Here is a 72,089-nt window from a genome sequence, read left to right on the forward strand (position 1 = left end):
TTGGAAACATTGAGATAACTCAGAGGGGACAGTTAGGTGGTGGAGTGTCAGAGTCTTCACATCCTAGTCAATATGGGCAATGAGCAAGAGCCTAAAATCACTTGGTAAGAGTTTATGCAATGACCTGAATAGGTGCATGGTCTCTGAAGATAAGGTTTATGGACCAGCTCTAACTCCAGACAGAGGCAGAAAGAGAAGAGTTATCTTTATCTCTGATTCAAGCTCATTGTCCAGCCAAATTGTTGCTGACCTGTAAGTACACACAAAGCAATTGTCAGAGTCTGTCTCCTGAATTACTAGACAGAGAAATGGGATGCCAAAATCCATTTGTGCATTAGGGATAAATACAGGTTCCACTGTTAGAGGTCCAATGGACTTCCCAGGCCTCCTAACTGGCACCCACATTCAGAGGGTTTGATTCATTCCAATGCTGGTTCCTCAACTGTCTGGCTGGCATCCTGTGCTTTCACTAGGCCTGGTTAGCTGTTTCTGTAGGTTTCTCCAGCACAGTGTAGATTCCTTTGCTCATCCCTCCTCCCTCTCTACAACTGGTTTCCTGTAGTATTGCTCAGTGGTTAGGTCTGGGTGCCCGCTTCTGTTTCTATCAGCTAGGGGATGAAGATTCTAGGATAGCAATTCTCATTATAGGGGAAGATCAAAGGAGGCCTCTCCACTACTGCTTAGATTCTTAGCTGGGGTCATATTTAGGGATCTCTGAACATTTCCCTAGTTCGAGATTTCTCTTTAAACCTATACTGGCTCTCTCTAGGTATCACTTTTGTTGCTCTCTTCTATTCCTTTCCTGACTCAGCCTTCTTGATGTCTATAATATTCAGAAAATGGTGAATGTAGACACTTACCTGTGTGGAAATTGTCAAGCAACAATTTCTGAGTATTTCATCTATCAGAAGCAATGTTCACCACCCTAGTGTCTGTTACAGTTGCACCTCATAAAGAGCTTTGCAGAAATCATTTGACATGTCCCTGATAATGCCTCTTCCTCATGGGTCACTTACATGAATGCCAGAGAATCTTCTCTTACCCCCTCCAAGAAGAAACTCTCTCTGTCCTGGATATAAGGAAAATTTCTGTCTCTGGTTTCCACAAAATCTTTCCCAAGGAGAATCTTATGGTAGTTTTCATGTGCAAGAATAGTGGAGTTTCCACCTTTTTGCAGGTAAGTGAGAAGTTTCTTTAGTCACTTTTAGGTTAGCTTTATAAAGGACTGAGAAAATTATCAGTACTTGAGTCTGAATTTGAGTCTATCATCTCCCTTTCCATGCATAGAGAGTAAATAAACATAGAGAAGGAACTGCAAGATAATGTAGTCAGGCTCAGATATTTTGAGGTTTATTATCTTAAAGAGATAGCCACTTAGGAAGGTATTGTTTGAAAACAGCTAAAGAAAAAGATTAGGTTTGAAATCTGTGACAGTGGAGGTTGTTCAGCAAAGTCACAGGCAGTGTGAAATAATTTAGATTTTCTGATAGTTGTCTAAAAGAAATTAGTTTTCCATCCCCCTAAGATAAATATATATATATATATGTATATATGTGTGTGTGTGTGTGTGTGAGGAACAGTTAATGAAGCATGTTTACACCATCACTGTCTTTTCTTAAAAGAAAATTTAAAGGAGAAACAACAAGAGTACTTGACCTTTGTCCTCAGTACATACTGTCCTTCATTGAGATATTTCCCCTGCGTGTTGTGAGCTGATGATTTAGTTTCTCTGGGTTGTTCTCACCTTTTTGATATGCAGCATAACTTTTGTTTGAAATCATGGGGTATATTAAATATAATTGACTTTGGTGCCCCCTCCCATGCTTCTTTCATTAGTCTTATACTAATAGGAATAAAACCATGGATTCACATTGATGCAGAAAGAAATAAATTGAGGTCCAATGAGCTGACTGGATAGACAGATGACTCATGTGAGACATATAAAAAATTTTACTACTTTGAGCTGGAAAATATTTTGGTATATCCAGAAGGTATAAACTTGAAATATATTAACAAGGTAGCACATTAATTTTACAATTTGATGCATTAGTTTGATTCTTGTTTTGTTTTATTTTAACAAATATTTTGGTGGAACAGATCAAATCAGCCCTACGTTTCCTGGTGTCTAAATTTCTGTCTTCCATATGCCAGAGGGTCACACTTTTTTAATTTTCTGAAGGCTTTAACGCTATCAAGAATTGTGACCTTGCATTTTTCGCTTTGTAGCCTGACATATGCAAATATATGCTTAGCAGCAAGCTTTTCAGATTCTGTTGATTAATCCATCTTATGTCTTTAGCAACACATTTTTAAGATTTGTAAATACAGACCTATTTACCTTTGAGAATTAACTTGAGTTACTAGTTAGAAAAGTTAATTTATCCCCATTTATGTTCCAGTCTTCACAAATACATTTTCCAAGACATTTCATTTTAGTGGATGGGTGTTTTGAATGTGTGCATTGTTTTTGTTTTTGTTTTTTGGTATCAGTGTGCTAACACATGAAGAGGTGCACATATATCTGTGTTTGAGCATATAGAAGCCTGAAGATGACATCCAGAACCTTCCAACATTGTTCATCCACCTTATTCACTGAAATAAAGTCACGACGTCAAACCCAAATCTCTCTGATTTGGTTAGTATCATTAGCCAGCTTGCTCGGAAAACACCCTGTCTTTATCTTCTGAGGGTGAAATTATATCTGGGCCGCCACAGCCATTGGCACACGTCACTAGCCCTTCCTCGCCTTTGAACTTAAACTGTGAAGGACACTTGACAATGCAAAACATGTGACTTTGAATTTGTCTTCTGTAGCTCAATGCTGTAATGCAAGAACAATATTGATAAGGGATATCTTTTTTGTTTACAAAGTAAAATATCTTTCTTTAAAGTACTAAGATGTTTTTGGGCCATTTTTCCTCTTCTTTTCCAAAACAGTTTATTCCTGCATCCCTACGGTTTTTTCCCGCTTTTTATTTTATTTTTATTTAAATTAGAAACCAGCTTGCTTCACATGTCAATCCCAGCACCCTCTCCCTCCCCTAAATCCCTAACCTCAGCAACCCCCAACCCCCCCACCCAATCCCCACTCCACTCTCCATTGAGAGTGAGGCCCTTCATGGGGGATCTACAAAGATTGTCATATCATCCTGGGCAGGGTTTAGGCCCTCTCCCATGTGTCCAGGCTGAGACAGCATCCCTTCATTTGGAATGGACTCCCAAAGTCTTTTTGGATGCCAGGAATAAATACTGAACTAAGGGATATCTTATAAAATCTGTCACCTAATACTTGTGTGAAACACATTTACAAGGCATGAATTAATTGCAACTGATGCAGCCAATGACTATATTTAGTTCTCTAGCCTAGTGTCAAAAGGCCAGCTACCATAAAAAGAAAATACCCTTGACTTTTTATCAAAAGTAGCCACATATACACTTGCTCAAGTATACAGGCACATATGAGGTTCACATAGGCAAGCACACAGTCACACAAAAATATTTTGGCTTAGAAATTTCTAAGTTCTTCATAAAATTATTGGTTAAAATTATGTCTTAGAGGTGGAAAGATGGCTCATCAATTAAAAATCTCACTTTTCATTCATGTAATGTGCATTTGGATTCAACACCCATATCTTACAGCTCACAACTTCCATAGATCTAACTCTAGATGATAGCTCTTTCTGTTCTGGCTTCCAAATCATATTCAGACATGTATGCACCAAGTCACACAAAAACAAACAGGTATACATACATAAGAACTAGAATAAATCTTAAAATATAACTGTCTATTTTGTGTTCAACTAGACTGGGAGATAAATGATGCAGAATCTATGAAACAACCTTAAGTTATCCTGTGCTATAGTTTGAAAAGAGAGTCTAGTCAGAATTTTGGTGTCAGTTCAAGTGCATTACACAAGATGGCATAGCGTTTCCATATAATCAGGTGTATATTCCCCATTATATAATCCTATAACTATATGACTTGTGCCTCCAATAACACTTGGAAATTGTTTGCACAATGCCACTGAGTATTTGGCAAATGAAAAGAATATAGTATTCATATCCAGAAAGTTTCCCACCTTTTCTAACAAAATTAATTGTTTTTATCTATATGTATGCTCCTTTGCATGTGGGACCTGCAGAGACCAGAAGAGGACACGATATTTCCTGTAGTTGGAGTCTGAGGTTGTTTTGAGCTGCCAGATAAGGATGCTGGGAACAGAGCTCCTGCTGTATACAAAAGCAGCTAGTATACTGAGTCACATAGTCACCTCTCTGGTTGATTCCCATTCTCTCAAAGCCTTTCGTTTTTAAGGTTGTTTGCATCCTTGAGTATGATTTCCACAAAGCAGGTTGATAGAGAATAATGGATTCAATTTATTATCAGCACACAAAATCAGAATACATAGTATTTGTTAGTATTTAACTGCATATAATTTGCTGACTTAAGTTTTAAAATGGAGTATGTTATTTTATTGAATTGTGCATTGAAAATATTTTTCATGTCAGGATGCCCTTATTAGTACTCAGAGGTTTGTAACGAGATGCCCTTTGTTTAAATCATAGAATGACTAATTTTCCTCAAGTCTCTGGCTTACAAAATGAACAAGGCATACAAAATCCTTTCAAAACATTGTCAAATATTAATAAAATACAAATCTTTGGTATTAAAATTCAGTAGATGAAGCTATAGAAGCACAAATCATCAGAACATGGATGAGAATATATTTAAGTAAGTATTATGAAGCAGTATATTATTAAAATAATTCATCATGCTCATAGATTATTCTATGACTTCAAGGTGGGATTAATGACACAAAATGATAATTAATTCATTTATTTGACATATATTTACTGAGAATCCTCTCTTCACATAGCCAATTTTGTAAGAGGGAAATACCATATTATCTTTATTCAGAGGGATGTGGTTTTATATAATGGGTAAAGAAAATGATACTGATCATAATATTTAATTTAAAAAGAAGGCTAAATTACGACAAGTTGTTTTTAGAACAAAATAAAATACACTGTAGGAGAGAAATCGGGGTATGGCGATTCAATCTTGAAATCATAGAAACTGGGAAAGAGACAGGAGAATTTCCACAGTCATCCTGGGATGCATAATCTCCCCTGGGCAAATATTTGCTACAGAGTGAGATCCTATCCAGGAAAAAAAATGGCTAAGCATCATGGGACATGAAGGCAAGATGATTAGCCAAGCAAGATGATTAGCAGCTCTCAACCAAGCCAAGCTGTGTAGTGAATTTCAGGCTACCTTAAGCTATGTAATATTGTTAACTCCGTCATCACAGTATGCATATATATAATACACACAGAGAGAGAGAGAGAGAGAGAGAGAGAGAGAGAGAGAGAGAGAGGAGGAGAAAGACTGTAAATATTCATGTTGCTTAATGAGAACAAAAGTATGTTAACATATTAAAATTAAAAAATGACAGGAGATGACAGGAGACTGAAGATATGGCTGAGTGGAAAAAGGGTTGCTACAGTGAGAAAAATGACCCAAGTCTTGTGGAATATTATTTAAAATGTGTTACATCTGTTTATGCTGTAGAATATTTGCTTAATGATGAAAAGATGTGCTGCATTTTTATATTACATTTATTTAACTCTGTAAAGCTATGTAACTGTACTTGTATGAAATACGTGATTGGTGTTGTTCTTTGCTGCAGCTTTGAGCAATGAATCACAATCCACAAACTCACCAAACTCACATGTACTCTATTGGAAAAGGGAGCAAAGTGGGCGAGTGGGGTAGGTGTTAAGTGACTGGGAGCAGAAACTGAAACAGAGAGAGATAGCAGGCATGAGGCACTTGGTTATATAGGGAATGGGAGCAGTTTAGATGGAGTCTCAGAAGTTGGGGCCTTTGAAACTGGAGTCATGGATCTGCCTTTTGTCTAGCTCTGTATGGCTCTAGTTCCACATGGTTTCAGCATGCAGAGTCCTTATGCAGCCATGCAAACTTTGACAGCTATCATGGACGGACTATCTCCCATCAAACAGGGATACTGGGGCCAGGGAAGGTAGCCCAGAGAAGAGTGATCACTGGGCAAGGAAAGAGACAAAGGAATAGAGAGGTCCACTGACAAGGAAAGGTTACATAAGGAGAAGGCACATGCCTAGGAGAAGGCTGACATGCAGTGAGAGGATTGTTCTGAGAAGCCCCTGGGGCAGGGGGAGATGAGTTAAGAGCAGGAACAGGGACAGGTTGCCCAGGACAAGAGCAGAGGGAGAAGACAGGTATCAACAATTAATCTAACAGAGAGCTGAAGGATCAATAGTTAAGCAGAACAGATAAATTGGTGGGCTTCCAGGCAGAGAGAATAAACAGGAGAGAAGAGGGAGGATAGAGAAAAGGAGGAGATCAAGATGCCAAGGGCCAACCACCCAGCCATATATCTGGCCATGGAGTTAGATAGATCCATATTTATCACCATGTATAAAACTTGAGTCCAAATGGATCAAAGACTTCAACATCAATCCAGCCACACTGAACCTATTAGAATAGAAAGTGGGAAGTACCTTTGAATGAATTAGTACAGGAGACAGCTTTCAGAACATAACTCCAGGAGCACAAACACTGAGACCAACAGTTGATAAATGGGACTTCCTGAAACTAAGAAGCTTGTGCAAGGCAAAGGACACAGTCAACAAGGCAAAACAACAGCCCACATAATGGGAAAAGATATTCACAAACCCCACATCTGACAGAGGGCTGATCTCCAAAATTTACAAAGGACTCAAGAAGCAAATCTCCAGAACAACAAAGGATCCAATTTAAAATAGAGACTTCTCAATAGAGGAGTCTACAATGGCTGAGAAACACTTGAGAAAGTGCTCCACATCCTAAGCCATGTGGTGTAAAGAGAAGCCTTCCCGCCAGCCTGGTTCCAGAGCAGCATCAGTCCCAAATAAACACACAGGAGGCTATATTAATTATAAGCTGTTGGCCTTGCTTGTTTCTTGCTGGCTTGCTCTGACTTAAGTATTTATCCCATAATTGTTAATCTAAGTATTCCTCTTACTGGAGAATAGTTCCGGGCTTCCTACCCCATGGCGTTACATCTTGACTCTTTGTTTCTCCTTTCCAGAGTTCTCCTGGACTCCTAATCCCACCTATCTAGATTCCTATTGGCCGAACAGTGCTTTATTGACATAATCACAGGACTTCCCACATCATCTCCTCTTTCTGTCTAAACAAAAAGAAAGGTCTTAACTTTAACATAGTCAAATTATATATAAAAGAACAGTTATCAAGTAAGAACATAGTTACAAAATTTTGTCTATTAACATTTAGTAAGATTTAAAGAAAATATCATCTATCTCATCCTTGTGAGTCCAAAGTTCTATATGTAGCTTATCTCTTATCATAACTAAGGAAAACTATAATTATAACTATCTACCTTCAACTCTATCAAAACCACAAGAAGGATAATATATAAACACTAGGATTGACAGAGACATCTTACTGCCTGGACAGTCACCCGAAGTTCCTCTGTATTGTCGGGGCATCCATCTTCAGCCCATAGGCCACAATGTGTCCAGAAGATTTCTCAGCAAAGCAGGAAATTTCAAACTGTCCATCTGTATTGGCAGTCTGTCAATCATTTTTCTTTGTCCTGCAGAAAGTCTCATAGACTCTCCCATGAAGTAGGAACCTTGTAAGACTGAGTTTAGCAGTCACTTTCCTGTGGGTCCTGCATGTCCAGATGATACAACAACAGTCAAGCAGTACAGAAAAGAGCAGTTTTTTGCCCAAATGGCTAATCTTGCCATGTTGAAAGCAAACTCCATAGGAAGTTTCTTCGATGCCCATCTTCCTCTCAGATGTAATTGGTGATGCCAGGAGCAGACATTACTCATTGTCAAGAAATACCCTAAACCGTTTTAAATGTCATTTTCTGAAGGTCTTTGAAAGGTTTGAAGACTGTCTATCTATTTCAAATATATCTCTGTATATCTAGAAAACCTAACTAAGCTAACGATAAATTCTGACTATTATAAGTAACTTTCTATAGTCTGTATTGAATTATGCATTATGTTTTAAAAGATCAGTATAAGCACAATACTTAATCAAGAGGAGAAATATATACATCACAAAATTGACCTTGAATTTGTATCAATAAATAAAAAACCATGCCAATACAAAGTACTCATTTCTGTACCATAATCCCCTTTTTCCTTTAAAAAGAGATTGGTTGTGATCATTAACCAATTATAAACAACCCCATTCAAATGAAAACAAAGATTTATAAGCAAGATGGGAATTAGGACGTTGCTCATTCCAAACTGCTTCATGTCTGGAAGGGGGCGCTGTTCATACCATGGGGATCATGACAAAACTCAGAAACCTGTAAATGCCCTTATTTTTGCGGTCTGTAAGACTGCATCATCTTAGCTGTTTCAATTGTTGGAACACCTGGCCCACTGCTTCCAGGGGTCTTGGTTCATCAAATCACAGAAGCCTGTAAGGAATCCTCAGCTTTTCATTTTCTGTAGAAACATAAACAAAAACTCCTTTCCCAAGTAACATACATAAATTTTAAAGTCAAGGCATATTTTCAAAAGCTATAAGTTGAATTAATTCAGCAGCATTTATAATCAAGTGTACTTTAGCAGTTGTTCCTTCCTGAGCAATCAAACAATTGAAAAACACAATAGTGTACAGTATCCAGACTTTCTGTGTATTTTTCATCTTTACGTAGCTTATTTATTTATCTATTATTATTACTCTATTTCTTTTACTTTTATTTCTTTATTTATTTCGCTGAGACAGGGATTCTCTGGAAATCTGCCTCTCTCTGCCTCTGCAGCAAATCCTACTGGCATGTACCACCACAGCCGACTTCTCTATTTATTTACCACTATGCTGTTTCTTTTTCTCTCTCCATCCTATGTATATTTTTAAATACACTGTAAAACTTTAGAAGTTTCTCTTAATCCAAGTCTGACTTTACTGTAAATCTTTATGTTTTTCTGGCCACATGTCTTATCTGCTAAAACCGCGGCTGTTGAAACTGCAGTTTTTCCAAGATGGTGGGCATAAGCATGATTCCAGCTCACTGTCTCAGTCTGTGCTGACATCCAGCAAATGCTGCCATCTCAGAGATGTGGTCACTACCATAATTGTTAGCAGAGGCTATTAAAAGAAACTTGTTGGGTTTTTTGTTTTGTTTTTGTTTTGTTTTGTTTTTATGCTGAGTCAGGAAGACTCCCTTAAGCAAGCTACATGACTCTGCTTGTTGTTAGCAAAACAGAGTCCACCTGAGAAAATACTGCAACCAAAAATCTGTGCTTCTCTCTGTTCTTCTGTTTCTAAAATTCCTTTAAAGCTTTTGTCATTCTACATGGAAATTCATAATCCCACTCCTGATCACCATTTGGTAAAGAGAAGCCTTCCCACCAGCCTGGTTCCAGAGCACATCAGTCCCAAATAAACACACAGGAGGCTATATTAATTATGAAGCTGTTGGCCTTGCTTGTTTCTTGCTGGCTAGCTCTGACTTAAGTATTTATCCCTTAACTGTTAATCTAAGTATTTTTCTTACTGGAGAACTTTCAGGGCTTCTTATCCCTATGGCAGTTACATCTTGACTCCCTATGTTTCTCCTTCCCAGAGTACTCCTCGGCTCTAGTCCCACCTATCTTGCTTCCCTATTGGCCAGCAGTGCTTTATTGACATATAAGCAGGACTTCCCCCATCAATGAGGGAATTGCAAATCAAAAAAAAAAAAAACTCTGAGATATCATCTCACTCCCATCACAATGGCTAAAATCAAAAACAGTAAAGACAGTTTATGCTGAAGAGGATGTGGAGAAAGGGGAACACTGCTCCACTGGTGGTGGGAGTGCCAACTTGTACAGCTACTTTGGAGATCGGTATGGAGATTCTTCCGGAAAATGGAAATCCGTCTTCCACAGGAACCAGCAATTCCATTCTTAGGCATATATTCAAAAGATATACACTCATACAACAAGGACATCTGTTAAACTATGTTCATAGCAGCATTATTAGTAATAGCCAGAACCTGGAAGCAACCTAATGCCCTCAACTGAACAGTGGATAGAGAAAATGTGGTACATTTGCACAATGTAGTACTACTCAGCAGAAAAAAAAATGGATCTTGTAATTTGCAGGCCTGTGGATGGCACTAGAAGAAACCATCCTGAGTGATGTTACCCAGTCACAAAAAACCAAACATGTATGTACTCACTCATATATGAACTGGAGCAGGGGATTGCCAGCCTACAATCCCACTGCCAGAGAGTCTGGGAAGTAGGCAGGACACAAAGAGAGATAAATATGGTAATCCATAGAAGGACTTTGGGACAAGATGATGGTGGGGCAGGGGGAGGGGCAGAAGGAGATGGGAGAAAGAGAGCCAGAAAAGAGGATAGGAGAGGAAGACATGGGAGAGCAGGAAGGTTGAGCCAGGGTAAGAATAGAGGAGAGAAGGATGAGAGATATCACAACAGAGGGAGCCATTATAAGTTGGAGAAGACATCTGGCACTAGGGAGATCTTCACAAATCTACAAGAATGACACCAAATGGCATTAAGGCCTTCCCATGATAATGAGATTGATGACTACCTCGTATGTCATCTTATAACCTTCATCCATTGGCTTATGGAAGCAGAGGCAGACACCCACAGCTAAAAATAGAATTGAACTCCTAGAACCTAGTTTCAGAGAGTCTGGGAAGTAGGCACAGAAAATAAAAAGCTGTGGGTTCCTTCCAGACTAGTATGGTTTGATGAAGCAAGACCTTCAGAAGCAGTGGACTAAGTGATTCAATATCTAAAACAGCTAAGATGATGCATCCTTACAGACCCCAAAAATAAGGACTTATACAAGTTTCTGAGTTTTGTCATGATCCCCATGGTATGTCAGCACCTCTTAACAGCAGGAAATAGTTTGGAAAGAACGACACCCACATTCCCAAATATCGTTTATAAATGTTTGCTTACATTTATACAGGGTTGTTTATTGCTACAAATTTAAGGTCAATTTTTGTGAGTCATCTCTAAAAACTTTTTACAAGGAATGGGTATGGCTGTAGCCCCTGAGAAAAATAGCAAAAGCCTATAACATATCCTGAGAACCAAAGAAACCTGTATGAAAGATTCTATAGAGTAGCAAACAGTTCAAAAAATTTTCAAAAAATAAAAAAGGGGGAGATATTGAGGCCTATCCCCCACAGGGTCTCCAAGTAGTTTGTCTGCTGATAGCCACAGGTGCATCTTGTTTCTAGTCCTGGCTTACTGTCCCTGCATTGCCCCACTGACATCAACATCTAGCACAAGGAAAACATGATCTCTTTCACCTGGGGTTTTTCTTCTGTGTTATAAGACTATATATGAGACTGCTCCCTCCTATAAGAGAGAGATCTCTTAGCACTTGCAAAATAAAGACACTTCTAAGTAAAAACAGCTGGACATCTGGTCTTTCTGCTCCTGATACCACGGAGTTGCTTGTGCAGCAGGCATGACAACAGAAAACAAGAAACATATGAATTCAGACCTATTAGAATTACACCAGTATTTTCAAAGGAGAATCTAATCCAGAAGGACCTGGACAGATGTCCTGTAGACTCCAAGAGAAAGCAAATGTCAGTAATATTACTATACTCAGGAAGCATTCAATTGCCAAAGATGGAGAAACCAAGATATTCCATGACAAAATCTAATTTAAACAATTCATAAGCCAGCCCCACAGAAGGTACTAAAAGGAAAATTAAAACCCAAGGATGTTAACTCTAACCACAAAAATATAGACAATATATAATCTCACATAAACATGACCTAAAGAAAGGAAACACACACAAACACACACACAAACCACCACCAACAATAACAACATAATGACAGGAGTTATTCCTCCCTGGTCAGTGATATCTTTCTGTGGACACAACTACCCAATAAAAAGAAACAGACTCTCTATCAGTGGAAGTGCAAACTGGCACTATCCTGATCCATGTCTAAAATCCATATATGAGTGAGTACATACCATGTTTGTCTTTTTGCGACTGGGTTACCTCGCTCAGGATGGTTTCTTCCAGTGCTATCCATTTCCCTGCGAGTTTCAAGATTCCATTATTTTTTTCTGCTGAGTAATACTCCATTGTGTAAATGTACCACATTTTCTCTATCCACTCTTCAGTTGAGGGCATCTAGGTTGCTTCCAGGTTCTGGCTATTACAAATAATGCTGCTATGAACATAGTGGAGCAGATGCCCTTGTTGTATGAACTTGCCTCATTTGGATATATGCCTAAGAGTGGAATTGCTGGGTCTTGTGGTAGATTAATTCCCATTTTCCTGAGGAATCTCCATACTGATTTCCAAAGAGGCTGTATGAGTCAGCACTCCCACCAGCAGTGGAGGAGTGTCCCTCTCTCTCCACATCCTCTCCAACATAAATTGTCTTCGTTGTTTTTGATTTTAGCCTTTCTGACAGGAGTAAGATGGTATCTCAGAGTTGTTTTGATTTGCATTTCCCTGATGGCTAAGGATGTTGAGCACTTTCTTAAGTGTCTCTTGGCCATTTTAGCCTCCTCTACTGAGAATTCTCTATTTAGATCTGTACCCCACCTTTTAATTGGATCCTTTGGTGTTTTGGAGACTTGTTTCTTGAGTTCTTTGTAAATTTTGGAGATTAGCCCTCTGTCAGATGTAGGGTTAGTGAATATCTTTTCCCATTCTATGGCCTGCCTTTTTGTCTTTTTGACTGTGTCCTTTGCCTTACAGAAGCTTTAGGCAAACACACAATTAATCACTGAACTGAACCCAAGGAACCCAGTGACAGAGAGAGAGGAGTGATGAGCTAATCAGCAAAGAATGGGCTGGCAAAACCAGCAGAGACAGCTGATCTGAACAGGGGAGAGCTCTTGGATCCCAGACTGACAGTGAGGAGGCCAGTATGGGACTGATCTGGACCCCCCCAAATGTGAGTGTCAGCGAGAAGGCCTGGGCAACTTATGGGGCCCTGAGCTGTGGATCAGTATCTATCCCTGATATACAAACAGTCTTCGTGTGCCTATAGACAAAGAGGGATGCTCTCTCAGCCTGGACTCTTAGGGGAGTGCCTGGACCCTACCCAGAGTAAAATGACAGACTCTGATATCCCCTATGTGGAAGGATTTGGCAATAGGGTTGGAGGGTGGGGGGAAAGGGGAGAGGGGGAGGAGGGGAGGGAGAGGGAACTTGGATTGACATGTAAAACAAGCTATTTAAAATAAAAAAAATTGAAAAAAAATTGAAAAAAGAAAAAAAAACAGACTAACAGAATGTATGTGAAAACAGGATCCATCCTTTCTCTGCATACAAGAAACTCACTTTGATATCAATGATAGACATTAACTCAGAGTAAATATTTTGAAAAATATTTTGCAAGCAAATAGACATAAGAAACAAGGGTGTAGATCATAATATGTAACAAAATAAATTTCAAATCACAGTTCATCAAAAGAGATGGAAAAGGACATTTATTAATCATAAAAGAAAAACATCAGCTAAGATAATTTTTCAGTTGTTTACATCTGTACACCAAATACAAGATCACTTGTTGGGAGATGTCATTCTGTAAATATGTGTCTGATTGGTTTGAATAAAGCACTGTTGGCCAATAGGGATGCAAGATTGGGGGGACAAGGAGTCAAGGAGGAATCTGGGAAAGAGAGACACAGACAGACAATAGGTAGGAAGCCAGAGTCAGAGGTCCCAACCCTTTTCTCCAGTTAGAGAAATACTTATATTAATAATTATGGGTTAAATCCTTAAGTCATAGATAGCCAGTAATAAACCAAGCAAATGGCCAACAGCATCATAATTAATATAGTGTCCTGTGTGTTATTTTGGGGTTCAGGCAATGTGGCAGGGCCCAGGCAACTGGCAGGAAAAACTACACTCTACAGTCACTCGTGTATAAAGGAAACACTACTAAAGCTAAAATCACACATCAACCCTCACACATTGATAATGAGAGACATCAACGCATCACTCTTATGAACAAACAGGTCATCCACACATAAACTAAATAAAAAATGGAGCTTATAGAATAGTAAGTCAAACAGTCCTACAGATATCTACAAAACGTTTCACCCAAACATAAAAGAATATACTTTCATCTCACCACCTCAAAGAACAATCAACAAACTTGGCCATATGTTCAATCACAGAGCATGTCACAATGATACAAGAAAATTTAAATAACCCACTTTATCTTATCTGACAACTATGAATTAAAGTTGGATTTCAAAGCCAACAGAAACAACAGGAAGGTTGTAAACTGATAGAAACCAAAAACTCTATAGAATGACTACTCTGTCGAGGAAGAAATATAGAAAAAATTAAAAACTTATTAGAATTCAATGAAAAAGAATGCACAATATTCCCACACTTATGAGACACAATGAAAGTAGTGCTAAGAGGAAATTTCATAGCACTAAGGGTTTCAATAAAGAAACTGGAGAGATCTCATACTACCAATGCGATAGTACAACCCAAAGCTCCAGAACAAAATCAAGCAAACAAACCCATGAGGAATAGTTACCAGAAAATACTCTGAGGACCGAAATCAATAAAATGGAAAAAGAATCACTGAAACAAAGATTTAGTATTTAGGGTAAACCAACAAGACAAATTCATCTCAAGAATAACTAAAGCCAGATAGAGACGATACAAATTCATTAAATCTCAGAGATCAGCATTTAAAAAACATAAGAAATAATGAAATGTTTCCTAATTATACTCTGCTATACATACACTCATAGAGTGGGACCTCACACAATCATCAGAAAGGCTTCATTCATCAACTGGTGGAAATAGAAAGATACACAGACAAACATTAGTCAGAGCTCAGGGAATCCTACAGAAGCTATGAAGGAAGGATTGTTAGAGTCAGAGGGTTCAAGACACCATCAGAAAAAGAGTCTATAGAATCAATCAACCATGGCTTTTAGGTGGTCAAATAGACTCAACCTAAAGTAAGGGAGCCTGTCTGCGTCTGACCAATATTCTCTGCATATATGTGTTATGGTTGTATAGTTTGGTCTTCCTGTTGGACTTCTTATGAATTTTGGGAGTAGGGGTTGTTTCTGACTCATTTGTCTACTCTTGGGACTCTTTTTTCTCTAAGTGGCCCAGTTCAGCATTTATATAAGGGGATGTGTCTAGTTTTATCATAATTTGACATGGCATGTTTGTTTTATATTCCTAGGTGGACTGCCCATTTCTGATCTTGAGGAGAGGAGATGTGAGGGAGAGGGACTGGGAGGAGAAGAGGAAGGGGAACCTATTGTCGGGATATATAAGAGATGGATAGATTTTGAGAATAATTAAAAATTATTTTAAAAGACACTATCACAGGTCAGTTAGGTGCTGTGTATTAAATGAGATGAAATGGAGGAAAGAATGACTAACTCTTCAATGTTTCAAATAAATCAACACTAAAATCATTCAATGAAATATTCTTGAAATTATTGATGAGCACAGTGGAATCACTAAATAATTACCAGCCTTGAATGAGTTTAGGAAATAAAAGTGGAACAGAGTGTGCATACCTATAGGGAAGGCAATTATTTAAAAGAAATAATAAAACAAACCACAAACTAACAGACATTGAGGGAAGGAAGACTCCTCAGAGATGTTTCTTGAAGCAACAGGAAGCAAGGAAGTTTGGTATGTACATTGAGAAATTGGCTTCACGTAAGGCACAGATGGGTCACTATAGTAACATGTGGGAAGGCAGTTAATGTGGGTGCAGATGGAGGAGAGATGGTAAACTCAAATGTAGGAGATTCTGGAACTTTGGTTATTTTATCTTTTTTTCACTGAAATAAGAATAAAAAGTCATCATTTGAAATTACATATGAAAGAACATGCTATGAGGTTTAACAATGGGAAAATACAAAAGCTATTTTGAGAGAAATGGTAGTATCAATTTGTATATAACCAAAGTGCATTTATGTGTACTTAGACAATTTTAAAAGTGGGGTTTGTCAATATATCTTTTCCCTCCTACATCTGTGTTTTGTTTGCTTGAGTGTGGGAGAATCAGGCTGAATTATACTTAATTGAGTTGTGGTCTTAGAAAATGAGTGTGATGATTCAAAAATCTCTCTATGGGTGGAGAATGAATGATATTTTTGAGAAATTGATTATCATACTGACCATGGAATTTTAGCTAAATAGAAAAGGATCAGAATACCAGGCCTAGTGGGGTGGCACAATACATGTGTTGATTGGCCCTTAGTACCTAGGGACTCAAGATATTAGGAGGTACCAGAAATCCACATAAAGGTTTTGTGCTTGGAAGTGAGATACACCAAATGCAAACTGTGACAACTCCATGATACTACAATTAAAGGGCATAACAATGGAGTTTGAAAAAGAGTAAATGGTGAAAGAAATCATTAAAGAAGAATTAAAGGAAACTAGAAACCAGAATTTCCGGAGGAAGCTACATTTGTGCTTCAGAATATCCAAGAATTAACATTGGAGTCACTTGGGGAACATTAGCAATGAAAAAGCAACAGAAATCATTGATAATTTAAAAAGAGTAGTGTAAATGAATATAGTGTTAGCAAAGGTAAAATGGCGCCCAGGTTTTCAGGTGGTACGATCCTTTTTCTTGCTATCACAATTTTTTTAGTCCTTGATAGATTGGACAATGTATTTTGAACACACTAAACCCTATTCATCTATTCCTAAATCACCATTCCTTTTATAAATACCCAAGTTTTTGTCTTTAAAAAGAAATAAAAAGAAGTATAATTTGTGCAGCACTATACTCTTAAGTATGTGACTCTACACTGGTCTAACCTGTAGGCTGGGTGATAACAGCTAGAGAAATCTCCAATCCTCCATAAGTTTCCCATTGTCTTTATATTTTTTCATGATTGTCATTTTTTCTTCAAATCATTTTACCTTCCTGCCTTCATCCATCCTTTCCTCCCTCACTCCCTTTTTTCTTTCCTTCCTTCCTTCCTTCAAAAATTCAGGGTTTTTGCCCAAAATATTTTAGATTTCTAATGGAAAGTTTTCTGTTTTAATATTTCAAATAATTATTTTAGACATTTAATGTGTGTTTTATTCAGTAAGAATTCTGAGTACATTAAGACTTTTAGATACTTTGGATTTGAGATTGGATTTTAATGGTAATTTGGCTGATTGCAAAAACAGAACTACTTTTCTTTCTATATTTTACTATCATCATTTATGACATTTTTCAGTTTTTACATTATTGAAATTTCTCTTATAAACCCAAATGTAGAAAAATGATATTTCTGTGTCTGAGCACACCAGGTGCTCACAGATGACCCTGTAGTTGGATTGAATTTCATGCAGTTGTGAGCCACCAATTTTGGTTAACCAAACTTATGTTTTCTTATGTTTTCCCTAAGAAAAGAATGAGTGCTTCACCCTGATACATTCCTTAATTTCCAAAATCTAAACTATGGAATGAATATTGTGATGTACGTGCATATTTCCTTCAAATCTGGGATGCTACCTGACCTTATAAAATCTGTAAAATTCAATATTCTTAGGTTGGATTTACTTTTTCTGTGTTACTTATTTGGTGAACTCACTAAATTCAGAGGCTTCTCCATATTTTCATAATTCTGAAAATGTTATTACCATGAATTTCCACATATCTCCCATTTCAGTTTTCCTTTCTCTGAAACAGGAATTATCTATATGCCACTACTATTTTCATAGATGTTTTAATTTTGATTTTAATAATTACTTAATGTTCGCTTATACTTTAACTGCTATTTTGAACAATTGAGCAATGATATCCATTTGAAAAATAGAATATTTATCTTCTTTCCAGTTTTTACATACAATATTTTCTTAGTAACCCAAGAAAAACATCTTGTAAAATGCTTCCTGTAAACAAAAAGCATTAGTTGGTATTGAGATCTTAATACATGCTACTGTTATGTTTGTGCAATTACACAATCTTAACATTCAAAATAATATTATAAAGTTTTGTGTCTAATATTTCTATACTCATGCAGTAAATCTAAGTACATGTTAACAGTTTCTTTTATAAATTTTATTTAAATAATTAACAATCTTATTTTACATGTCGATCCCAATTCCTGTTCCTTTCCATCTTCCCATGCCCCCCACCAGGCCCCCATCTCATCCACCATTCTTCCCCCAGGGAGGGTGAGGCCTTCCATGTGGGATCATCAAAATCTGTCAAGTCATTTGGGGCAGGACTTAGGCCCTTGTATCTAGGCTAAAAGTGTATCCCTCCACGGAAAATGGGCTCCCAAAGTCCATTTGTGCACTAGAGACACATCCTGGTTCCACTGCCAGAGTCCCCATAGACTGCCCAGGGCTCCTATCTGACACCCACATTCAGGGGGCCTGGTTTGGTCCTATGTTGGTTCCCCAGCTGTCAGACTAGGATCCATGAGTTCCCACTTGCTCAGGTCAGCTGTTTCTGTGGGTTTTCTCAGCCTGATCTTGACCCCTTTGTTGATCACTCCTCCCTCTCTGAAACTGGATTCTAGGAGTTTGGCTCAGTGCTTTGCTGTGGAACTCTGCTTTTCCTTCTATCAGCTACTGGATGCAGGCTCTAGGATGGCATTTAAGGTAGTAATCATTATCATTATAGGGGAAAGGCATTTAAGGTAGCCTCACCATTATTGCCTAGATTCCTAGTTGAAGTAAACCTTGTGGATCTCTGTATAATTACGTAGTGCTAATTTCTCTTTAAAGCTATAGTGGTTCCTTCTATTGATGTATATCGTTGCTTGCCTTTGTCTATGTATCTGGCCACTCAATCATCCTGAACCCTGGTGTTCTCATCTCACCTTCTCTTCTCCTCTCCTCTTTCTCTACCTCCTTCTGCTCTCACCCCATGCTTCCCATTTGATCAGGTGCTCTTGTCACTTTCCCCTTCACTGGAGGACCATGAATGTCTCTCTTATAATCTTCCTTGTTTCCTAGCTTCTCAAGAGGTATGGCTATTGTAGATTGATAATCATTTGCTCTATGTCTAACATCTCTATATGAGTGAGTACATATCATGTTTGTCTTTCTGTGACTGAGGATAGTTTCTTTGAGTTCCATCCATTTGCCTGCTAATTTCAAGATTCCACTGGTTTTTATTTTTTCTGGGGAGGAGTACTCCATTGTGTAAATGTACCACATTTTCTTTATCTATTCTTCAGCTGAAGGGCATAATGTTGCTATGAATATAGTTGAATATATGTTCTTATTGTATGAATGTTAATCCTTTGGGTATAGGCCCAAGAATGAAATTGCTGTTCCTTGAGGTAGACTGGTTCCCATTTTCCTGTGAAACCTCTGAACAGATTTCCAGAGCCTGTACAAGCTTCCACTCCCACCAGCAATGGAAGAACATTCCCCTTTCTCAACATCCTCTCCAGCATAAACTATCCTTGGTGTTTTTGATTTTAGTCACTTTGATGGGTATAAGATGGTATCTCAGAGTTGTTTTGATTTGCAACTCACTAATGGAAATGATGTTGAGCAATTTATTAAGTGTCTTTCAACCATTTAAATTTCTCTATTGAGAATTATCTGTTTAGATCCGTATCCCACTTTTTTATATATATTTCTATTTTTAAATTTAAATGTAAATTAGAAACAAGGTTGCTTCACATGTCAATTCCAGGTCCATCTTTGTTTCTGTCCCCTCCTCCCGTGCCCTCCCACCAAACCCCCAATATCCCCTCATTTCCCCAGGTATGGTGAGGCCCTCCATGGGGGTATCCATAGTCTGTCATTTCATCCAGGGCAGGGCCTAGACCCTCCGCCAAGAGTTCAGGGTGAGAGTGTATACCTCATTATTGGATGGGAGTCCAAAGTCCATTTACATACCCAGGATAAATACTGATCTACTACCCAAGGCTCAATAGATTGCCTAGGCCTCTTCACTGACACCCATACTCAGGGGGTCTTGATCAGTCCTATGCTGGATTCCCAGGCATCAGTCTGGGATTAAAGAGCTAACCCTTGTCAGGTCAGCTGTTTCTGGGGGTTAAACCAGCCTAGTCTTAATGTCTTTGGTCATCAGTCCTCCCTCTCTGTCACTGGATTTACTGAGTTCAGTTCAGTGCTTAGCCGTGGGAGTCTGCCTTTTCTTCCATCAGCCACTAAATGAAGGTTCTGTTTCCCAGACTTTCTGGCCATGGTGTATCCCACTTTTTAATTTAATTCTTTGGTGTTTTGGGGACAAGATTCTTACATTCTTTGTATATTTTGGAAATCAGTCATCTGTCTGATGTGGGGTTGGATTTGTGGATATGCATTATGAAAATCTGGTTTTATCATGGAATACATTGTCTTCTCCATCAATAGTGATTGAGAATTTTTCTGAGTATGGTAGTCTGGGCTCTCATCTATGGTCCTTTACTGTTTGCAGAACATCTGTTCAGAACCTTCTGGCTTTCAGTGTTTCAATGGAGAAGTCAGGTTTAATTCTGATATGTCTGCCTATATGTTACTTGGCCTTCTTCCTTTGCTACTCTTAATATACTTTCTTTATTCTGTATTTTTTATTTTTGATTATTATATAGTGAGGGGAATTTTTTGTTGTTGTCAAGTCTATTTAGTGTTCATTAAGCTTCCTGTACTTTCATAGGCATGTCTTTCTTCAGGCTGGGAAAGTTTTCTTGAATGATTTTGTTGAATATGTTTTCTGTGCTTTTGAGCTGGGTTTCTTCACTTTCTTCTAAGCCTTTTAAGTCTTAGGTTCTGTCTTTTCATGGTGTCCAATTCTTCCTGGATATTTTGTGTTAGGGATTTGTTGGACTCAAGATTTTCTTCGGTCAATGAAAATATATTTCCTCTGTTTTATCTTCAATATTCTCTCTTCCATCTCTTGCAATCTATTGGTTATACTTACATCTGTAGTTCATAATCACTTACCCAGCTTTTCCATTTTCACATTCCCTTAGTTTGTGTTTTCTTTTTTGTTTGTATTTCAGTTTTCAGGTCTTGAACAGTTTGAATTATTTCCTTCATCTGTTTGATTGTTTTTTCTTGGCTTTCCCTGCAGTCTTTAAGAGATTTGCTGATTTCTTGCATTTCTTGATGTCTTTTTTCTTCCATTACTTTAAGTGATTTTCTTATAGCCTCTTTGAGGGTTGGTATCATTTTCATGAGGTGGTTTGTGAAGTCATTCTCTTCTGCGTCATCTTTGTTAGAATATTCAGGTCTTCCTAGTGTAGAATCCCTAGATTCTGGTGGTGTCATATGAGTCTTTGAGTTGTTGAATGTGTTCTCTTTTTTTGAATTTTTTTCTTTTAATTTTAAATAGCTTGTCTTACATGTCAATCCCAGTTCCCTCTCTCTTCCCTCCTCCCACACACCCCCACCATCCCCCCCAGCCTCCCACCCTATTGCCAATTCCTTCCACATAGGGGATATCTACAGTCTGTCATTTCATTCAAGGGTAGGGTCCAGGCACTCCCCTAAGAGTCCAGGATGAGAGCATATCGCTCTTTGTGTTATGGACACATGATGTCTGTTTGTATTCCAGAGATAAACACTGGTCCACTGCTCAGGGCCCCATAGGTTTCCCAGGCCTCCTCACTGACACTCATATTCAGAGGGTCTGGAACCGTCCCATGCTGGCCTCCCAGCTGTTGGTCTGGGGTCCAGCTCTCCCCCTGTTCAGATCAGCTGTCTCTGCTGGTTTTCCCAGCCCGTTCTTTGCAAATTTGCTCATCGAGCCTCTCTCTCTGTCACTGAGTTCCTTTGGTTCAGTACAGTGTTTAACTGTGGGTGTTTGCCTCTGCTTCCATTAGTCACTGGATGAAGGCTCCAGGATGGTTATAGACATCAAGTTCATGATCAGGAATGGGCATTCGAGGTGGTCTCTCCACTATTGCTTAGCTTGCCAATCGGTGTCATCCCTTTAGATCACTAGAGGTCACACTGTTGCCTGATCTGTCTTCTAACCTATGATTCCCTCTTCCCCCTATTCTACCCCCCCACTAATGTGTTCTTATAGTGTTGTCTCTCCATCTCTTCTTCCAGTGGGTACAGGTGGGGTTTCTCCTTCTCCTGGGGGGTATGGGTTCAAGGCTTTATCCTCTCCTTTTTCCTGGAGTGTGCAGTGGAAGGCAGGAATGATGGCTGGTGCTGGATGCTTTGTTTTGCCTCCAGGTCCCTCTCTTTCTTTATCTGAGCGTGAAAGGGCAAGACGAGAATGTTGGCAGATGCTGGATGCTTTGTTCAGCCTCCAGATTCCTGTGGGGAATTTGGTGGCAGGAAGGGTCTGATTGTAAAGGGAAGCTTTTTCTTTGAGAGAAGCCTTTCTGCCAGCCTGGTTCTAGAGCTGCATCAGTCCCAAATAAACACACAGGAGGCTATATTAATTATGAAGCTGTTGACCTTGCTTGTTTCTTACTGGCTAGCTCTGACGTAAGTAATTACCCCATAATTGTTAATCTAAGTATTTCTCTTACTGGAGAATAGTTCCGGGCTTCCTACCCCATGGCGTTACATCTTGACTCTTTGTTTCTCCTTTCCAGAGTTCTCCTGGACTCCTAATCCCACCTATCTAGATTCCTATTGGCCGAACAGTGCTTTATTGACATAATCACAGGACTTCCCACATCATCTCCTCTTTCTGTCTAAACAAAAAGAAAGGTCTTAACTTTAACATAGTCAAATTATATATAAAAGAACAGTTATCAAGTAAGAACATAGTTACAAAATTTTGTCTATTAACATTTAGTAAGATTTAAAGAAAATATCATCTATCTCATCCTTGTGAGTCCAAAGTTCTATATGTAGCTTATCTCTTATCATAACTAAGGAAAACTATAATTATAACTATCTACCTTCAACTCTATCAAAACCACAAGAAGGATAATATATAAACACTAGGATTGACAGAGACATCTTACTGCCTGGACAGTCACCCGAAGTTCCTCTGTATTGTCGGGGCATCCATCTTCAGCCCATAGGCCACAATGTGTCCAGAAGATTTCTCAGCAAAGCAGGAAATTTCAAACTGTCCATCTGTATTGGCAGTCTGTCAGTCATTTTTCTTTGTCCTGCAGAAAGTCTCATAGACTCTCCCATGAAGTAGGAACCTTGTAAGACTGAGTTTAGCAGTCACTTTCCTGTGGGTCCTGCATGTCCAGATGATACATCAACAGTCAAGCAGTACAGGCAAGAGCAGTTTTTTGCCCAAATGGCTAATCTTGCCATGTTGATAGCAAACTCCATAACGAGTTTCTTCGGTGCCTATCTTCCTCTCAGATGTAATTGGTTCTGCCAGGAGCAGACATTTCTCATTGTCAAGAAAAACCCTAAGCCATTTTAAATGCCATTTTCTGAAGGTCTTTGAAAGGTTTGAAGACTATTTATCTGTCTCAAATACATCTCTATATATCTAGAAAACCTAACTTACCTTACTATAAATTCTGACTATTATAAGTAACTATCTATAGTCTGTATTTAATTATGCATTATGTTTTAAAAGATCAGTATAGCCGGGCAGTGGTGGCGCATGCCTTTAATCCCAGCACTCAGGAGGCAGAGGCAGACAGATCTCTGTGAGTTCGAGACCAGCCTGTTCTACTGAGCGAGTTCCAGGACATAGTCCAAAAAACAATACAGAGAAACCCTGTCTCGAAAAAAGCAAAACAAAAAAAAGATCATTATAAGCACAATACTTAATCAAGTGGGTGTCAGTGAGGAGGCCTAGGTAATCTATTGTGCCTTGGGCAGTAAATCAGTACTCATCCCAAGTATACACATGGACTTTGGACTCCCATCCAACAATGTGAGGTGCACTCTCATCCTGAACTCGTGGGGGAGGGTCTAGGCCCTGCCCTGTATGAAATGACAGACTATGGACACCTCCATGGAGGGCCTCACCCTCCCTGCGGAAATGAGGGGATAATGGGGGGGGGGGTGTTGGGGGGCACGGGAGGAGGGGAGGGAAAGGTAGAGGGATCTGGAACTGACTTGGGAAGCAACCTTGTTTCTTATCTAAATTTAAACTGAGAAAAAAACAAAGTATAACAAAAAATTAAAAAAATAAAAGAGGAGAAATATACACATCACAAAGTTGACCTTGAATTTGTATCAATAAATGAATAATAATACCCATACCATAATTCCCCCTTTTTACCATTAAAAAGAGATTGGTTGTGATCATTAACCAATTATAAACAATCCCATTTAAATGAAAACAAATATTTATAAACAAGATGGGAATTAGGACGTTGATCATTCCAAACTGCTTTGTGCTGGAAGGGGGTACTGTTCATACCATGGGGATCATGACAAAACTCAGAAACCTGCATAAGTCCTTAGTTTCATGGTCTGTAAGACTGCATCATCTTAGCTGTTTCAGTTGTTGGAACACTTGTTCCACTGCTTCCAGGGGTCTTGGTTCATCAAACCGCAGAAGCCTGGAAGGAATCCTCAGCTTTTCATTTTCTGTAGAAACATAAATAAAATCTCCTTTCCCAAGTAGCATATCCTTATACTTAAATTTTGAAGTCAAGGCATTTTCAAATGCTGTAAGTTGAATTAATTCAGCAGCATTTATAATCAAGTGTACTATAGCAGTTGTTCCTTCCTTAGCAATGAAAAAACTGAAAAACACAATAGCGTACAGTATTCAGACTGTACGCTATTTAACCTATCATTGATATCTTTATTATCAGGGTATAAATTTGGTGGTAAGTAAGTAGCTGTTGAGAATAATGGCTTCAAGTCATGATAGGAAAAGAAGAAGTCATGATAGAAAAGGAAGAAGTAAAAATTTCACTGTTTGCAGATGATATGATAGTTTACATGAGTGACCCAAAAATTCTCTCTGTGTATTTTCCATCTTTATGTGGCTTATTTATTATCTATTATTACTCTATTTCTTTTACTTATATTTATTTTTCTTTGAGACAGGGTTTATTTTTGGAAATCTGCCTGCCTCTTGCAGCACTATCATGACTTGAAGCCATTATTCTCAACAGCTACTTACTTACCACCAAATTTATACCCTAATAATAAAGATATCAATGATAGGTTAAATATTGCAAATACTTGGTAATTTTAGAGAAATTCTTAAAAGATCTTAGGAATAAGAAATGTCTTGCAAATGCTCTACTTAGAGTTACTATGCTGTATGCCACAATGACCAAAAGCAACTTGGGATTAAAGAGTTTAATTGCACACTCGGGAGGCAGAGGCAGGCAGATCTCTGTAAGTTCGAGACCAGCCTGGACTACCAAGGGAGTTCCAGGACAGCCTCCAAAGCCACAGAGAAACCCTGTCTCGAAAAAACCAAAAAAAAAAAAAGTTTAATCGCATTACACTTGCAGTGTGCATCACTGAATAAAATCAGGACAAGAACGCAACACTCATAAAACATGGTCATAGAAGATGCTGTAGAAGTAATTGAGAGGTGATTCTTCTTGGCTTGTTCCTCATGACTTGCTCAGCCTGCCTTCCTATAGAACCACCATCCCAGAAGTAGCAAAGGCTATAGTGGGCTGCTTCCACCCCACAACCCATCATTAATTAATAAAATATCTACAGGCTTGCATACAACCCAGTCTTATGGAGGCATTTTATCTACTGAGGCTTCTTCCATTCTGATAACACTACCTTGGCTCATATTGGCATAAAACTATATATCACTAGCTAGAACAAAAGACAACCAAAGGAGATCAAGGGGATGCAAATAAGAAAGGAAGAGGTAAAATTTTCACTGTTTGCAGATGATATGATAGTTTACATGAGTGACCCAAAAATTCTACCAGGGAGTTCCAACAAAAATCAAAGAAACATCACCCTTTTTGAGCACCTGATTTCTGACAAAGAAGATAAAATTATACAATGAAAAAAAGAAAGCATCGTAAACAAATTGTGCTGGCATAACTAGATGCTGACATATAGAAGATTGTATATAGATCCAGATATATCACCATGTTCAAAAACTTAAGTCCAAATTGATCAAGAACCTCAACATAAACCCAGCCACACTGAATCACTTAAAAGAGAAAGTGAGAGGTACCCTTGAACAAATTGACACCAGAAACCACTTCCTGAACATAACATCAGTAGCACAGACACTGACATCAACAATTCATAAATGTGATCTCATGAAACTGACAATTTTCTCTAATGCAAAAGACACAGTCAATAAGACAAAATGGCACATACACAATGGGAAAAGAACTTCATAAATACCACATCTGAAAGAGGGCTGATTTCCAAAATATACAAAGAACTGAGGAAGCTAGTCAACAAAACACCAAATAAAACACCAATTAAAAAGTGGAGTACACAAGTAAATATATAATTATCAATGGAGGAATCTAAAAGGACTGAAAGACACTTAAGAAAGTGTTCATCATTCTTAGTCACTAGTGAAATACAAATCAAAATAACTCTGAGATATTTTCTTACACCTATCACAATGGTTAAAATCAACAAAACCAAGGACAGTTTATGCTGGAGAGGATGTGGAGAAAGGGGGACACTCCTCCACTGTTGGTGGGAGTGTCAACTTGTACAACCACTTTGAAAATCAGTATAGTGGTTCCTCAGGATAATAGGAATCAGAATACCTCAGGATCTAGCAGTTCCACTCTTGGGCATATATCCAAAGGGTTAATATTTATACCACAAAGCCATCTGTGCAACTATGTTCATTGCACCATTATTTGTAATAGCCAGAAGCTGGAAGCAACCTAGATGCCCCTCAGCTGAAGAATGGATAAAGAAAATATAGTACCTTTATACAATGGAGTACCACTCAGAGGAAAAAAAAACAATGGAATTTTAAATTTGCAGGCAAGATGATAGAACTAGAATAAACCATCTTTAGTAAGGTAACCCAGTCACATAAAGATAAATACTATTATTTTAAAAATATTTTAGTTTGTTTTCCAAGCAACCACATAGTCTCAAGTCTTTAAAAAGTAGGAGGAAAATAAGCAGTTCCAACTCAGCCTGAGTTACTTGGATAAGATTTGCTGACCAAATCTTCATGTCAGCAGTGGCACGGATTCTGCAATTGCTAGTCATTTGCATGGAGAAAACAAAGACATTCCCACATAAGAACTTTTAACAATGTACATTGATAGTTTAAGTATACTTTCTTTTTGTGGTTTGAAACTTATTCCAGAAATCACTTGAAGGTGGTTCTGAGCTAATAGCATCTGGAGGAACTCAGTCCAATGTCAGCATTTCATATTATTCAAATGTTAATGATATGAGTGCAAAAGTTATTCATTGTTTACTATTGATCAAGCAATTATATGTAGCTGAATTAATTCTTAGAAAAAATGGCTCAGATTCCTAATAATTTCATAGATTAGTTAGTGCAGCTATTCAGAATTCCTGTAGAAATTTTAGTTGTATATGTGTACATGTGCAGGTACAAATATGTATATGTTTGTACCTGCATGCATACACATTAATAATCAAAAGTAACATTATGCTTCATTCAGAGTTTTAATAGACACTCTCTATTTGGTCTCACATTTCCTAAATGTTTCTTCTGTGTTTCATTTTCTTTTTTATTTTTAATTTTAAATATAATTAGAAACAAGGTTGCTTCACATGTCAATTCAAGGTCTCTCTCCTCTCCCATGCCCTCCCACCAAACCTCCTCATACTCCCTACTTTCCTCAGGGAGGGTGAGGCTGCAAGGGGTTGTCCATAGTCTCTCATTTCATCCAGGGCAGGACCTAGACCCTCACCCAAGAGTCCAGGGTGAGAGTGCATCTCTCATTGTGGGATGGGGACCCAAAGTCCATTTGTAGGCCAGGGATAAATACCGATCTACTACCCAAGGACCCATAGATTGCCTAGGATTCCTCACTGATACCCAAATTCAGGGAGTCTTGATCAGTGCCATGCTGGATTCCCAGCCATCAGTCTGGAATTCAAGAGCTACACCTTGTCAGGACAGCTGTATTGGGGGTTAAACCAGGCCAGTCTTAACCCCTTTGCTCATCAGTCCTCCCTCTCTGTCACTGGGATCCTTGGGTTCAGCTCAGTGTTTAGATGTGGGAGTCTGCCTCTGCTTCCATAAGCCTTTGGATGAAGGTAACGTTTCCCAGACTCTTTGGCCATGGGATTGTAGGCTGTTACTCCCCTGATCTATGTCTAAAATCCATATATGAGAGAGTACATACCATGTTTGTCTATTTGTGCCTGGGTTATCTCACTCAGGATGGTTTCTTCTAGTGCCAGCCATTTGCCTGTAAATTTCAAGATTCCCTTGTTTTTTTCACTGGTTAGTACTCCATTTTGTAAATGTACCACATTTTCTCTATCCACTCTTCAGTTGAGGAGCATCTAGTTTGCTTTCAATTCTGGGTATTACAAACAATGCTGTTATAAACATAGTGGAACAGATGTCCTAGTTGTATGAATGTGCAACATTTGAATATATGCCTAAGAGTGGAATTGCTGGGTCTTTTGCTAGGCTGATTCGCATTTTTCTGAGGAATCTCCATACTGATTTCCTAAGTGGCTGTATGAGTTGGCAATCCCACCAGCAGTAGAGGAATGTTCCTTCACTGCTGTAGTATCTAAATGTTTGCCCAGCTTTTCTATTTCCAGTCTTCCTTCAGTTTATGTTTTTTTTTTATTTTCTCTATTTCAGTTTTCAACCCTTGTACTGCTTGAATTATTTCTTGCAATTTTTGTTTTGTCTTTTCATCCATTTGTTGCATTTTTTATTTTTGTTTTGTTTTTTCTTCCATTTCTTGCAGTTTTGGTTTGTTTTATTTCCATGTGTTTGAAGAATTTTCCCATATCCTCTTTGAGGGCCTCTATCATTTTCATGAAGTTATTTTTAAGGTCATTGTCTTCTGACTCGTTTACATTGGAATGTTGGAGTCTTGCTGACAATGTCATATTTGTTTTTCTGTTGCTGAGTGTGTTTTTGTATTGTCTCCTTCCCATCCCCTCTTCTAGTGGGTGCTGAAAAAGCCTCTTACTGGCCTGTTGGTTAGGGTACCAGTGTTCCCTCTCGGTGGGTGCAACAAGTCCAATACTCTGGTAGTTCTCCTTCTCCTGGTCCTAGTCCTGTTCCTGTGGGTGGAGATGAAGACCAGGAATCTGGGGTGTATAGGCTGCCTCCAGAGGAGAAATTCAGTGGCAGTCTCCAGGAACTGGAGCATGGGCCCAGAAACAGACCCAGAATTGCCTGGTCCAGTGGGTGGAGAAGAATACCAGGAACCTGGAGTGCATAGACTCCTGTCCAGAGGAGAGGCTCTGTGGCAGTCCCCAGTCAGTCCTCAGGCCCTGGAATGCAGGCCTGGATACAGGGCCATGTTTATCTGGTCCTTTTGGTGGAAAAGAAGACAAGGAATCTAGGATGCATAGGCTCCCGCCATGAGGGAAGGCTCTCTGTTTCATTTTCTTTAATGGTCACTTTTCAAATTGACCCACATTTCATGTTAGGTCCAAACATATTCACTCAACTAAAAACAACACTAAGAACTAAGTATAACCCAATTATATTAATTAGTGATTCATGTGTCAGAGATAAGTGCTAATTTTACAATATGAATCTTGGAAATTCCATTTTTAAACTTTATATTAATGTTTATGGTTTGATTCTGTGTGTGCACATGAATTTAAATGACTACAGAAGCCTGAAGAGGTCCTTAGATCCAACTATGCTTTGGTGACATATAATTGCAAACCACCAGTCATGATAGAATCCTGAGTGGGGTCTGTGATCATGTAGCACATTGTCGTAACTGTTGATTCATATTTCTGCCACCCAGATAAATCTAAACTCCCAATGTAAAATGAATTCTATATTGTTTTTTTGGGGAGGGGGAAAAGAAAGTTTCGTTTCATTATTTTTGACATTAAAGAAGTAAAACCATTGAATAGAATAGGAAAATCAGCCAGTGGTTAAAAAAAGCATTATGCTTCTTTCATGAAACATAGTTCTTACTTACAATTCTTGGTGATTACTCCCAAATAAATTTAGCAGGAGTACTGTTCATGTATTCTCCTTTGCTAAATTCCATGATGTCCTAAGAAAAGACATCCATTCTTACACGTAGTCTGCAAAGAGAGATCTGTGTTTTGTAGGTGTGTTTGTATTCAAACACAGATAAACACAAAAGAAACCTCAGTGATATGCTCCAGGCATGGAAAATGTATATACATTTTCTCTTTATCCTGATTCATCTTTTCTATTTTGTAACAGTCAGAGGTTAAGAGTATATTTCAATAGATTTAGTTGAGCTGGACATAGTTACAAAAATTTAAAATGATTTAAAATTTTTTTCAGTTTGAAAACCTTAAAGTTGATGAACTTAAAATTTATTTGCATTTAAATTAACACATAAACAATGGTAGATAAATACAGTAATATAATATGCCTATAGAACATACACAGATATCATACCACATTTATTATTCAGTATATTTTAAGTATAAACTATAGTTTTCAATAGTGTTATTTTATTTCTAAGTAGTGTTTTCCCTCATTATTAATCTACTAAATTTATTTGATGTTAATGGGAATTGTTGAAAAATTCATCATGGCTTGGAATAAGATCACTATAATTAACTTCAATATGTAGTCAATAGATATGTAAAAATAATTTCTTTTAGATCCTGTATTTTTTTAAATCATCAAATACAAAAATCTCTTGAATCATGGTTGTAAGTGATCTGTCAATCATGCCACTCCTTTCTTGTTCCTCTAAGCTCTGAGCTTGGCAAAGGCAGTGATGTTGAATTGTGCTGCAGTGTTTATCATTTCATAACAATTATTTCCAAAGCAGATAGTATAAAATAAAAATTATATGATTTCATCTCATTATTTCATGAATGTTGAATTAAAGTGTGGTGATGGGGGGGGACTCTAGCTTCAACACAGATATGGCAGGAATTTTTTAACAGTATGGAGCTCTTATCTGCATGGATCAGCAGGGATGGGGTGGAGGCTGTACAGTGATGGTTTCTTCTTTTCCAATGTTGGCTTTTTTGTTCTCTAATGCAAATTTCTATAGTAGTGAAACTACAAATTGTATACAGCAGTTTGAGGCTCTAAGTGCAAGGGTTTTTCACACTTTTGTTCCATGAATTACCAACAAGTTGTATTAGTCAATGACTCTGGTAGGTTCCCTCGTTCACAATCAACATTAGACCTTCCCTCTAAATATGGGTGCCAGTGAACATGAGGCCACCTGTAATCTGCCATAATTGAATCTACAGCACCTTAAAGATTAAAAATACTTTTCAATATTTGTACCAAGAATATTTAAAAATAATTTGCATTTTCTGGAAATGAAGTCCTAGTGCCATTTCTAAGAAGGAACAGAATGTATCAAATTATATATGTATATTTTCCTCATGGGTTAGAAACACAGTTAGACAAGCAATGAGGATTAAATTATGAGGTAGAATAAGCTAGAAATGAAGCAGTTAGAAAAGCAGTTGTCATGGTGAGTCTGAAATACATAATAGAAAGAGAGAATGAAGGGGTAAATTAAGACTTCATGAGATTAAACTCAGCAGTAGCAGCAAATTAAATCCAAACCTACTCATCTGCTGCTTGGAAACTGTAGCCAATTCATTTTATAAGAGGAAGAATTGCTTTCCTAAGAAGCAGCCAAAGTTATAGACTGTGGCTGCAATTGCACTGTCCAGTTTATCTGCATTTGTTGTTATTGTTAATAAAAATAATGTTATTAAAATTGTGAAATTTTACTTAGAGTCTCAATAAGCTTATATGATAGTGTATCTTATTTCTGTGAGTACTAAACAGGATGGTGCCTTGAGACATTGAAAAGACAACTTAGTGACTGAAGCTTCCAAGTTAAATGTGGTTTGGTAGGATGATCCCACATCAAAACACAACATTGTATATAGTATACAAGACATAGGACTTGAACGAAATCTTATCTAATAGGTAAAAATTAGGGTTATTCATCATGCAGTGCTCATGATAAATGCAGAATTAGGCAAATTCAGAAATTGTATTCACTTCATTAAGTACCTGGCTAAAGAAATTAAAAGATTTCATAATAAAAAGAATATGTAAAGACATAGGTCTGTGAAAGCCTCAAGAAGTAGGTGTTCTTGATGAAAATTTTCCAGTAGCATGCTCCTACCCTCTTTAAACTTAATATTGTTAGCTTCTGTGCATGTATGTGTTGTGTTCAAGAGGTGGAGCATCTAAAATGTGTGTGAACACATTTGATCATGACTGTGGAAGCAAGATGATGACTTTAGGCTACCCAGTAGACATCAACTTTGTTTTTTGTTGTTATTACTGTTTTGTTTGTTTGTATGTTTGTTTCTTTTTTAGAAAGAATCTCTGTTGTAGTTTGAATGAGAAAGTACCATAGGTTCATATTCATGAATACTTAGCACCCAGTTGGTGGAACTGATTGGCAAAGACAAGGAGAAGTGGTTTTGTTGGAAAAGATGTATTGCATAGGGTAGGCTTTGTGGTTTCGAAAGAGTAGTGCCATTTTTAAGGGATGAAAATGTCAACATTCAGTTGTTCTTGTTTTCATGCCATTCCCCTGTCATCATGAACTCTAAAACTCTGAAAATGTACACCTAATTAAATGCTTTCTTCTAAAAGTTGCAATGCTAATGGTATTGTATGCAACTATAGAGAAGTAACTGAGGCAAAAATTGGTACTGGAAAGTAAGCTATTGTTAAGTGCTGAAAAACCTGGTTTTAGAGCAATGTGGGTGACTTGGGTCATTTCATCTAGGAAAGTGGTTGAACACTGTAAGAAGAGCTTAAGTGGCCATCCTAGTGTGACAGTGCTGCTGACAGGACTGTTGACAGCTATGCAGACTTAGGAAACATTGCTCAAAAGGCTTCAGGAGACAGATGGTATTAAAAACATAACCAGAGACAATTCTTGTGATATTTTGTAAAGAAGTTCAGTGATTTGCCCTTGTCCTAAGAATTTTCTGCAGGCTAAATTGAAATGCAATGGATACATTTCTTAGAGGAGTAGATCAAGGCAGCCTTGTATTGAGTCTTTTGGATAGTTATTAATATTCATTCATATTGGGTCTATAGTGAAAAACTGAAGAATGGAAAAATAAAATGCAAAATATACTATTTAAAGAGAAAATTAGTAGTAGGAAATTTAATGTTGGAGCTCAGGCTTGTACTGAAAGAGATTAAGAGATAGAGAAGAGGTCTGATCCACATTAGTTAAAAGGGAATAGTGCCCTCAGGTCAAGACTTCACACAGCTAAGCTTCCAACTTGTGAAAAATGCCCTAAGAAATTTTCTGCTCTAGAAAAATTAACATCAATTGAATTCTTCTATAAATGTAATTCAAGGTATTCTGGCTTTATCCACAAGTTAGTAGTCGAACATGGCATCTTGTTCAGATAGATCTGGATTTCAAGTCATAAAGGATACATTAGTAAATGACTTGCAGTGTCTTTCTCTCCTGTTTTGAAGAACTGCTAAAGCCAAGAATGTGCCAAATGAGTCCCTGCATAGAGGTTCTGCAATGCTGTTGTGTAAAGCAATGAAAGTCAAGCCTGTATTCTATTGGAAATTCCAAGAATAAAGGTGCTTGAGCCAAGGAAAACTGTTCACAGGAAATGGAAACAATTTAAGAGAGAGAAGTATATATCAGATATCAAAGCTGGAAGTTCTGAACAGTCTAAATCCTCTAATATCAGGCATGAAGCTAAAGAATTTGGAGTTTGACCTACCTGCTAGGTATTGGTCTTGATTTGTCTAACATTTTCTCTCGATGACCTCATGACTTCTTTTCAGAATGGTAATAGGTATTTTGTACCATTATATATGCTAAGTGTGTAATTTACTTCATTATTTTACAAGGAATTATAATTAAGATATTGTCTTGAGTCTCAGAGGAGAGTATGGGCTTTGAAACAGTGTTGAGATTGAAAAACCATGAAACCTTTTAATTGGGCAAAATATATTTTTACATTATGGTAGTCGAATGTAGTGGTTTGAATAAGGATGATTGTCATAGGCTAATATTTTTGAATACTTGGTCCCCATTTGGTGGAACTGTTTTGGCAGGACTGGTTATTGTAGCCTTCTTGTATATAAATAGTGTGCCTCTGGGGAAAGGATCTGGAATTGTCCTACTATTTTTAGACCATGATGTGACCTCTCAGCTGTTCCAGCTGTCAATTCTTTGCTTCTTTCTGTCTGGAAGAAAAAGTCAAATTAAATGCCTTCTTTCATAAGTTGACTTTGACCAGGGACCTTTATTACAGCAATAGAAAATTAAGTAAGATAGTCCCTGTCTTAGGATTTCTACTGTTGTGATAAACTCCATAGCTAAACGCAACTTGGGGAGGAAATGGCTAATTCATCATACAGTTTACTGTGGATCATTCAGAGAAGACATTGATAAACTCAGGACAGGAACCTGGAGATAGGAACTGAAACGTAAGCTATAAAGGAAAGCTACTCACTGGTTTATTCCCCATGGTTTGGTCAGTCTGCTTTTTTATATACACTAAGACCACATTTGCAGGGTGGAACCTCCCACAGTGGGATGGGCCTTCCACATCACTCTTTAATAATGATAATTAATAATAATAATAATAAACACCACCATAACATTCTTCTTGTGAATTTCTATTAATTTTATCAAGTTTATTGAAATCAACCAATTCAATATCATTGTCTAAGAAGACACTAACTGGATGAGTCTGGCTGACTCATGAGCCCTACCAATCTACCTGTCTCCAACTGGGATTACAACAAACTCTGCAATATCTTACAAATGGTTGATGGGGCTTAAAGTTGGGTATGGCAAACATCTACTGACTAAGCATTGTCCCAAGTCCAAAACTCTTTCCCTTATTTGTTAATATGCTGCCTCTAACAGATAGACAAAGACAAATAAAGAAACCCAACTTATGTCAGATATTAAGAACATGTATAAGACATCCCCAAATGTAGCACATGACTACAATATTCCTAGGGCAGCATCAGACATGATTAATGAAGTAAATACCAATCTTGTCATTTAAACTCCTAGAGTTAACAAGAAGAGTAGCTATAAATGTTGTAAGGTAATAATATTCAGATAAAAGATGACAAAATAGGGCAGTCTATGGGGCCTCTGACAGTGGAACCAAGATGTATCCCTAGTGCACAAAAGGACTTAGGGAGCACATTTCCCATAGTTGGTTACTCTATTAGCCTAGATACACAGGAGAGGGCCTAGGCCCAACCCCAAATGACATAACAGATTTTGATGATCCCTAATGGAAGGCCTCACCCTACCTAGGTAGTGGATGGGGGAGGGGATGGGTGTGTTGGTGTGGGCATGGGAGGATGAGAGGGAGAGAGAGAGGGAGAGGGAACTAGGATTGATATGTAAAATAAGATTGTTTCTAATTTAAATAAAATCTAAATTTAAAAAGATGATATTATGACCTAAAATGAGCAAGAATGACCTGGTGTATGAACTGGAAGGTTCTTAATAAAAACCTAAATTTTATTTGGCTGAAAATGTGCCACTTTTACACAAGCCCATAGGAAGATGGATGTTCAAAGAAATTTGAACACATGGACATGAAGTCAACACCAGAGAATTGACCTTAGAGAAAGTGTGGGTATGGAAGTATTTCATCCAGTCTCTTTCCCATGCTTCCTATTTATAAAATCAAGTTAAACAGATAATAAAACAAAGAATTTAATGTAGCTCTAAGAATCTGTGTCGGAATACTAGTTGGTGAATGCACATGACATAAAATAGGCACACCAAAGGGTGAATTGCTATGTAAAATCTATGATCCATCATCTAATGAGAGACAACCATTTCCTTAATATAATTTAAATTTTATGTGCAGATTTTCTCTACATATTTTTGTAAGTAATATATCTGTTTGGCTTGCTTGAATTAAAGTTTGAATTTCAAATAAGAAGAGACAATATTTTAGGTTACAACTCCTGGGAGAAAAGTAGACATCTAACCTCTGGTTTATTGATTATCTATAACTTCAAATCTTAGTCCACAGTCACTCAGTGGGTTTTATTTTGGTAGTTTCATAATAGGAAAAGGAAACAAGATGTTCAAATCTCAGAGTAAGAAATATTATTATAAAAAAGACATGAGAATAGTTCATGAGAATAGTTTGAAAATGGAAGACTAAGAGAAGGCTCATGAACTTTAAATAAAAGGAAGTACCTGAGGTTTAATAAAAGGACAAATAATTGTGATAAGGACACTAAAGTGTAATTCTCTACAATAGATGGTCAATGGAAAGAGTGGAGTGGGTAAGAAGCCACTTTTCTTTAAGGGGCCAGCCACCAGGAATTTGACCATCATTCAGTGACTATATGGAAAACACAAAATGGTCTCATTTTCTTTGAGTTTTTTTTTAATTTTTGGAGGGGGATGGGAAGTCACATGGGTAGGGGCAGACAAGAGAGGCCTAGGAAGTGTGGGGAATTGGGGTGCACTATTCCTGAATAATCAATAAAAATATTTGTTAAAAGAATAATGAAAATAGTTAAGGCAAAGAAAAACTTGTCGCTGTATCTACCTGTCTGCCTGTATATGTCTATCTATCTATCTATCTATCTTTCTATCTATCATCTATACATCCATCCATCTGTACACAGCCCTATCTGTCTGTATTTTTATGAAGCTCCTTATGATATATATTATTCTTTTCTCTGGTCACACAGTAGCACAGTAAAACCTATTTTATTACATAATAGGATACCAAAATGTATTGCTATGTATTTCATGCTAATGAATTTTCTTTTCTAAAGTTCATGGAAATTAATTTCCCACCATATGCATCTCTCAAGTTTTCTTTATGTTTGTGGACTCTTCTCTAAAGCTTGGTGTTGTATTGTCATGGTACCTTTATCCAACAGGAGAAAATAATTCTTTGGTTATTTCACATGCTTCTTGAAGTTTGTGCTCTACTAAAGGCAAATCCTACCAAATGCCTTTTGATGATTCTATCTGTTTCTATTAACAGGTAGCTTTCAGTCATCAGACATAAGGTTGATAGCAGAAAATAATTATATTTTCATAGGGGATAATTACCACATTCATAAGCACTGGGATATTCCATGCCTGCTTTTAATTCTCTTAGGATAAAAGAAAGGAACTGTTTCAATGTATTTCTAGAAACAAACCTGACTTCTTCCTAGAAAAATAGTAATATAGCCACAGCTTCAGACCAATATCCATAAAATGAAGTCTAAAATACAGCAGAAAATTATCCAAAACTAGTGGTAGTTGGCAGTCCTCTAATAACCATTTCTAAAAGAAATAGGTTGGGCTGAGATGATAATCAACAAAGATGACAAATAAAGGAGCTAGAGTTGGAGAAATGACACAATGGATAAGATTCCTGGCTGCCCTTGCAGAAGACACAAGTTAAGTTCCCATAATGCTGAACTTCTTATACCACCTGTAATTCTAGCTCTAGGACATCTGACACCATTGTCTGGCTTCTATAACCATATGCAATTATGGGTACATACATGCAAGTTGACTAACATACACATACTTCTAAATAAAAATAAAATTAAATATTTGTAAAATTCCACAATTCAAGATAGTCAAAAATAGAAATTAAAATGAATCAATCAATAAAACCATTCCATATCTCACATTACTAATTTTATTTATCAACTTTAAAAGCACTTTTTAAAAAGATAATCTGTGTATACCTACAGTACCTCTTCTTAAGGCATGTGTTTTGGAGAAAGATTGAATAGTAGCTGACATGATTTATCAGCTTGAGAAGGTAAGAAATATTTTATGTGCAAAGTGTTTGGAGGAAAAATTGAAAAATCTAAATTCTAAATTCACACTGTGAGCCTGAATCTTATGTCCCACAATAAATTTTTCAAAGTAAAATAAAACTTAAAAATAGACTATATAAGAAGTCTGTGGCTAAGTATTATGGAAGATGGGTAGACTAAGACATGGCCATTAGAATTGGGATAAACACAATTGTAAGCATTTTAATTGAGACATAAGTTGGTGAGAGGAAATTCCATGCACAGGAACCATTGAAGCAAATATGAAACCAAGTAATCGCTTTGAAAGAGATTAAGACAACAGATTATTTCATAGCTATAATCAGTTGAAAAGAAAATGATTCTAACAGTATGGAAGAACTCAAGTATGAAGGAAAATATGGAAGTTACAGAGTACAACACTTTAACTTAATAAAATGCAGGAGTATATAACCCAAAAAATCATTAAATATAATTATATGGGCTTGTGGAAACTGCTTAGAAAGAATATCAACAAAATTCCTTCTATAGAGTGTGTGTAGCTTGTGGGCATTGGACAGGAAGCTCACAATTATCTTATAATAAACAAGTGGATATTTGCTTCATTTTGCTAATAACAGCTTTTATATACTGTGTTCACATCGCCATATTCATTTGCACACCTCAGTATATCCCCCTTGGAATTTACTGGAATTCCATTCTTTGAGAAAGAATCTTTGAAGCATAGGAATGTTGATAGACTAATTACCCAAGTGGAGCGTCATTTCATTCTGACATCTGAAAGATAATTAAGAGCCACGAGTAGGGAAATGATTTTTAGCACCTGAAATTTTTGGATTCAAATAAATACCTTTGCTGTGAAAAAATGACCCAAATGAAGCAACTTAAGGAAGTCACAGGTTATGTGTGGCTCATAATTAAGGCTATGGTCCTTCATAGTTCATGTGCTCAGTGCTCTGCGTATAAAGCCAATATCCTAAAACTCACTTAAAAATATTATTAGATGGCACTTAAAGTAGGGAAAATAGAATTCACTACTGAAATCTTCTTTTAATAAATCAATTTAAGTGAAGGTGAACATAGACACATATACATAAGCACATATACATTCATAGAGACACATGACACAGTTATACATACACACAGATACACACCCATATATACTCATACAGAGGAAAAGAGAGACAGATCCAAATGTATGTACATATATGCATCAAGTCATACAGTGAATGTAGTCAGACAGATAGAAAGACAGCAAGAGAGAGAGAACAAATGTACATATACACAAATACATGTACACAAAACAACACAGAGACATATACACAAATGCACTAACTACCACATGAACAAAAGAAAATATGTTTTTCATCAATATGTTGAGACCAATTTATACTAACTTATGAAAACCAACCTTTAAAATTTCAGATACATTTTAGAAGTAGATATTTAAACACTTAAATTATATTAATACACTCATAATTAAGAAATTTAATGAGATAAGTTTCCACTCTAACACATCACCTTCATGATTTTATCACATATTACTACTGGGTTTACTCTTTAATACTATCTTTTTATTTGCTGCTTCATTATATTGAAAATGGTGAAGAATTATAGAATTAAAAAAGGATTTTTTTATTCATGTTGTCTGACAATATATTTCTTGCTTGAAATAGACACCATTGGGGCTATTTTTACCACAGAAGTTGGCAAGGAATCTGAATCAAGGTTTATTCTATTTTTTATTTGAAGTAGGTATGTAAACAACTGTTATAAAAACAATGGTTTTAAAAAATAATTTCAAAGGAATGGTGTTTTGCAACTGTCTAGAAGCCCTTGAGTAATGAGTTCCTACCGATTTTCATTTCAATATTTCATTATTATGGACTAGCATCATCCTAAAGGCCCAGGCAGAGAGACAGTCTCAAGAATCTTTGTATAGCAAGAACTGGTTATACAGGAGTCAGTTGCCCTCTAAATGTCCCTGAATTCTGAATTTCATTTTAAGATTTAAATTTATTTTCTGTGTATGTGTGTTCCATGCGTATGCCAGGTGTTTACTAATGCCCACAGAATGGGGCATCAGATCTTCTGGAGGTGAAGTCATAGAAGTTCGTAATCTCTCTAATACCCATGCTGGAAAATGAACTGCAATGCTCTAAATGAGCAACAAGTGTTCTTAGCCACCAGATCCTATGCTGCACTCACTTTGGGCCAAGGAATAATCTGGAACCTGGTGAATAATTATTGAAGTAATTCATATTTGCTCTGAAGTAAATGTTTTCTATCAAATGGTCTTGGTTTGCCTCATGCTGAATAATTTGCTATTATACAGATAAAATTTAATTCACAAAAAGAGGATGCAGTGAAAGCCAGGCGTTGGTGGCTCAGGACTTTAATCCCAGCACTCAGGAGGGAGAGGCAGGCAGATCTCAGAGTTTAAGGCCAGCCTGGTCTACAGAAAGAGTTCCAGGACAGCCTCCAAAGCCACAGAGAAACCCTGTCTCAAAAATCCAGAAAAAAAGGATGCAGTGAGTAAGTAGTCCATGATATCTCCTGCAGTAAAAGTTAATGGGCATTGTAGAACTCTAGAGGGATTACTGGTGGGTTGGAAATAGTTATTTTAAGGAGAGAATTGAAATTCTTAACAAACATTATATTTTATATTTTCCACATTTAAAAAATTCTTTTAGCAAAACTTCTTATTTATATTAATTTTGATCACCTCCCAACTTCACTTGTGATTGCTAATGAGCTGTATGTATTAGTTCATTTTGCATGAGTTAAAGATTGAATTTTAGGATTATTTTGCTGTTCCGATTTTTATATCAAAGTGAAATTTCATTGATTATTTTATCTATGTTCTAGAAATAGGTAGTGAGGCAAAATTTAAATGATAACCTGAGAAAGTTTTAAGGTTGTCTTTTGTTTTTTGTTAGTTTGTACACCACATGTGTCTCAAATTTACTTGTTTTCATTTGAGATATATTTGACTTCAGATCCTTAATTTCCATATTATAAAGAAAAATATATTGTCTAAAGTATGAAGTTTAAATTTAAGAGCCAAGCAGATTGCCTGGGAACCGCACAGAGCTCCCAATCCCGACGGGAGCCAAGCACCCCAGACTCCAGTTCTTCTCTCCCACCAACGAGACCAGGAAACCAGAGGAGGCTGGGAGTCCAGGGTAGCAGCTGTTCCTCCAGCAGCATCAGGTAAACCGGCCAGCTTCCCGGCCTGTGTTCCAGTACCTGCAGATGGCCTGGGAACTGCACAGAGCTCCCAATACTGGCGGGAGCCAAGCACCCCAGACTCCAGGTCTTCTCTCCCACCAACGAGACCAGGAAGCCAGAGGAGGCAGGGAGTCCAGGGAAGCAGCTATTCCTGTGGCAGCATGGGGGAAAATAGGCCTGCTTCCAAGCCTGTGCTCCATTGCCTGCAGATCGCCTGGGAACTGCACAGAGCTCTCAATCCCGGCGGGAGCCAACCACCCCAGACTCCATGTCTTCTCTCCCACCAACGAGACCAGGAAACCAGAGGAGCCAGGGAGACAAGGGGAGTAGCTGTTCCAGATCAGGTACAACAGGACCCAGCATAGGGTCCAGGGGACCAGGTAGGAGGCTAATCGCCCCAGATTCCTGTTCTTCTTCTCCACCCATGGGACCAGCACTTGGACAAGGAATAGAAGAACCACCAGATTATTGGACTTGCTAGCACCCACCAAAAGGGAACTCTGGTCCCCAGACCAGTAAGGGGCTCTTTCTGCACCCACTAGAAGAAGAGATGGGAAAGAGACAATACTAAAACACACTCAGCAACAGAAAAACAAATGTGACACCGCCAGATTCTAGAGACTCCACACCAGCAAGACCCCAACATTCCAATGTGAATGAAGCAGAAGAGAACAACCTTAAAAGCACTTTCATGAAAATGATAGAGGCCCTAAAAGAGGATATAGGAAAATCCCTCAAAGAAATGGAAGAAAAAACAAACCAAAAAAGGCAGGAAATGGAAGAAAAAACGAAGCAAAAAATGCAAGAAATGGAAGAAAAAACAAAGCAAAAAATGCAAGAATTGGAAGAAGAAACATACCAAGAAAGGCAGGAAATGGAAGAAGAAAGAAGGCAAAAAATGCAAGAAATGGAAGAAGAAACAAACTAAAAAAGGCAGGAAATGGAAGAAGAAACAAAGCACAAAATGCAAGAAATGGAACAAAAAGCAAACCAAAAAATGCAAGAAATGGAAGAAAAAACAAACCATAAAATTCATAAAAGGCAACAAATGAACGAAAAGATGAACAGAAAATTGCAAGAAGCAATGCAAACACTGCAAGGGTTGAAAACTGAAATAGAGACATTAAAAAAATTTGAAGAAAGGCAGAAAATAGAAAAGCTGGACAAACAGACAGGTACTACCGATACAAGTACTACCAACAGAATAGAAGAGATGGAAGAGAGAATCTCAAGTGTTGAAGATACACCAGGAGAAATGGATTTATCAACCAAAGAAAACCTTAAATCCAAAAAATCCTTAACATAAAACATCCAGGAAATATGGGACACCATGAAAAGACCAAACCTAAGAATAATAGGTATAGAAGAAGGAGAAGAAATCCACCTCAAAGGGGCAGAAGGCATATTCAACAAAATCATAGAAGAAAACTTTCCCAACCTTAAGAAAGACATGCCAATGAAGGTACAAGAAGCCTTCAGAACACCAAATAGAGTGGACCACAAAAAAATCCCCTCGCCACATAATAATCAAGACCCCAAACATACAGAATAAAGAAAGAATATTAAGAGCAGCTAAGGAAAAAAGTCAAGTAACATATAAAGGAAGACCTATCAGAATTATACCTGATTTCTCCATGGATACTCTGAAAGCCAGAAGGTCCTGGATAGATATTCTACCTACACTAAGAGACCATGGATGCCAGCCCAGACTACTATACCCGCAAAGCTCTCAATCACTATAGACAGAGAAAACAAGATATTCCATGACAAAACTAGATTCAAGCAATATGTGTCCACTAACCCAGCCCTACAGAAAATTTTGGAAGGAAAACTCCAACCCAAGGAAGCTAACTACAACCAGAAAAACATAGGCATTAGAGAATCCCTCTCTACCAACAGCCAAAAGAACAAAGGGGTGAAATTCCACACATAATTCCACCACCAACAACCATTGCAAATCGAAGAAGGATGAGCAATCAATGGTCATTAATATCCCTCAATATTAATGTCCTTAACTCACCCATAAAAAGACACAGACTAGCAGAATGGATTCAAAAACAGAACCCTTCCTTCTGCTTCATACAATAAACACACCTCACCCTCAAAAACAGACATTACCTGAGAGTTAAAGGTTGGGAAAAAGTTTTTCAATCAAATGGACCCAAGAAACAAGCAGGGGTAGCAATCATAATATCTAACAAACTAGACTTTAAAATAAAAACAATCAAAAGAGATGAAGGAGGTCATTACATACTCATCACAGGTGAAACCCACCAAGATTAAGTATCTATCCTGAACATCTATGCCCCAAATACTAAGGCATCCACATTCGTAAAAGAAAGATTATTAGAACTTAAATCTCATCTAAAGCCCCACACAGTTTTAGTGGGAGATTTCAACATACCACTCTCACCACTAGACAGGAATACCAGACAGAAACTCAACAAAGAAGCAAAGGGTCTAATAGAAGTAATGACCCAACTGGGATTAACAGATATCTATAGAACATTTCATCCACATAAAAGAGAATATACCTTCTTCTCACCACCACATAGAAACTTCTCAAAAATCGACCACATACTTGGCAACATATCAAACCTCACCAGCTATAAAAAGATTGGAATAACTCCATGCATCTTATCAGACCACCATGCTCTACAATTAGAATTCAACAACAAGACAAATTGCAGAAAACCTACAAACTCATGGAAATTGAATAATGCTCAACTGCACCATCCCTGGGTCAAAGAGGAAATAAAAAATGAAATTAAAGACTTCCTCGAATTCAATGAGAATGAAGACACAACATACCCAAACCTATGCGACACTTTGAAAGCAGTGCTACAGGGGAAGTTCATAGCACTAAGTGCTCACATGAAGAAACAAGAGAACAGTTATACCAGAGAATTAACATCACAGCTGAAAGCTCTAGAACACAAAGAAGCAAACTCCCCCAGGAGGAGTAGACGCCAGGAAATAATCAAATTGAGGGCTGAAATCAATAAAGTAGAAACCAGGAAAAAATACAAAGAATCAATGCAACGAAGTGTTGGTTCTTTGAGAAAATCAACAAGATAGACAAACCTTTGTCCAAACTTACCAAACAGCAGAGAGTGAACACGCAAATTAACAAAATCAGAAATGAAAAGGGGGACATAACAACAGACTCTGAGGAAATCCAGAGAATCATTAGGTCATATTTTGAAAACCTGTACTCCACAAAATTCGAAAATATAAAGGAAATGGATGACTTCCTGGATAGCTATCACTTGCCAAAACTAAACCAAGAACAGATAAGCAATTTAAATAGACCTATAACCCCTCGGGAAATAGAAGCAGTCATCAAAAGTCTCCCAACCAAAAAAGTCCAGGTCCAGATTGCCTCAGTGCAGAATTCTACCAGAAATTCAAAGAACAGCTTATACCAATTCTTCTCAAAGTGTTCCACACAATAGAAGCAGAAGGGTCTTTGCCAAACTCTTTCTATGAGGCTTCAATAACCTTGATCCCCAAGCCACAAAAAGATACAACTAAGAAAGAGAACTTCAGACCAATATCCCTCATGAACATTGATGCAAAAATACTCAATAAAATACTGGCAAATCGGATCCAAGAACACATCAAAACAATCATTCACCACGATCAACTAGGTTTCATCCCAGGGATGCAGGGATGTTTCAACATACGAAAATCCATCAACGTAATCCACCATATAAACAAGCTGAAAAACAAAAATCACATGATCATCTCACTAGATGCTGAAAAAGCCTTTGACAAAATCCAACACCCCTTCATGATAAAGGTCTTGGAGAGATCTGGGATAACAGGGACATACTTAAACATAATAAAAGCTATATACAGTAAACTAACAGCCAACATCAAGCTAAATGGACAGAAACTCGACGCAATTCCTCTAAAATCAGGAACAAAACAAGGCTGTCCACTCTCTCCATACCTTTTCAACATGGTACTTGAAGTTCTAGCTATTGCCATACGACAACAAAGGGGGATCAAGGGGATACAAATTGAGAAGGAAGAGGTCAAACTTTCACTGTTTGCAGATGATATGATAGTTTACATCAATGACCCAAAGAACTCTACCAGGGAACTCTTACAGCTGATTAACACCTTCAGCAAAGTGGCAGGCTACAAGATCAACTCAAGAAAATCAGTAGCCCTACTTTATGCAGATGATAAAAGGGCTGAAAAAGAAATCAGAGAAACATCACCCTTTACAATTGCCACAAACAACATAAAATACCTTGGGGTAAAGCTAAGCAAACAAGTGAAAGACCTGTATTGCAAGAATTTTGAATCTTTAATGAAAGAAATGAAAGAAGCCCTCAGAAAATGGAAAGATCTCCCATGCTCTTGGATAGGTAGGATCAATGTAGTAAAAATGGCAATCCTGCCAAAAGCAATCTACAGATTCAATGCAATCCCCATTAAAATCCCAGCACAATTCTTCACAGACCTTGAAAGAACAATAATCAATTTTGTATGGAAAAACAAAAGACCCAGGATAGCCAAAACAACCCTGTTCAACAAGACAACATCCGGAGGCATCACCATCCCTGACCTCAAGCTCTATTAAAGAGCTATAGTCCTGAAAACAGCTTGGAATTGGCACAAAAATAGACAGGTAGACCAATGGAATCGAATTGAAAATCGGGGTATTAACCCACACACGTACGAACATCTGATCTTTGACAAAGAAGCTAAAAATATACAATGGAATAAACAAAGCATCTTCAACAAATGGTGCTGGCATAACTGGAGACTGGCATGTAGAAGAATGAGGATCGATCCATGTTTATCGCCATGCACAAAACTTAAGTCCAAAGGGATCAAAGACCTCAACATAAATCCAGCCACACTGAACCTCTTGGAAGAGAAAGTAGGTGGTACCCTTGAACGAATTGGTACAGGAGACAGCTTGCTGAACATAACACCAGTAGTACAGACAGTGAGATCAACAATTAATAAATGGGACCTACTGAAACTGAGAAGCTTCTGTAAGGCAAAGGACACAGTCAGCAAGACAAAAAGGCAGCCCACAGAATGGGAAAAAATATTCACTAATCCCACATCTAACAGAGGGTTGATCTCCAAAATTTACAAAGAACTTAAGAAGCAAGTCTCCAAAACATCAAAGGACCCAATTAAAAAGTGGGCTGCAGAACTAAATAGAGAGTTTTCAATAGAGGAGTCTAAAATGGCTGAGAGGCACTTGAGAAAGTGCTCAACATCCTTAGCCATCCGGGAAATGCAAATCAAAACAACTCTGAGATACCATCTCACTCGTGTCAGAATGGCTAAAATCAAAAACACCAATGACAATTTATGCTGGAGAGGATGTGGTGAAAGGGGGACACTCCTCCATTGCTGGTGGGAGTGCCAACTGGTTCAGCCACTTTGGAAATCAGTATGGAGATTCCTCAGAAAAATGGGAATAAACCTACCACAAGACCCAGCAATTCCACTCTTAGGCATATATCCAAAAGATGCCCATTCATACAACAAAGATGTCTGTTCCACTATGTTCATAGCAGCTTTATTTGTAACAGCCAGAACTTGGAAGCAACCTAGATGTCCCTCAACCGAAGAGTGGATATAGAAAATGTGGTACATTTACACAATGGAGTACTATTCAGCAGAAAAAAACAATGGAATAATGAGATTCCCAGGCAAATGGATGACACTAGAAGAAACCATCCTGAGTGAGGTAACCCAGTCACAAAAAGAGAAACATGGCATGTACTCTCTCATATATGGATTTTAGACATAGATCTGGGGATTGCCATCCTACAATCCTATGGCCAGAGATTCTGGGAAACAGAAACTTCATTTAGTGGCTGATCGAAAAAGAGGCAGACTCCCTTGGTTAAGTATTGAGCTGAACTCAAGAAAGCCAGTAACAGAGAGGGAGGACTGATGATCAAAGGGATTAAGACTGGGCTGGTTGAACCCCCAGAAACAGCTGACGAGACAAAGGTTAACTCTTGAATCCCAGGCATCAGCCTGTGAATCCATCATGGGACTGATCAAGACCCCCTGAATCTGGGTGTCAGTGAGGAGGCCTAGGTAATCTATTGAGCCTTGAGCAGTAGATCAGTACCCATCCCAAGTATGCACACGGACTTTGGACTCCCATAGAACAATGTGAGGTGCACTCTCACCCTGAACTCTTGGGGAAGGGTCTAGGCCCTGCCCTATATGAAATGACAGACTATGGATACCCCCATGGAAGACCTCACCCTCCCTGGGGGAATGAGGGGATAATGGGGGGGGTGGGCTTGGGGGAGGGCACGGGAGGAGGGGAGGAAAAGGGAGAGGGACCTGGAACTGACTTGTGAAGCAACCTTTTTTCTTATCTAAATTTAAACTGGAAAATAAAATTAAAAAAATAAATTTAAGAGCCAAGAAAAGCTAATATTGATTCTATTCATTAGAAATGCCTGTTTTGATTGCATATAATAACTAAATACTAAGATCATATAACTTAGTACACAATACATTTCTTCCTTGCAGGCTAGATTTCTTAGTTCTAGCAGATGCTATATTTGCTCAGTCAGGGAGGAAAAACATCAATGGAATTTTCCTTGCTGGACACCCTGTATACTAAAGTGACCTACTAAACAAAATATGGCTACTATTGTCATAGAGGTATGATGGTATCACTTTGGTAATAAACCATTTTCTAATTGGATTTGAAGCTGACTCTTTTAAAGAAAACATGTTTGATACTGTAATCTTGGCAAAAGTCCATAGCTAGAGAAATCTCAGTCCATAGGAGGGAACCTTCCTGTTTTGTTTTACTAAATGGACAAGTTGTCAAACTGCTCCTACACATTTAGATCTATACCTGTAGATTAGTCCTGCTCTCATTATTAAAGCTTTTATCTAATTATTCTTTATCAATAAAAAGTAGTGTGTCAGATATTAGAATAAAAACCTGATTGATCATAGTAGTGGTGAAGTCAACAGTGATATAAGCTCTCTCTCCTTCCTCTATCCAAAGGGTCCCAATCTGTTTCTAAGCCTCTCCCTACTACTTCCTGTTCTCTCTATGTGCCCCTTAGTCCTGCAAAAACTCTATGGTTAATTTTGATCAGTTAGTACCAACCTCTACCCTCTGATTCAAAATAAACTTTATTGTCAGTCTTCAGGGTGTCTGAGTGAAATCAAATATTGCACAATATTCCCCAACTTTTGCCTAAATAAAAAGGTAAGGTTTTAAGTCTAATACAATAAAATATTATGTAATAAGAAACAATTATCAGATAAGAATTATATTCACAATGCCAAGTCCATTTGTATTTGTGAAATTCAGAGAAAATACTTCATTATCTATTTCATCTTGGTAAATTCAAGATTTGTACCTAATTGACTTTCTTTCCTAACTTGTATTACTAACACAAAATTTTTAGATCTCAAAACATTTTCTTAGATAAACAATTTAAACTTTTATGTCTCTCAACCATACACATTTTGTGCCTTGTTTGTGAGTTTCTTTTCTGAATTTGGAAACAGAGAAAACTGTAGCTATATTTATTTCTTCAACTCAATCAGACACCCAAATAGGATTTGATAATATCCAAGTAAACAGAAAATGCAGAGCAAAAAACTTCCAAAACTATAAAAATGACAGAAACAGTTGCTGTCTGGACAGTCACCCAAGGTTTCTTTGCATGTTTGGGGCATCCATCTTTGGTATACAAGCCTAGATTATCTGACAGACATTTCTAAGAAGCAGAAAATTTTAAAGAACTGTCCTACCTTGTCTTGGCAAACTTAAACAATTGCATTCTTTTGTGTCCTGCTTGACCAATTTGGGCAGCCTTCACTCCACAGTCAAGGCAAGAACTACTTCCTACCAAGCGGCTAACTTTGGCACAATAAAAATGAGGTCGATATGAAGATATTTCAATGACTATCATCTTTTTTATTAAAAATTTATTTTTAAATTTAAATTCAAATAAGAAACAAGGTTTCTTCACATGTCAATCTCACAACCCTCTCACTTTCCCTCCCTTCCTCCCACCCTCTCCCACCACCCACCCAGTACCCCCTCCTTTCCCCAGGGAGGGTGAGTTCTTCCATGGGGGTGTCCATAGTCTGTCATTTCATCCAGGACAGGGCCTAGAACTTCCCCAAGACTTCAGGGTGAGAGTGCATCTCTCATTGTGGGATGGGCACCCAATGTCCATTTGTATGCCAGGAATAAATACTGGTCAACTACCAATGGCCCCATAGATTGCCTAGGCCTCCTCACTGACACCCCCATTCAGGGGGTCTTGATCAGCCCCATGCTGGATACCCAGGCATCATCCTGGAATTCAAGAGTTAGCCCTTGTCAGGTCAGCTGTTTCTGGGGGTTAAACCAGCCCAATCTTAATCCCTTTGGTCATGAGTCTTCCCTCTCTGTTACTGGCTTTCTTGAGTTAAGCTCAGTGCTTAGCCGTGGGAGTCTGCCTCTGCCTCCATCAGCCACTGAATGAAGGTTCTGTTTCCCTGACTCTCCAGCCATGGGATTGTAGGCTGGCACTCCCCAGATCTATGTCTAAAATACATATATGAGATAGTACATTCCATGCTTCTCTTTTTGTCACTGGGTTACCTCACTCTGGATGGTTTCTTCTAGTGTCATCCATTTTCCTGCAAATCTCAGGATTCCATTGTTTTTTTTCTGCTGAATAGTACTCCGTTGTGTAAATGTACCACATTTTCTCTATCCACTCTTTGGTTGAGGGGCATCTAGGTTGCGTCCAAGTTCTGGCTATTAAAAATAATGCTGCTATGAACATAGTGGAACAGACATCCTTGTTGGATGAATGGGCATCTTTTGTATATATGCCTAACAGTAGAGTTGCTGGGTCGTTTGGTAGGTTTATGTCCTTTTTTTCTGAGGAATCTCCACACTGATTTCCAAAGTGGCTGAACAAGTTGGCACTCCCACCAGAAATGGAGGAGTGTTCCCATTTTACCACATCCTCTCCAGCATAAGAACAAAACAGGAAAATCCATCAATGTATCTACCACAATAACAAGCTAAGAAACAAAAATCACATGATCGTCTCACAAGATGCTCAAAAAGCCTTTGACAAAATCCAACACCCATTTATGATGAAGGTCTTGGAGAGATTCAGGGAAACAGGAACATACCTAAACATAATGAAAGCTATATACAGCAAACAAAGAGCCAACATCAAACTAAAAGAACAAAACTCAGTGTGATTCCTCTTCAATATTGTGTTTGAAGTTCTAACTAGAGCCATACAACAACAAAAGGAGATCAAGGAGATACAAATTTGAAAAGAAAAGGTCAAGCTTTCACTATTTGGAGATGATATGATAGTTTACATAAGTGACCCAAAAAATGCTGCCAGATAATTCCTACAGCTGATAAATACCTTTAGCAAAGTGGCAGGATACAATATCAAGTCAAGAAAATCAATAGCCCAACTATATACAGGTGATAAAAGGGCTGAGAAAGAAATCAGTAAAACATCACCCTTTACAGTTTCCACAAACAATAAAAAATATATTGCGGTAATGCTAACTAAACAAGTGAAGACCAATATTGTAAGAATCTTAAACCTTTAAAGAAAGAAATTAAAGAAGACACTAGAAAATGGAAAAATATCCCATGCTCTTGGATAGGAAAGATCAACACACTAAAAATGGCAATCTTACCAAGAGCAATATATATATTTAACAAAATCCCCATTAAATATCAGCACAATTCTTCACAGACTGATGTGGGAAGTCCTGTGATTATGTCAATAAAGTGCTGCTGGCCAATAGGAATCTAGATAGGTGGGACTAGGAGTCCAGGAGAACTCTGGAAAGGAGAAACACGGAGAGTCGAGATGTAACCCCATGGGGTAGGAAGCCCGGAAGTATTCTCCAGTAAGAGAAATACTTAGATTAACAATTATGGGGTAATTACTTAAGTCAGAGCTAGGCAGTAAGAAACAAGCAAGGCCAACAGCTTCATAATTAATATAGCCTCCTGTGTGTTTATTTGGGACTGATGCGGCTCTAGAACCAGGCTGGGGGGAAGGCTTCTCTCAAGGAAAAAGCTTCTCTTTAGAATAGTAATCAACATTTTATGGAAAAACAAAGACCCAGGATAGCCGAAACAACACGGTTCAACAAAACAATGTCAGGAGGCATCACCATTCCTGACTTCAAGATCTATTATAGAGATGTGGTGCTGAAAACAGCTTATTAATGGCACAAAGATAGACAGGTAGACCAATGGAATTGAATTAAACACTCAGATATTAAACAATACACATATGAAGACCTTATCTTCGACAAAGAAGCTAAAATTATACAATAGAAAAAAGAAAGCATCATCAAAAAAATGGTGCTGGCAGAACTGGATGCTGGCATGTAGAAGATTGCAGACAGATCCATGTCTATCTCCATGCAAAAAATGTAAGTCTAAATGGATCAAAGCCCACAACATAAATCCAGCCACACTGAACCTCTTTGAAGAGAAAAATGGGAGGTACCCTTGAATGAATTGGTCCAGGAAACTGCTTCCTGATTGAGGTCAACAATTAGTAAGTGGGAACTCTTGAAACTGAGAAACTTCTGTAAGGTAAAGGACACAGTCAACAAGACAAAAAAGGCAGCCCAAAGAATGGGAAAATATTTTTACTAACCCCACATCTGACAGAGGGATAATCTCCAGAATTTACAAAGGATTCAAGAAGCAAGTCTCCAAATCACCAAAGGATCCAGTTAAAAACTGTGTTACAGAACTAAATAGAGAATTCTCAATAGAGGTGTCTAAAATGGCTGAGAGACACTTAAGAAAGTGCTCAATATCCCTACCCATCAGGGAAATGGAAATCAAAACATCTCTGAGATACCATTTTGCTCCTGTCAGAATGGCTAAAATAAAAAACACCAATGCTGGAGAAGATGTGGAGAAAGGGGAGCACACCTCCATGGCTGGTAGAAGTGTCAACTCATACAGCCACTTTGGAAATCAGTATGGAGATTCCTCGGAAAAATGGGACTCAGTTTACAAGACCCAGCAGTTCTACTCATAGGCATATACCCAAAATGTGCACATTTTTCAATGAGGACATCAGTTTCACTGTATTTATAGCAGCATTATTTGCAATAGCCAGAACCTGGAAGTAACCTATGTGTCCCTCAACTGAAGAGTGGATATAGAAAATGTGGTACACATACACATTGGAGTACTATTCAGCAGAATAAAAATGGAACCTTGAAACTTGCAGGCAAATGTGCGAAACCATGCTGAGTGAGGTAACCCAGTCACAAAAAGTCAAACATGGTATGTACTTACTCATATATGGATTTTAGACATGGATCAGGGGAGTGCTAGCCTACAATCTTACTGCCAGAGTCTGGGAAACAGGTAGTACTCTAAGAGATATATGCATGGTACTCCAGAGAATCGCATTGAGGCAAGATCTCCTGAGAAGTTTGGGAGCATGGAGGGAGAGGAGAAGAAGCCAGAAAAAAAGAGAGGGGAGAAGAGGAGGGCAGGAGAAGACATGGGGGACCAGGAAGGTTGAGTCAGGAGAACAGAAGAGAGCAGGGATAGAGATACCATAATAGAGGGAGTCATTATAGTTTTGTGGAAAGATCTGCACTAGTGAGATTTCCAGAGATCTACAAGGATGATACCAACTGGCAAACTAAGCAATAGTGGAGAGACTAACTTAAATGCCCCTCCCTGATAATGAGCTCGACTACTTCCTTATATTTCATCCTGGAACCTTCAACCAATGACTGATGGAAGCAGAGGCAGCTATCCATAACTAAACACTGAACTTAACTCCTGGAATCCAGTGACAGAAAGTGAGGATTGATGAGCGAAGGGGTCAAGACTGGACTTGTTTAACCCATAGAAACAGATGAACTGAATAAGGGCGAGCTCTTTGTACCCCAGAATGATGGTTGGGAGTCCAGCATGGAACTGATCCAGACCCCCTGAATGTGGGTGTCAATGAGGTGACCTAGGCAATCTATGGAGTCTTTGGTAGTAGATCAGTATTTATCCCTGGCATACAAATGGACTTCGGGTGCCCATCACACAAAGACGGATACTCTCTCAGCCTGGTCTCTTAGGGGAGCGCCAAAGTCCTGCCCTGAACGAAATGACAGACTCTGGATATCCCCCATGGAGGGCCTTACCTTCGCTGGGGAAAAGAGTGTAGACTGGGTGGGGGACTGAAGGGGTTGTTGGGAGGGCATGGGAGGAGAGGAGGGAGAGGGATCTGGGTTTGACATGTGAAGAAACCTTGTTTCTAATTTAAATTTAAAAAGTTTAAAAAATTACAAACATCCATAACCCATTTAACAACCAAGACCCATTCACCCCACCTCTTCAGAATTGTATGTCATGTTCTTAAAATTATTTCTCATTGTCTAGAGGCAAATGGCATCTTTAGGGAAACCTGAGAAATTTGAGATAATGATAAAGTCCTATTAAAGCATTTGTAAAATTTTTGTGTATTAGAAAAATGCAGGGTTTAATCTGAAATCCAAGCTAGCATAATCAGTGGAACTGGACTCTCTCGGCTAGCAGTTTTGAAATTATCCTGACAAGTTTGCAGTGGGAAGCTGATCTTTGGATGGTGTTTGGTAGCTTAATGGCATTACCACAATCCTGTTGGAACTATCCTTGTGGGGCCTATCATCTTTTGGTAGATGTCAAATGTCACTCTTAGGAATGGTTACAGTTCATTGCAAAAAATTAACATTTCAAATGTGACATGCAACAGATATTTAAGTGGGTAAAGGACCACAATTTGTTAAAAGCATCTGGCATACACAAATTAAATTCCTAATTAACTGTTTCAGACTCAAGCCTGATTGTGGATAAAGTCTGGGAAAAAAATTGTTTCTCAGAATGCCTTGCCTACAATCTCTTTGCAGATGACGTGGTTCATCTCAATTACAACATCTAATCTTTTGATTTTTCTGAAAATTATTAGAAATCACTTCTTTTAGTCAAGTATCATCCTAAGTGTGAGAACCATTGTCAGCTGTATTTCTAATCTATTCATCTATTGGTGATGATTTTGCCTTTAAAGGTTTAATCATACTTTTGCATTATGAATTTGCATTTTCAAAAGCCAACGATTTTATTTGTCTAACTTGGGGATCAGTTATCATTCTATTTTCAATCATTTTTAAAAATCAGTGAAGGCTTATTTTTTGCCATATATAATTTTAGTAAATGACTCAGTCCTCTTTCCTGAGTCTTCATCCCTATCCCAAGCATTTACAACTTCTATAGAGCATAGAACCAAGGCATAATCATCAAATCTAAATTGTCTTTGCAAATCAGAATACTGGGCTTCACTGAAAGCTGATATTAAGAAATTTCAATTCCTCTAGCCCTACCTCCTATTTCTGTGACTCTAGCTTCCTCTCTTTGCCATGTTTTCCTTTGTAGCTGAGGACCAGGTTTCAATATTGCTATAACTATATCTTTATTTTTTAACTAAATCTTTTTAGACTTAAGGAATAATTCTGTTTTGAGATGCCCATGAAAACACAATCTGCTTTACAAAAGGTGAATACATTCCATATGAAGCTGCCATTTCCTTAAATCTTTTCAAATCTAACGTTTCTACAGCATACCAAATAAATTCTCTATAGCCTTGGGAATGTCTAACATCTCCTGGTAATTCTAGAATGATAAGTGGAAAATAAGTCTTGGTTTTTTAATAACCTTGGTCCATTCTTCTTTTTTTTTTTTTTTTTTATTATTAATATTTTTTTATTTTCCATTTTAAATTTAGATAAGAAACAAGGTTGCTTCACAAGTCAGTACGAGGTCCCTCTCCCTTTCCCTCCCCTCCTCCCGTGCCCTCCCCCCATCCCCCCCCCGTTATCCCCCTCATTCCCCCAGGGAGGGTGAGGCCCTCCATGGGGGTGTCCATAGTCTGTCATTTCATATAGGGCAGGGCCTAGACCCTTCCCCAAGAGTTCAGGGTGAGAGTGCACCTCACATTGTTCTATGGGAGTCCAGAGACCGTGTGTATACTTGGGATGGGTACTGATCTGCTGTCCAAGGCTCAATAGATTACCTAGGCCTCCTCACTGAGAATTGTAATTTAATGGTGAAGTGGGTTCTGTTCTAAACTCCTATTTCCATTTGTGAATATTTTTCTTAGTTTCATTAGTAGAACTTTCTAAGGATTTTATCTTATCAGCCTTTCTTCTCTATTTGGTACTGACATAAAACCACATTTTTAAAATTGATTTTTATTTCATTTAAAAGCTATCTGAAAGTCTATCAAATCTCTTGGAATTTGATAGACTTACCCCATGTGTCTACACTGAGAGAAAATCAATCACTCCATAGGGATTGGGATCGCTAATACCATTTGTGTACTAGGGATAAATACTGGTTCCACTGCCAAAGGCCCCATATACTTGCCCAAGCCCCCCACCTGGCACCTATAAAACCACTTTTATAAGGTTAAAACATGAATTACTACACTGATAATTATTACAATAAATATTATGTCAATCCTAGCTATGTTGATTATCCTTTTATTTAGTTTTTCTATTTTAAAAACATCTACTGTAGAACCATACAGAGACCTTGCTCCCTGCATTTGTAATGTTGTTCCCCATTCTTAGTGTGCAGAAAATCATTTTAAAAAATCAAAACCTAATTACCCACTTAAAAATTGCCAGGAGTCTCACCAGATCTGCTGAAGATGACTATAAATGTGAGATTGATTATGGCTTGACCACATGGCTGAGTAGATAATGCAGACTGTGCATGGTTTGGTGGAGAGTACCTGCAAAAAAGAAAACCTGAGACTCACATGGGGGGCCTTGGAGAAAGAGGCAAAACCAGCTCAGTGGTGACTCCAGGAGCAGCAAAACTGATGGTGGGTGGTTGCCATGTCATGCTCCACAGTGTAAGCCAGATGAAGTTTTTTATCTAATTTTACTTATCAACAAAAAACTATGTAGTCAGATATTTGGGATAAAAACCTGGCTGATTGGTAGAGAAGCAACCAATGACATCTTCTCTCCCTTCCTTGATTCAAAAACTTTGAACATCTTTCTAAGTCCCTCCCTACTACTTTCTTTCTCTATCTATATGTCTTTGGTCCTCCAAAACCTCTGTGGCTAATTTTGGTCAGCTGGTAACTAGCTCTGCCATGTGATTGAAAATAAGCTTTGCTGTTGGTCTAGGGAGCATCACAGTGCAATAAAAATATCACACAACATAACATTGTTTAGAGAAGCTTCTTTTTTAATATTTTATTTATTTATTGTGTATACAGTCTTCTACCTTCATGCCAGCAGAGGGCACCAGACCTCATTCAAGCCGGTTGTGAGCCACCATGTGGTTGCCGGGAATTGAACTCAGGACCTCTGGAAGAACAGTCAGTGCTCTTAACCATCTTTCCAGCCGCCCTAGAGAAGCTTCTTTTGTGAAATGTTTTATAAATGATCAAAATGTTGAAAATAAATTGATTGTTGAGTACTCAGCAATAAATGAGTCATCAGCATAAATCCCTTCTCAAAGCACAGGAGATAGAAGATTTTATATATATGGTCTTCTGAACATGATACAGGCCTCACACTCGTGAACTCTACATCATTGTCGTCATTATCTGTGCAAGGTCAAAGCATTCTACATTCATGAATACATGGAATCATGAGACCCCCATCCCTGACATATGAGCTGTTGGTAATTGATGACTGTAAAGAAGAAGAATTATTTTACTTAGTGTTTTTGACCATATATAGGTTGTTTGTGCTCTAGTGGATACCCCCTACACCCATGTACATACAATAAACACCAATTGGACTGGATCTCAGTCGGCATTGAATGTGGGAGGAAAGTATTGGTGGTGCAGAATGGTATTCAGGGGTTGGGAGACACTAGTGATTAATTTTCTTCTGCTATATTTCAGTTAACAAACCTCAGTCCAACCATGAATTTGACAGATTTCTTCTTGGAGTGATGACATGTTATGTTGTTCTAAGAGGACATTTATCTTTTCCTTTTGTAATGTTAATAGGTCAGTTTTATTGAGTGTTTGATGAAACCATTGTTAAGCCCACCGATGGTATGTAAATCCCTAAAAAGTGGAAACAGGATTACCTTACATACCCTTACTCTGAGTTAATAATTTCATTCATTCTTCTCCATTTGTCTCCCCATGCCACTGCCTGATTTAGGGCACTACCAGGTGCTCAATATGTTCTTAATATCTTTAATTTTGTTATTTAATTTTCCTTTTATTGTGATAAAATACAGAGTATAAGTTTCACTTTGTGTTTTAATTATACAATCTAGTAATATTAAATATGTTATTCATATTTTATAAACACCACCCATTTTTGTCTCCAGAGTTCTTCACATGTTTTAAAAAGTGAATTTCTTGACTATTTAGTAAAATCACTCTATTCCTCCTCCCCCACATCCCAGAAGCCATGTTTGCTTCCTCATATTCTGAATCTGAGAAGTCTACATTTTATAGAATCAGAAGTATAAATTATATACTATTCATCTTACGGTTTCATGATTAGATTAAATCAGCTAGGGTTATAGCCTCAATCATCATCTATGTTTGAACAAACAGGACAATTTCATTATTTATTGATGAATATTTTGTTATAAACCCTTCCTGTTTACTTCTTCATTTAATCATCTGTGGAAGTCCAGGTTTCACCCACAATTTAAATGTAATTAATAATGCTCTTTTAAATAGAGGAATGCCCATATCTCTTTAGTGGTGTGATTTCTGTTCTTTTGAATATATACCTTTACTCATACATACATATGCACACATACAAACATACATGTACACACAGATAGTGTGTGTGTATCTTTTTCTCTTACATAGGCAAACACACACACATACTTACATACATTTTTTCATTTGTCAAAAATGCAAATCAAGAGTTAAGGAAATAAACATTTTTGATGAAAAATGGTATTCAGATATGATCTCATAGTATGTATCTGGTGTAGAAATGTTGGAGTCATGTAAAGTAGACTAAGTAGGCCCTCTCATCTTATCTCAATGGTTGGAGATTTTGTTTTATTTATTTGATGGATCATGAGCAGGACTTAAGAGCAACATGGAGAAAATTTGTAATTATCTAGTCTTTACTGTCCTTAATTAACTGCTGTGCAATCTGTGGTAAGACATCTCAAGTTATCTACTGTATGCCTTCCATACAGTAGTTCTTGCTTTATGTACTGACTAACCATTATATATTATATATTTATATGTTATTATCAATATATTTGACATTGAGCAAAGTTCTGTTAAAAATGGAATGGCACACTGTGGGGACACCAGACCTTGAGCAGAAACCCACTTCCCCTTCCGCCTGGGAGCAGGCAGCTGTGTAATGTTTACTGAAAACAATTCAGTGCTTTAAAGCTCTTGATAGGGCTCAGATAAGGGCTTGCTCACTGAGATACCATGACTTTCACACCCCCTAGGGCTAGATGCCTCTTCCTGTCCCCCCTGGGTGTCTCCCCGATTCTGGGGCCAGAGATTAAACCAACAGCGAGGAGGGTGAGAAGTCTGGAAAGAATTGTATGTAGATGGATGGCAGAAGTCCTTAAAAAGGGAAGCTCTTTTTTCTTGGAGAGACTTCTCCTGAGAGCTCTCTCCTAAGCGAACTGGGGTCTCCTCCTAAGCTGACTTGGGAAGCATAAAGTTTTCTTAAAGCAACCGACCGTCTCTGTGTCATCTATCCCGACCACCTCGCTACATTCTCGGATGCAGGCCGCACAGCAGGTGCGACAGCACACTGTGTATTTCTGGGTAGAAATTTTCTTAATGAGCATCTATATATACATAAAGTAGGAATTCCCACAGACAAACCTTCTGTCTAGCCAAATATATCTACGTATATTGTTCTCATATAGAGAACCATTCTAAACTTCCATTCAGTAATTACAGCCCACTGGCTTGGATCCCCAAGTTATATGTTTTGTTTTTCTCTCAACTCCACAAATGAATTCTAGTGAGGATATCCATGAATTAGACATCTGTCCATAATATGATACCTGAATAAAAGCAAAGAAATTATGAATCACATTATACTAATTATCAGAGAATGATATGACATCTTGTATCAAAGAGATTTCTAGTAATCCCATGCCATCATTTGAATAAGTTTCATGGTTAAGATATGTATCAGTTACTTTTTATTGTTGTGATTATTAAAAAAAACACCCTGACTATGGCAGCTTGAGTGTAATTACCTGCCCCACATAATCTCCAAGGGAATGACACTATCAGGAGCTGTGATTTTGTATGAGGCCGTATAATCTTGTTGGAAGTGTGTCACAGTGGAAGTGGACTTTGAGGTTTCTGATGCTCTGAATACTGTCCAGTGTCTCAAGTCATTTCCTGTTGCCTCCAAGATGTAGGACTTTTTACTAGTTCATCAGCACCTTGTTTCCCTGCACAACTCCATGTTTCACAATGTGATAATGGACTGAACCTATAAACTGTAAGTAAGCCACCCCAATAAAGAATTGCCCTGGTCATGGTGTCATTTCACAACAGAAAACCCAACTAAGACAATGATCAAATCAATGTATAGAATAACATTATTATATGGTTCCAGAAGAAGAGTGAACAATGGTGGTAGAGGTATGGTGGAAGGCAACCAGAAACAGGAGCTGGAGATCACATCTTATTCAACAGCAAATTTGAATCAGAGAGAAAGAACTTGAAGTAGATGAAACTATAAAGTCTCAAAATGTATACCCATGGTATAGTTTCTCCAATAATCTCCATGTACTTTAGATTCTATAAAATCCCCAATGGTTCAAATACATGTGCCTATGGAGCACATCTGCTATTCAAACCATATCAGCATGTATATCTGTCACTGGTAATGTGCCTTGTTGGTAGATCACTATCGCATTTTCTACTACGTACTTACTAGTACAGATTGATTCTTTGTATATTATTATTTAAGGACTATCTGATGATTATTCAAAAGTAACTTCATTGGGACACTTTAACCAGCTTATAATATACTGGATTTGAGACCTCTTTGAGTTTATTTTAAGGGTCCAACAATCAAAAATATTCTCAAGGTAAACTAATAATTTGAACATCGTGAATCTCCAAAAACATATACAGCTTTTTTAAATCAAAATCTGGACAATTCCAAAACAGTGAAATTTAGGAAGCTTTCCCAAACCTGAATGTGCTTATTTTGTTTGATTTGTTTGCCTTGTTTTGTGGTGTTTGGGGAAAGAGGTCTCATATGACCCAGGTTGGCCTGAAAGTCATGATTCTCTTGTCTCAGCCTACCAAGTGTTTGGATTCCAAGCATAGAAATTATTTGGCGTTTTGGTCCTGTATATCAGATTTTATTTTATGTAGTTTTATCACCAGTTACTCTCAAATATCTAAAATCTAAGGTTTCAACAGAAAGGAACAAACTTTATTTTACCTATATTGTTTGAATGGTTCATCATCTGTACTTGGGGACTTTGACAAAAGCTTGCAGTCACAATCTAATTTTTTTCAGATTTATCAGCAGTTTTGCTCCAGGGCTAGGCTTTTATTTACCTTTACAGATCCCACATTCATTGAAGTTCAATGTATAGGAAAGAGGTCATTCTAAACAGAATTGTTGGTGCAATGAATTAAATAAAGGTTTGATTTAGATCGCATGCATCCTTAAAGTAAATTTGTGTGGTAGCAAGTAGCACACATGCTAAACTATTTCCCTTTTTGTGTCTTCCAGAACAGTAGAGCATATTGCCCCATGGCTGACCTTGGGGGTATCCGATTCCTTGTAGAAAACAATAGCTTTTTAGCTAGTAAGAAGGTTCAGTGATTAAAAGTCCTTCCTGGTCCTTCAGAGAATCCAGTTTGGTTCTTAGTAGCTACTCTGTGTGGTTCACAACTGTGTGAAACTACAGTTTCAAGGGATCTAGTGCCATCTTCTGACCTCCACAGACACCCCACAAAAATAGATTGATTGATTGATTGATAGAAGATAGATAGAAATAAGTTACAAGGAGAAAAGAAACATTCCCTTCTGAGAGTCTCATATGCAAGAACAAAATATTGAATTAAGTATTTGCTATACCTGTTAGTGAAGACATAAATAAAATATGTTCATAATAAGTAACTCAAATAACTAGCTGAAATTTCAAACTATGTAAATTATTATAACAACATACAACAGAAAAGAAGAAGCAAGAAACCAAGGAACTATTGAAAAACTAAACAAAACATACACAAAGTTCAAATGCACTAAAATGCCATACTTCTTAAAATAACATGATATTGGCGTGAGAACATATGCATAGATCAGAAGGACAAAATACAGACTAGAAGTGAATCCATGTTTTTTTTACAGCCAATAGATTTTCAACAAAAGTGCAAATTGCTTTAACATTGTGGAATAAGGTATTTATAATAACTGGTAATAAGAATTAAACATTTTTATCAGGAATATACGCAAATCTTTAGTCCTGGGTATTTTACAAGGGTTGTAGTTTATATTTTCTGTTGGTTTATGGCAAGAAATACATAAATTTAATTTATTATATTCTTAGTCAATATAGCTATGTCCACAGTGGAAATATTTACATATTTTCTGTATGCCTTGTATATACATTGATCATTAGTTATAAAGGAATGAAAGTCAGTTAAACATAGATGGAATTTATCTATTGGGACTTATAATAATGGTGTCTAAGAGCTAAGTAGCTTTTAACTCATTTTATTGTTATGAATTAGCCTTCCACTAATTTGTGTCAGAAAGTAATGAATTAATGTAATTTCTAAATGAAAATATTTTCAATGATATAACATCAATGTTTTGGTATTGTTCCTTTAGCTACTATGAAGACACAAATTTGAAACTCTTGGGGCAGGAAGGATGTAGAAGAGATAAGAGCACTTGTTCTTACAGGGGTCCATAGTACGGTTTATAGCACCTTCATTGAGTACCTCAAAACTAACTATAATTCCAGCATCATGGAATCTAATGCCCTCTTATGGATTTCATGGGCACTCACATATGTGTGACTTACATACACACAGGACACAAAATACACGCATCACTCACACAGTGATACATAAACAACACACACTCACATATACACACACACATACACATACACACACACACTTAAAAGAAACAAGGTGTTTGTGAAAGCTTATAACACAGCACAAAATCTTGGGAAGTGAAGGCAAGAGGATCAGATACTTAGAACCAAACACAGAAAAGATAACATAAAATACCATGTGAAAACTCAGTGACATGTAGGTTTATATTTTAGATATGGAAATTAATCAGATACTAAATCCATTCATGCCTTAATGGTGAACATTCTAACCTTTAAAACTGTGGGAAATAAATATTTATTTGTAAGCCACACAGTTTACAGCATCTCTGCATCAGCTCAAATGGATTAAAACAATATGGAGAAACAAAACAAACACCATTAACATATGATTGATTAATGAGGACATTAATGTGAACACTTGATGAATTATTTCCAGTTATGACCTCAGGCAGTTTTGAGTAGAAATGAGGCATTCATGGTGTTGAATTAGTTTTAAGAAAAGGAGATTTGAGTCAATTAAATTATTAATTGAAACGTATTATTATATGGGAAATTACATACCTCAACACATAAAGCACAGGCTGATAATTTCCAGACATTACTCACTCAAATACATTTAATGCAACTAGTTGAGCAGAATAAATCTCTTATAAAGCACTCTCCATTTAACAAGTTCATATTATTTGCCCCAAAATTTTAAAAAATCAGATGGAAGCCTTCTTAGAAAATAATTTTAATAGCATTTCCCCTTCTTTTGGAAAAAGAAGAAATGTATGGAACTGAAGGACAAAAAGAGAAGACCTGAACCATGTACATTAACAATATTAATAAAGGTTGAAGGATGGGAAAGGAAAAAGATGCTTTGGGTTCCCAAGGAAGTGATTAAAGTTATGAAACCTCTTCTACAACAGGGTATGTGGTTGTGCCATGGGTCAGATGAGAGCTGAGCCCTGAGAAAGAAGGTGAGGGACAAACTAGGTAAGGCAGGAAAGAGAAAACAACAGGGTTAGCCACCACATATATCTCAATATAGCACATATTTGTATGTGCAAATGAGCATGCCTTAACTTACAGCTTCTCAGAGTTGAGAATTCAGTTATTATTTAGTCCAACATGAACAGCTCTGATAATCTTTACTGCATAGTCAAGTTACAAGCTGCTTTTATTTCTAGCTGAAGATTCAATTCACTGCTTATCACGTGTTGATATTTTACCATGGTAACTGCTGGAGTTGAAGACACTCGCTATCACCCTTTAGATCATTTCAGAGAACTACCATTTGTCCCTGGAAGTTGGCAACCTCCATAGTGAATCATTCAGAGAGAATATGAGAAATCACTAGAGACTGAACACAGTATTTCTATAGCCTAATTTTTAAGTCTTGTAAGACTGTTCAAAATGCTTTAAAATTCGAGAGAAAGAAGACTCCCTAAGTATACTAAGATTTGTGGACAACTGTAGCCCATTTTAGAAAAGGTAACCATAGTACACATTTCTAAATAGTATTCCTACAAAGTGACAACTCATTCAATCAAAGATATCCAAGCATAAGGGAATGGCAGCCAATGACCCAACCAGCAAACAGAGAAGGGCTTAAGTTCCTGCAATTCACAGATCTACAACATGAAGATAAAAGAAAAAATGCATGTATTTGATCAAGACATTGGAAAAAACTGAAGTCTCTCTCCCTCTTTCTCTGTTTCTCTTTCACACACAGAGAAAGAAGTGGGGAGAGAAAGAGATGCATGCACACATATGGGCACACACATATAGGTACAGGTACAGGCAAAAGCACATACACAGGTACACACTAATATATTCAAATACACACCACAAATTTATTTTTTAAAAAGCTTTCACATGATAGATAAAACTATGCAATAATCAATCATTGGGTCTTAGGTTAGTTGCTAAATTTACACTGATATTGTTTGCATTTAGCAAATATTATCATTAAATCTATGGGTAAGAGGCTATCTTGCTTTTCATTTCTGTGCTGATGCTGGAGCTAGAACCAAGTGACATCTGTCTAATGCTTGTACTGGGGTGGTGGCCTTTTGGGAGATACCTTGTAACTTTGAAGGAGCTCATTTTCCCACTTTTTCTGAATTCTGCTAAATTAATACCTTCAATATTTTGAAATTGGAAAAAGGAATATTTTTTGCTCCATAGAGATCAGAAAATACCACAAATTGGAGCTCACTCCTGACATTTTTGAAAATATTTTCCTTTTTTTAATTTAAATTAGAAACAAACTTGCTTCACATGTCAATCCCAACTCCCTCAACCTCCCCTCTTCCCCCATCCCCCACCAACCTCCCCAAACTCCCACCCCATTCCCCCCTCCACTCTCCAAGCAAGGTGAGGCCATCCATGTGAAATCTTCACGGTCTGTCATATCATCCCGAGCAGGGCCTAGGCCCTCCCACATGTGTCCAGGCTGAGAGAGCATCGCTCCATGTGGAATGGGCTCCCAAAGTCCATTTGTACACCAGGGCTAAATACTGATCTACTATCCAAGGCCCCGTAGATTGCTGAGGCCTTCTCACTGGCACCCACATTCAGGGGGTATTAATCAGTTCCATGCTGGCCTCTCTGTAATCAGTCTGTGGTCCATGAGCTCCCCCCTTGTCTAGGTCAGCAGCCAGGTCTTGAGTCCTTTGCTCATAACTCCTCACTCTGCAACTGGGTTCCAGGAATTCAGGTCAGCGTTTAGCTATGGGTGCCTGCCTTTGCTTTTATCAGTCACTGGATGAAGGCTCTAGGAGGGCATATAAGGTAGTCATCAATCTCATTACCAGGGGAGGGCAATTAAGGTAGCCTCTCCACCATTGCTTAGATTGTCAATTCGATTCACCCTTGTTGATCTCTGAAAATCTCTCTAGTGCCATATCTCTTCTCAAATCTCTAGTGGCTCCCTCTATTATGATTTCTCTCATCCTACTATCCTCTATTCTTCCCCTGTCTCAACCTTCCTGCTCCCCCATGCACTCCCCCCCTCCTCTTATCCCCCTCTCTTTTTCTCACCTTCCTCTCCCCTCCCCTACCCCCATGTTCCCATTTCCCACAGGAGATTCTGTTCCATTCCCCTTCTCCAGAATACCATGGATATCTCTCTTAGGGTCCTCCCTGTTTTTCAGACTCTTTGGCAGTGTGATTGTAGGCTGGCAATACCCTGCTCCATGTCTAGAATCCATATATGAGTGAGTACATACCATGCTTTTCTTGTTGTTACTGGGTTACCTCTTTCAGGATGGTTTCTTCTAGTGCCTTCTATTTGCCTGAGAATTTCAAGATTCCATTGTTTTTTCTGCTGAATTGTACAGCAAGTACACAAGTACTCCATTGTGTAAATGTACCACATTTTCTCTATACACTTTTCAGTTGAAGAGCATCTAGTTACTTCCAGGTTCTGGCTATTATAAATAATGCTGCTATGAACATAGATGAACCCAAATCATGCAAAGACACAACTAAGATAGTGAACTACAGACCTGTCTCCCTCATGAATATTGTTGCAAAAATAATCAATGAAATACTGGCAAATTGATCCAAGAACACATCAGAAAAATCATCTACCATGATCCAGTAGGCTTCATTCCAGGAATGCAGGGATGGTTCAACATATGAAAATACATCAATGTAATCCACCATATAAACAATCTGAGAAAGAAAAACCACATGATCATCTCACTAGATGCTGAAAAGCCCTCAAAAATAGTGCATTCATTCTTTGCAAGTTTCATGTTTGTTAAGAGTATTTTCATCCTGTCCGTCCAGCACTGCCTTACTCCAAATGCCCTAGGTTTTCTGCCTTCTTCACCTTCCTCTCAACTTCATTACCTTTTTGTTGGTTTTGCTTATTAATAAACCCCCAATTCAAATTAGCACCTAGTAAAGCATGGGTAATCTTCCAGAAACTATATTCCCAGAAGAGAGTAACCCTCTATCCCTCAGCATCCATCAGCTCCAATTTTTTTTCTGCCAATGGTGGGGCTGTTGACTATACTCTTCCTGTGCTTGCTTTTTAAAAAAATCTTTTAACACATTAAGATCATTGTACATTACAATTCATTTCTATATTAGTTATTTCTCTGTTGTCGTGATAAAACATTCTTATAAATAGAAAGTTATGGAGGAAAAGGTTTTGTTTTGTTTTATCATTCTAGAAAGAGGTTAATAATGGTAGGGAAGGCATAGCATGGCAATAAGAGCAGAAAGCAGAGAGATCATATTTGATCTGTACACATGAAGCAAAAAGAGGAAACAGAAAGCAGGACTAAGCTATAAACTCTCATAGTCCTCCCCCAATGATATGCTTCCTTTAGCAAGGCCACACCACCTAGTTTCCACATCCTCCATAAATAGCACCACCAACTGGGTACCAAGCGTTCAAATGAAAGAGCCTATGGGGATAGTTTTCATTTAAATCACAAGTGCAAGAAAAAAATATATTCCAGAAAATATATCCTGAAAGATCCAGTTCTAAATCTACACATTTATTTCTACCAAACTACAAACATTCCTAGTTAACCACAGCTAGCAAACATGCTACTTCCATAATTCTTATTTCATGCTGCCTTAGTCATCTAACTTGCCATTTAAGCTAAGTTATTATTTCCATTTATTCTTAAGTCATTTTTGTTTAATATTTACCCTTCTATAATTATGCAAAAGACATCACTAAGATACACAGCTCTGTTGGTCAATGTTTATGAAGGAATCAGGTCTTACAGTAGGAATTATTGATTCAGTTCCAGGCTGTAACATTGTAAAATGAGAGACATATAATACAACACATATTAATAAAACTGCATCTTGCTGAGAGAGAGTCAGGCTTTTAAATCACAGGTGCTAATGCACGCAAACCTGCTGGGAACCAGGGAACCTGCAGATTTTATGTGGATATCAGGATAGAACAGACAGCATACGTTCTCTGAGTATCAACCAGTACTATCAATGAAGATTCAAAATCCATGCTGAAAAAATACTATATTTTAACACTTTTATTTTTGCATGTCCTTAAGAATGAGCCGTATGTTTTCGACATCCACATTTTGAGAAATCTGCCTAAGAAGGAAGCTAAGATTTTTGACTTACAAATAATTTGTCCAATAATTCATTTGTTAGGCAAGATACAGCGAATAGGTAATAAGGCCTCACATAGGTGCTAGAAAATTTGTTCATAAGTTCCAACTCAGACCTATTTGCATTTTCAACAGACTCATGTCTCCTGAGAGGAGTGCCTAAATCCTTAGGTGATCAATCCCTAGACCAAACTTAACTTATTTGTTAATTATTGTAGGATGAACTCAGCCCACTATGAGTGGCACCTGTTCTTAGGTAGGTGCTCATGAAATGTATAGGAAACCTAGTTAAAGCATGAGCCTGCAAGTAGAATTAAGCAGTGTTCCTATGTAATTTCTGCCTCTTATTCCTTCTTGAGTTCCTGCCCTGACATCCTTTGGTAATGAACTATGACTTTGTTCCCCTGAGTTGATTTTGGTTATGTTGTTTTATTATACCAATAGAAAATACCAGAATCTACAAATAAAACATATCTACTCCTTAAAGTCTGAGAAGTACCATGTAAATAAGCAATGCTATTTTTGAAGAATCAAACAAGTTGATTATATATATATACATATATATATATACATATGTGTATATCAGCCTTTTAACATTGCATGATTTATGTTATTCATGTCTACTTTCTATTAGTATACTATTGTAAGATACTTCAGCTCTTATGTAGGCCAATAATTACTTTTAAAGATTCCTTCTGCTGAGAAAATATGTATGCATTTTACTATTGTATTATTATATTCCTGTGAATGCAGAATGTGGATTAGATTGTATTTATCTTATATTTTTTATTTCAACAAGATATATATTTGTGCTACTATTTTTCCTTTCAGGGACTACTTAATATATACCTTTAGGAAAATAAATAAATTCACCAGTAGTTCTTCTGTTATATTCCAGTTAACGGAAATACATTGTTTAAAATCCATTAGTATCTCAATTTTGATAATGAAAAACACTTACTACATCAAAATCATATGGATAAAAATCAGTATTAATGATGAAGAGCCGGGATAGAGGGCCTGGAAATATGACATATTGGAAGAGTACCACTGCTCTGTCATAGAAAATCAGTTTGTTTCATGACCCCACATAAGTGACTCATGATAACCTCTAACTCCACATCAGAGAATCTGATGCCCTGTTGACCTATCCCAAGTACCTGAAACCACACACAGATACACATTCATGTTTCTAATTGAAATAAAAACATTTTTAAAGTAAATAAATAAATAAAAAGCCCTAAAAAAATCTTGTAGAAATCATGAGTTATTTAAAAACATCCTTTCAAAACAAAGACAGGGTTGTTCTAGACAGACTTGATAATAAAAACCTTAACCTGCTCACAAAGTAGTCTGACAGTCCATAAATTTTTTATCCAGATATCCATTTACTTCCAATGGAATCTAAGAAAAAGAATGGCAAATATCTTAAAGCCAATTCCAGGTGAATATATATATATATGTATATACATATATATATATTATAAAGCTAAAACTCTAAGAAGGACAACGTAACAGAAACACTACCTATTGCACATAATAATCAGGAAAAAAGTTTCTTGAATCAATTCAGTGCTTAGGTAATTTGAAGGCAGGTTCTTGAGGAATGGTGGGATCTCTGCAGGTCTTAATCTACCTTCTGCCTATTCACGTCAGGCCATATCTGATCATGTTCAATACATCACTGTTGCAACAGAAAAAATATTGTTAACATTGGACTGCAAAATCCATGTTACAATAGGAAAATCAAACATGATCTACTGTGGATATATTTTTCATAGCCAGTTTCAATTTTCAACTTGACACACATAGGAAGAGGAAACCCCAACAGAGATACTGACTCTATCTGATTGGCCTGTAGGTAGAATCGTGGGGCATTTTCTTGTTTAAAGACAGTGTCTGAGAGCCCATCTCACTGTGGGTAGTGTCGCCTCTAGTGTCTAAATTCTGTAAGAAAGGTGGGTGAATATGAGTCTGGAAGCAAGCAAGCAACATGCAGCTTTCTTCTGTTGTCTCTGCTACTATTCCTGACATGCCTTTCCTCAATCCTGGGCTGTGATATGGAATTACAAGCCAAGAAAACCATTTCCTCCCCCAATTTGGTTTTGGTTACTGTTTTATCATGGCAGCTAAAAGTAACTAAAACTATATATCTCTCTATCCATTCACATATCCATATAACCATACATACACATGTCCATAAACCCATACATACATACATACAAAGAAACATACATATATATATACAATTTAATAAAATATGGATGTACATATCATGGCATAATGTCATATTTGTGATAATTACATATAGTGTTTACTGAAAAAATACAAAACAAAGTTCTGTAAATCTTTGAACTTTGATTTTTGCTTCCCCAAAGAATAATTTTAAAATTAATTTTTTCATCATGAATCATTTAGAAGTTTGTTTTTAAAATAAGCCTCACATTCTAGCTTATGATTCCTTTCAGATACAAAATATCATAAGACAAATTATGCTTAAGTGTCTTATCCATGCTAAACATACATGTATTTTTTTCCACAGAGTAGAAGGTAGTGTATGTTCAGTTCCCTCAAAATATTGAAATCGTTTAGTATTCTACTTCTCTATAACACCGAAACAAAACCACCAAAATTTCTAAATGAGAAATAGTATCTAGTCTCTGACAGGAAGAGAAAGATAACCCTGATTTTTTTGGTTGGAGTTTATCTCTTTTGTTTCCAATAACACAGATATGCTTGGCAACAGAAAAATAATGAAACAATAAATCAAATTAAACTAGACATGGCAGAAAATGAGTTTCATTCTTTATGAAAGATAGTCATCTTCTCAAATTTGATTCTTCATAAATTAACTCTTTATAAAATTAAATACTGAAAATAAATAATTTTATAGTTATTATTAAATGTTACTTGTGTATTTCCTGTTTTGTATCAACATTGAGAGAATATAAAAACCTGATTTGATGCTATTTCTTTGCTTTGAAGAGAGTATAAAAGAGAATTTGTGATTCTCCCTGCTAACATAACAATAATTCATTGGAATATCTGGGAAGGATAGAAACCTTTTCCAATGAGTTCTACAGGAAAAACTATATTACTCTGCTACAAATATTGAAAAATCAGAATTGTATTTAAAGTCATCAAATTTTCACTCATGTTAGCTCTATAAAATCCAAGTATATCAAAATCAATGCTTATTTATGGGTATGCAATTTTCTAATTTTAGAAGATCACCTAACAATTTTTGTAGATCTCAGACTTAGAGATATTCTTTTGTATATCTTATGCCCTTCTGTGTATAACTTCTCTTAGTCTCTTCATATTCTTCCCATGGCTTCAATATTATTAAAGTGTCACCTAACATGTAATTGCATAATAAACATTTTGACGAATGGAGGGCCTATGAATGCACCACTGTCTATACAAAATGGATGGATGGATATAACTACCCCCTCTCTGTATGAGAGAGACTAACAGAAATTTTATGCAGTTGGTATGAAGCCTTATAAGTTTGCAGACGTGAAACTTTAGTAATGTTCTCCTTAACATTTGTAGAAGCTTGGGGAGACGACTTAGAAAGTTCCATTGATGTACAAGCATAGGTTCTGAGTTCAGATAGCTGGGACCCTTGCATAAGAATACTGTAGTGGGTGGGATTACCTGTAGTTCAGTACTGAGAAGGCCAGCGTGAAGATAAGAACACTGGGGCTTACTGTTGGCAAGTCTAGTCATAAACCAGTGAGCTCCAGGTTCATTAAGAGATTTTTCTCAAGAGATCAAGGCAGAGAGAAACAGAGGAGGACCTTGTAACGTCCGTCTTTGGCTCTTACCCAGTGTTAAGCACATACACCAACAAACACAAGACACAAGAGTATACACATGAACAATATACAAACACAGATAAAAAGAAAATATTTCAAGAACACATAGTGACATATTCTTGTAATCCCAGAACTAGGCAGAAGACTTGCTATGATTTTGATGTCAGTCTAGGTTGTGGTTTATACTTGAGGTTTACTGAAGTTAAAATATTAGACCCTGTTCCAAATTCAGAATAAAATAAAAGACAGGTTATGGGTCAGTGATATGGCTCTTTAGATGAAGGCACTTGCCTTCAAACTGAAAACATGAGTTCAATTATCGTAACTCACATTGTGGAAGGAGAGAACTAATTCCTGCAAGCTGTCTTCTGAACACCAGATGTAGATTGTGATATGCGGTTGGTAAACACACACAGAAACACACACACATAGAGCAAGAGAACACTACCTCTATCTATCTATCTATCTATCTATCTATCCACAAACACTACACACAGACACATACACACACAGACACACACACACACACACACACACACACACACATATATATGTCTGTATATATATCAGAGAAAAGTATGGATGCTAGCTTTATGATGTGTACACTTAGATTAGCATCTCAATTATAAATGTAACAAAATGATCGCATAAGGTCATCGTTTATACATATTACATTCTTTCCTTTACATATGTGAACCGAGTATCATCTTTGTGTCCTTATGCTTTGCAATGTTGAAGTATCAAGAATAAAAGTCCACCTGTAACAGAATCTTCATGGTGAAGATAAAACCCAAAGTTGTTACAATGATCACACTTTAGAATGCTAAGGTAAATAGTAGGCAATAAGAGATAAAATTAGCTTGGTGGGATTTTCAAGAAACGTAAAATGCAGTATAGAGAATGGATAAAAATTCTAAGGCATAGTATTTATTATTGTGTTGGAAGACTTTCTAGAAAAAAAGGAAGTGTACTTTGATAAGAAGAAAATACAATAGGGAAGAAATTTTACTATCCAATGCAATATCCTATGATTTTTTTCACCACCTGTAGCTTCTATTTGTAGCAGGGCTTGTTTGCAACTTTCTTAATCTTTGC

Source organism: Mesocricetus auratus, unplaced genomic scaffold (genome assembly GCF_017639785.1).
Source record: "Mesocricetus auratus isolate SY011 unplaced genomic scaffold, BCM_Maur_2.0 Super-Scaffold_100676, whole genome shotgun sequence".
In the NCBI taxonomy this organism is placed as follows: Eukaryota; Metazoa; Chordata; class Mammalia; order Rodentia; family Cricetidae; genus Mesocricetus; species Mesocricetus auratus.